Raw genomic sequence first — 72,089 nt, forward strand, 5'->3', positions numbered from 1 at the left:
CCAATAAAAGCCAGACTTGTGAATGTTCACGTACACTTGGTGGTCTTCAAGGTCTTCCCCAAATGTGCCTGCAAATGAATCATTGACCTCTTTCCATTTCATCTTGATGTCCTTGTCTACAATCAGCTTGGTGTCTTCATTTATCGGTTGACTTGTAGAAATTCGCTCAACTGCTGCTCCAGTTGCACTTCCGTTAGTGTCCTTTGATCCTGCTCCCTTGGAGGCCATTGATCCTGAACTGCTAAGAGGCAGACGAACACATTCTAGATCTAGAGGCAAAGCAACATGCATGGCAAGAAATATGTCAACTAAAAACAATGCGAACATAAGGAACGGCATGCAACATACCTGGGGATTGGATTTCAAGGATTGTGTAATTTTTCATGGGAGACTAGGACACTGGCTGCCAGAACTACATAAAAGGAAGTCTGGGTTGTCTGGGAGGCATGGTTGGCTCCTATAATTGCGCAATGCGCAATCTAGGTTGGCCTGTTGATTGCTGGAATTGCGCAATGCACAATTTTAGCTGGCAATGGTTGTAGGCCCAGTGATTGCATTGCGCAATTTTCTAGGCCAACAGTCACTATGCCTCAGAATTGCGCAATGCAAGATTGGAAGATAGTCACTGGGAAGAAATGCGCATTTTCTGAGAGGAAGACAAAGCCTTCCCTCTCAGGATTGCGTAAATGTTGTGTTGGTGAAGCAAAGTTCAGGCCAAGGCTGCCCAGACCTGCCGACGGGAAACTGAAAGAAAATGTGAATGTGAATGCATGGTGATACTGAGTGTAAGCATAAGTGAATTATCGTGCATGCAAACATTGAATGAAAGATTAAGGAAACAAAACAAAGTGCATGTGGGTGAAGCGAGTTGTCGAATTGGCGACCATTCATGCAAAACAGTTTCATGCACGCAACAGCGGTGAGATGCTAACAAAAAATGAAACAGTGCTAGTATAAGCTAGTATGCATGTAAAAAACAGCAAGTGTTCACAAAAATCAAGCAAACAACACTCACACAACCCAAAACACAAAAAGCAATAGAAATGTTGCAAAAGACAAGTTAAGATGACTTACTCGTGAATAGCTGAGTTGGAAGTGTCGAAGACTCCTGGATATGTTGTGGGATGTCAGAGATACAAGATCAATGTGAATAAGTGAGCTTTGAAGCGTCGAATGAATAAGTTTGAGGCTCATGACGCCCATGCCATAAATCTAGGAAAAAGTGACACTTGGAGGAAATATTCTAAAACGATATTTGCATGTAACCTCCAACTGCTAAAAATAGCTCCCTAAAATCTAGGGATGCTTTTTGCATGTTTCTTTTTACTATTCCAGGAAAAATCAACCCATGCATGCAAGTCATATTTTCTCGATCCCAGGTGGAACGGACCAACCCAATTGCACATCCAATAGTCTGCTCAGCTGAGGGGAAAATTTGTGCATTTCTGGGAGGGAGCTGGGGTGGATGCATAGAAGGATTGCACAATTTCTAGAGGGAAGGTTGGTTCCCCTCCAGAATTGCACAATTTCTTGAGGGAGCTGCTCAGCCTGCAGCTAGACCAAGTCCAGAGAAACAACCTGTGAGGGGGATGTAGCAAGATCTCATGCACAAGTTGAAAATCTGTTAGAAAATCAGTGAACTTGTGTAATTGACAACGCAAGACATGCTGTTGGGGATGGTTAGTAGGGAGGCTCCAAAACAAAGCTAAGGAAAAATTTTGGAGGGTGGTTGTAGCCGCTACAACACTTGGTGACACACTGATAGAACTCCAGCTCTTTGAATGGACCTTGTTCGTGAAAACAAAGTCTAACACCTCCAGAAGTATTTTTCAATTCTCAATTCGTCTTGGTTTCCACACTTGCTTGATTGTAAGATGTAGCATCTGCCAAGCTCTTGGTCGATTGACACACATTCCAAGCCAAGTCAACGTAATTGTTTCGATTGGGGTTTAGGCTTATATTGGTGCACAAGCAATATAGTCATCAGAGTCTTAGTTTCATCTATGGTGTTGTTCTGCTGCCAGCAGGCCTGGACAGTACCCCGATGGAGTCACGCAGGAACACAAGCATTGCTTCGCTGCCAACAAACCTGTTCAGTACCCTGGTGGAGTTACTTGCATCACCTCTCTGCGCAGGAAGCCTTTCTCTTCTTTCACCTTGTTCATTTTTCATTTTTTGAAAATTTTCACTTTTCATTTTTCATAACTGTGCATATCACTTATTCATATCAGAGGTAGAAGAGGGATCTTGACTTATTGAGAGAAGAAGAAGTTTTTCCTTCAGAGAATTAGTTTATTATATACCTCTAATGTGCATGTTAAGGTTTTCCCCCTCACCTTACTCTACTTGACTGAGCTGACAAGGGTTAACCCAAAAACAACCAACTAGAGTAGGTGACACTAGTTAGCGTGCAAGCATTGTGTTTTCACCAAGGTTCACTTCAAACAGTACGTATTTTCCATTGACGTATCATGGAATAAAAGTAACAAGTTCTTCATACAGAGGTAGGACGACAGATAACCAAGTAGTGATAGCTACACATGGCCTCTTGTACTTTACCCAGCTTGTTTCAAGAGCCGCACATGGTTTCATGTGAAACTAACCTACAAACAAAAACAAGCAAACAAATAACAAAGCAAAGCAGAAGCAAAAGTAAATGTGAAAGAAAAGTAAGTAAGCATACAAGCAAGCAGACAAACAAACAAACAAAGCAAGTAAGAAAACAAACATGCAAGCAAACAAACTGAAAGCAAACACTACTCCTACTCCTAAGCTAACGGTGCACGGGCCTAATCACGTGAAGTGATATTTCCAATGTAGCCACCGATGCATTGGTTGACCCATGTTGGTGAAGGCATGGTCCACGAGCAACCCAGTTGTGTGAACCAACAAGCAAGAAAGATATAACAATGAAGACAAACACACTCCATGTTTAAATGTGCCCACAGAATGTAAGTGAGTGAAAGTCCATGACATGCAGTCCGTGGGCTTATCATGGTGTTGTATGACACTGCGTGCAGCTGTGAAGCATAAGCATTCTCTTGACTATGACATGCAAGCAAATGAAAGAAACAAATACAACTTGCGTTGCACACGTGTGCTTGCAATGTAAGATTCCTCCAATGCATGAGTGATGGGATCGTTTAATTCGAGTGGAGGAAGCATTATTTGTGTGTGAGATTGATCTTCAATGCATATAGATGAGTGATGAGGAGCCTCAGGCGATTCAACAATTTCCTGATCGGAAGTGAAACCAACCTCAGGAAAGCAAGGGTCTGACATAACCATCAGCTCGGGCTGAAGTGCCTCAACAGTCTGGGGTGTTTCAACTTCATCGTCAGATAGATCATCATAAACAGGTGGCTTCAAAAAATTAACTGCGATAGAATCATGATCGTGATCGAATACAGGAGCATATGGATCACAGTAGCTACGATCAGAAAAATCATTGATTTCATCGACATCCTCATGATCTGATAAATCAAACAGAGGGGTAGATGAGAAGCAGGTGAATCCATCCTCTATTTTTCTGAAAAAGGCAGATGAAAGGTCAAGCGATTTTCAATGAATAATTTATCCTCTCTGTTGTTGGATGATGGATTGACATCCGGTGTGTCATACAAGTGATCAACAAAGGGTGCATCCGTAGATGAAGATACACATGTGAAATCATGGATGGCAAGTTCACCAAAGATGTTAGGAAAGAACGGAGGAGGCTCGAACATAAGGGAGTCATCCTTCGCCAAGTGTTGATGCTCAAGCTCCCATTCATACTCTTCATGAATGACAACACATGTTGGTTTTAAAACACCAACTTCGTCAATGGCTTGATCCTCATTCACAACAAGTGTGGAGTCTAGAATGGAAGAACACAAGGAAGTATCATCCGGAGGATCATTCGAGTATGAATATGGAGGTTGTGGTACAAAATGCATATGACAACTCGATGGACTCACAACTAAATCTGTGCGAAAATTTAGAGAAGTGATGTTGGGAGAATGTGACAATTGAACTAATGTGTGTGCATGTTATCCTGCATCACTTTACAGTGGTGGAGTTGTTTGATGAGGGGATGGTGGAGAGTCACTTGTGACAGTGACCACATCCTTCTATGATTGTGCAACTCCATCATTGAAGTATGTTGAGCGAGGCTTGGGCTCACCCTTCTTCTTCAGATTGACGGATTTGATAAGGAAATACTCAAATTTTTCAATGATATATTGAAACTTCATCTGGGTTCATGGATCTTGAAACTGCAAATCACGGAAGCGCTGCCAAAAATCATTAGGCGATTCATTCGGAGCCTTCCATTATTGTAATAGTTTATGGTCAAGATGTCCTGGATCAAAATGATGGAAAGTATCTTCAATGAGATCACATAAGTGCTCAAGTGGGTGCATGATGTCAGCTGGTAGGCTACACAACCACCGATGTGGGGATTCACGAAGTGTGTATGCAAGCAGCAGACTAGCAAGTTCGTTAGAACATCCATCTTCCTCATCAAGCATGGCAAGGAAGTCATGTAAGAACTCAGGGCAAACCATTTTGCCTTCACCATCATATGTGTATCCAGATAAGAAATCAAAATACTCCCTTGTGATGGTAACTGGTTCGGCATGAAAAAAACATCATGGAGGATTGAGAGTGCTAGACTCCATGATAGATGTGTAAAGGTTCAAAATAGGATGAGAGAACACATCTTGTCATCTGGCCCTCATTCTAGTGTCAGAAATGTAGGGGATCTCCCTGGTAAGAAGTCCCAATTAGACCTCAGATCGTTTGGTGTAGGAGTCCCAGCAGTGGGTCGTATGGTAATGCCTTGACCGCAATTTCGCATAGAGGCAAGTAATATGTCCCTGTTGGTAGTAAGGGTGTGACATATGCGGTAAGTCAAGGAAGGTGCATGAGTGGTTCTAACACATAGAGGGTGATGTGGTTGTGCCCCTTGGAAACCTGTGAAAGCACAGAGTTAAGAAGGGAACACGGGAGCTAAGATGCATCACAACATGGAAGGCAACTAAGCTAGAAATCCAAAGTGATGGTTAAACCAACAACACATTTAAGAAACATTCATACATAAATATACAGATAGCTACACATGCATGCGTATGAAAACAGATACATATATCATTTAGAGTAAACAAGATAGTTGAAATACAATACGACATATGCATGAAACATGTTGGCTTTGTTATATTAAGAAGTGTAAGTTCTAGTCATACAATACATCCATGTCTGACAACTAGTTCCAACAACAGAGCGTTACAGTCACGGCCGCATGCTCCTCCAAAGAGATATACTAGCTTTGGCAGTGGAGAAACCAAGACTCGTTACAATACCGTCCAAGATCTCTCTAAGATAGTCCTATAGGAAGCCTGGCTGACCAAAATCCTTTACAATGAGTTATGAGGGACTATTTATAGCAAAGGGTGGGGTGGCCCTTGACATTCCCCTTTGTGATAGTTCATCTACATTCATGACTCTTCATCTACTCTATGACTGTTACATCCAACTATCGACACATGAACTTACACTTGACAAGATGTTACATTACAATGCACATGTACCCACGTGAGACAAAATGGCTTGAGAAAGCCATGCAAGACATCACTATGACTTGGAAAACTGTCGGAGGACCAACTCTTCGAAATCCTCATGGTGGTAGACAATAGCGAACTAATGCCAAGATCGGTAGTCCGTGATGGTGTCTGTGTACTCTAAGGTGACATCTTTCTGGAAATGAACTCTTGCCTCCATAGCATCCAGGTACACTGCTCAAGCTCCTTTGTCCAACTCGTATGAAATCATGCGCATCATTGTCTTGAGTGCGGTCGTACTATCAACATACTTGTGCATGGCATTTGCACTGATCACCAAGTCTGGGCTTGTGGCTATGCGCATCAACTCGTCAAAGTACGAGTCAAGCTCTAGTTGGACATGTGCCTTTTTCTTTTCTTGGGTGAGAGTCCCAATAGATGGGATCGCATGTGCATGCACAACAACATCCATACTCTTGAATACTCGTGCATGGGAAGCCTGTAGACTAGTGATGAGCTGCGGGAGATCTTCATAGTTCCGAATTTGACTCCAGATGTGTGCCTTCAGCTCAACCACTCTAGGCTTCATCATCTTAGGAAAGTGTAGTAGGGATCCCTTGTATATCATTGTCCATGTTTGCATGTAATCAACAACAACATGCATGTTCGACAAGATGCATGCTCTTTTAGCACATCGTTGCTGCCAATCGTTGAGATGGAAAACTGCCTTATGCACGGTATCAAACTTGGAATACAGTGCTCACATGACTGTTTCAATGGAAAATACTTCATCCAGTATTACCTTCTTCAACTCTGCTCGAGCAGATGTTGCAACTAATTCTCCTCCCTACTTGGCCATCTATAGCTCCTTAGTCATTCGCTCGTTATCAGCTATCATGAAGCGAAAACTCGAGCTAGTGGCTTTGGCATATTCTATGGTAGCATCAACCAATGTTGTTGGATGTTTGTGCACGTCAAACACGATCACTCATTCCTAAAACTGCGCAGGAGATGAATGATCATCCAAAGTCGACACTCTGTGACATTTCACAACTCTATGTTGAGACTCGTCGAATGAGATGTTGTGCATCTCTCCTTTCGGCTGATCTCAAAGGATCTCAATGTCTCCTTGGTCACTTAGGACTTGCTCCTCTTCTGGATGTGATGAAGTTGGTGGGTCAACCTCTTGGTGTTGAGGCATGAGGTCGATGTATTTCTCTAACTCTTGTTGCTCCATATCCGTATCCATCAATTCAAGTGCTTTCTCCATCTCTTGAGTGAAGTCCTGCTCCTGCAATGATTCACCTTGTCTACTGATGCTAGCTATTTTGATGAGTCTACTACCTGTATGAACGCAGTTTCATATGTTTGTACATGTTGCACTCCCTATTGTATCTGTTCTTGCTGCACTTCCTTCTCTCGTCTGTGCAACTGATGTTCCTTCCAGAGTTGCTCCTTTAACTCATGCGACTGCTTCTCTGTTTCCTCCATTCTCTGTTTCTCTCTCTAGCTTTAGGTGTTTCGCTTTTCACGATGTTGCATCTTTGCCTCTATTGCCATAGCTGCTTTCTCCACAAGTGGGTCTGCTCTTAACTTGCAACCTTTTTCTTCCTCCATGATGTCGACAATCTTCCTCTTGCCCTTGTTGCGCATTGGTATGTTTACGTCTATTGTTGTTGCTTCTGGTGCTCTCCAAGATGCTGCTTCACACTGTTTCGCTACCCATTCCATAGCGAGGCCGATCATTTCATTGGGTCTGGATAAACTGTAACAATATCTCCATGGGTCTTCCTTCGCCCAATGAAATTCCTCGTGGATCCAGTTGAACTATACTCTCGTGCAGTGGTCTTTCACAAGAAAATGCGGGTCATATGGCTTGTAACTTTAGGCGTCGAATGGATATTTCTTTATCTCCTCTGTTTCGACATCCACATGCTTGAAAATTCATATCTCATATAACCCAATACGCAATGAAAGAGCGGGCCAAGGTGCCTTCTTCTTTCGGTGCAACCTAGCTGATAATCCTGCTGAGATGTGATATGATACTTCCTGCATGACGAGTTTATCCAAGGCAAACTTTGGTAGAACATGTGGAGGCTTCTCCATGTTGTACATCCGTATGAAGGTGCCAGACGGTGAGGCATACCAATAAGCTATGTCGATCAATGCCTCCATTGTTGCCTTCGACATAGCGACCACTGAGCCAGTTTTTCTACCGAGTTGAGCCGACGAGGGATTCGACTCGGTCGGATTAGCCGAATTTTAAAACACTAATACTCACTAGAAAATATTTCATTGTACAATGAATTTATAAATCAATGCCACATTTTTTGGTACATGATGCAGAGATACATGGTCTTAGTAAACCTACATTTGAGGAATAGTCTTGAACAAGGTTTTAAGCTTCTAAGTAAGCATCTAAAATGTTGATTGAGAGTTTAAACATTCTTGGTAGTTGTTGACAGGCCAAATGTACCCCCACGTAACAAGATCTCTCCAGTGCAAAATCTCAATTAGACCTTACACCATCTGAGTTAAGAGTCTCATTCAGTATGTAGGCCCGACTGCCACCATGTTTGGTCAAAAATGGGTTCGGACAAGATGTGCAAGAGTAAAGAAACTTGATGAAACTCTTGACAAAAAACAAGTTGAGTTTTTTTTTATGAAATACTTTAAGATATGAATAATATATCAATAATTAAAGTAAAAGGACATGAATATTGAAGAAAGATTGTGAGCAAACTTTAATTAAGATGCATGAATAGAAAGGAAATATACATTATCAATTGCGAATTAGTTATCAACTAACAACAATCATGAAAACATAAATCAACAATCTCAAAAAATATGTGAGTTTCAAATCAATGAAAGAGTTCTTTAATTGTCAACACATAAGTAACAATCACATACCATTCAATCACCATAAGGTAAGTCTTATGATGCTAAAAAATACATGAGTGAACTTGCTTGCCATGGCTCAAAGTGTTGAAGAATGTAACTAGTGTTGGTCTTCATAATTGTATTTGAGTCATGATGTAATGTATTTGTCAAAAGAAAAAAAAATAAAACTTATTATAAAATAAATTGATTTATTAAAGCATGGGTTTCATGCCCAGAGGTCTTTGTCGATGTCCATGCCCACTCCAAGCCCGGGAACTCCTGAGGGGCACAGATTGCATCCAAGATGTAAGTAGACATTAGATTTCTGCTTGCATACCTTTGGGCAACTGTCGAGCCCTCATTACATGTTCCTATAGTCGGTGAGCTACATGTCAGACCAGTTTCATGCTTTTCCTTCTCTAGCCAGTTGGTCCAACGCGATCACCCAACTCTGTGGGAAGGTTTCCATGCTTTCTTGGTCATACAATCGACATGCAAAAATGACCAAGTATTGATACAACTTCCGCAATATCTTTGTCTTGTAGATCTCGTTGGGTGTCATCCTGAATTTAGCCAGCTCCTTCAACCAGCTCTTCAAGATATCTCTAGAGCTGACATTGCTATTGGGTATGCTGAAGGGTGTCACCATGGTTATCACGGGCTTCAACATATGATACATCTTGTCATAATATTGTGCCCTGAAGGTAGAAATATTCGTCCCGCTGATACTGCTCAATATCATCGTCTTAGGATCAGTGTACGAGATGATTCAATGTATCATGTTCGTGTATGGGAACGTGGGATACCTGCATGCAATCTGATACAAGCCAGACTTATGAATGTTCATGTAGGCTTGGCAGTCTTTAAGGTCTTCCCCAAATGTGCCTGAAAATTCATCATTGACCTCTTGCCATTTCATCTTGATGTCCTTGTCTACAATCAACTTGGTGTCTTCATAGATTGGCAAACTTGTAGACATTCACTCAACTATTGCTCTAGTTGCACTTCCGTTAGTGTCCTTTGATCCTGCTCTCTTAGAGGCCATTGATCCTAAACTTATAAGAGGGGAATGAAAACCTACTAGATTTGGATACAAAGCGACATGCATGGAAAGAAATCTATCAGCTAAAAACAAAGTGAACTTGAGGAATGACATGCAACATACCTGGGCATTGGCTGGCAAGGATTGTGCAATTTTTCCTGGGAGGGTGGGAGACTGGCTGCCAGAACTGCGCAAAAGGCATCTGGGCTATCTGGGAGGCATGGTTGGTTACTGGAATTACACAATGCATAATCCAGGCTGGCCAACTGACTACTGGAATTGCGCAATGCACAATTTCAGCTAGCAATGGTTGCAGGCCTAGTGACTTCATTGCGTAATTTTTTGGGCCAATAGTCACTCTCCCTTAGAAATGTGCAATGCAAGAGTGGAGGAAAGTCACTGGAAAGAAACGCACATTTTATGATAGGAAGACAGAGCCTTCCTTGTCAGGATTGTGCAAATGTTGTCTTAGTGAAGCAGAGTCCGGGCCAAGGCTACCCAAAGCCGCCAACGGGCAACTGAAAGCAAGTGTGAATGTGAATGCATGGTGATACTGAGTGTAAGAAAAAGTGAATGATCATGCATGCAAACAGTGAATGAAAGATTGAGAAAATGGAACTACATGCATGTGGGTGAAGCGAGTCGCCGAATTGGCGACGTTTGTGCAAAACAATTTCATGCATGCAATAACAATGAGATGCTAACTAAAACTGAAATAGTGCTACAAGCTAGTATGCATGTAAATGACAGAAAGCATTCATAGAAATAAAGCAAACAACACTTGCACAAGCCAAAACACAAAAAGCGACAGAAATGCTGCAAAAGACAAGTTAAGACAACTTACCCGTGAATAGTTGAGTTGGATGTCTCAAAGGCTCCTGGATGTGTTGTGGGATGTCAGAGCTCCAAGATTGATGTGAATAAGTGAGCTCTAAAGTGTTGAATAAATAAGTTTGAGGCCCATGACGTGCATGCCGCAAATCTAGGAAAAAGTGACACTTGGAGGAAATATTCTAAAATGATCTTTGCATGTAACCTCCAACTGCTAAAAATAGCTCCCTAAAATCTAGGGATGCTTTTTGCATCTTGCTTTTTGTTATTTCGGGAAAAAGCAGACCATGCATGCAAGTCAATTTTTCTCAGTCCCGGGTGGAACCGGTAAACCCAATTGCACATGCAATAGTCTACTTAGCTTAGGGGAAAATTTGTGCATTTCTGGGAGTGAGCTGGGGTGGCTGCCCAGAAGGATTGCACAATTTCTAGGCAAAGTAACTGAATGTTGCCCAGGATTGCGCAATTTTTGAGTTGAGCAGTCCTGCTAGGAGGAATTGCGCAATTTTTTCTAGTGAACAGTGATAGGAAAATTTGTACAATTCTGGAGCCCAACAGGTTGCCAAACAGGATTGCACAATTTCTCGAGGGAAGGTTAGTTCCCCTTTAGAATTGTGCAATTTCTTGAGGGAGCTGCTCAGCCTACAGCAGGACCAAGTCCGAAGAAACAACTTGTGAGGGGGATGTAACAAGCTCTCATGCGTAGGCTGGCAATTTGCTAGAAAATCAGTGAATCTTGTGTACTTGACAAGGAAAGACATGTTGCTGAGGATGGTTGGTAGGGAGGCTCCAAAATGAAGCTAAGGAAAAAATTTGAGGGTGGTTGTAGCTGCTACAACAGGGTGGAGGTGGTTTAACCTCTGGATTCCCTTGATTGTTATTGTTTTGGTTTTTCTATGAGATCCCATATTCATGCTTGGACTATGGCACAAGGGTGACTAGATGAAAGAGAGATTTGGTTCAGCCATGTCTATGGTCGGGTGGTACGTGGAAGTCTCGAGCCTGGTTGGATTTGCCTATGATTAATAAAATCTAAGTTCTCTTACTTTTTCACTTGTGTATATGTGGATTAAATGGTTGTCTTGTCTCTGATATTTACATGGTTTTATGTTGGTTGTAATCATGGTTAAATGTCTGGTTCATGTCATTGCTATTTTATCTATTTACTTGTAATTGTTAAATGAATGGATGCAAGACCTCATTGATGATATAATAGTTCATTGGAGAAGGAGGTGATCCTTCTGGTTATGTTTCATAAGTTATTTCAGTCATTTATGCTTTGTCTTGTATCCTAGACCTGTAGGTTGTATTGATGCCAAGTGTTTGACAGAATGTCAGTCTCGGTTGGGGATGCTCAGGCCTAATCCTGAGGTTGAGTTTGATTCATTAGAATTTTTATCATGTTTTTAATGATTCCTGAAGGTTCCAACAAGTTTTGGGTAGAGGCTGGGAAGTCTGGGCTAGAAAAATGGTTGAATTTCCGAATTGTTGGCCCATAGAGTGTTACCCTAGGGACTAACGTTGTTGGTTGAAGGTTGGGAAGCATTATAACTCACCTGGGTTGTTGCTAGGGTGTGTTACTCTACCCTAAGTTTCTCAAACAACAGTGGAACTTAGGGACATGTTGTCTGAGTGGTTGACTTGTCTCCTGAGGGGTCTACTGATGGTGTTGGATGATTGTGTGTGATGTTCCATCGATTCCACTTCCTTAAGGACGCATAGGAGGTTGAATCCCATCATAGTAGCCTCTCGTCTCATGTTTACCTCGGTTGGCATGGTTATTTTGGGTAGACTTGGGAGGGGGTGTTACAGATATGTGGCATTTATATAAATATAAATAATATTATTAAGTATCAACATATATTCATATTAATTCCTAATTTACCAAGTGCCTAGAGGAATCAAATCTCTCTAGGTGAAAACCATATTCAAGTTGTAGATGTTACCAGAAGACTTTGAAAATTGTTAAGAAGTTCTATTGTTGGCCTAATTTAAAGAAAGAGGTGGTTGAGTTCATTGATAAGTGTTTAGATTGTCAAGAGGTGAAAGATGAATACAAGGATCCAATTGTTCTGCTACATCCTATTTTGATTCCGAAATGGAAATGGGAGGTCATTTCCATGGATTTCATTACAACATTGTCAATGACATCAACATAGCATGATTCCATCATGGTTGTGGTTGACAAGTTGAGCAAGGTAGCTCACTTCATTGCAGTGAAGTCCACTAATTTAGCTAGTGAAGTGGTTCAAATCTTCATTAAGGAGATAGTGAGGTTGCATGGAGTTCCTAAGAGTATTATATTAGATAGAGATGCCAATTTCACTTCCAAGTTTTGGAAGGAGTTGTTTGTAGGCTTGGGAACATATCTAGCCTTTAGTACATCCTATCATCTACAAACAGATGGGTAGATAGAGAGGATTAACAGGATCCTTGAGGATACATTGAGGATGTATGTCATGCATCGGCAAAAGAAGTGGGAGGAGTACTTTCCACTGTTGGAGTTTTCTTATAATAATGGGTATCAGGAATCCTTGAAGATGAGTCCATTTGAGGCTGTCTAGGGGAGGAGTTGTAATACTCCTATCAGATGGAGTGATTCAGTGAACAAGGTATTGATTGGACCTAATATGTTACAGGAGATGGAACAGGATATGTAGGTTATCAGAAAGAATTTAAAGGTAGCACCAGAAAGGAAAAAAGTTTATGTGGATCAGCATAGGGCATTCAAGGATTTTCAAGTTGGAGAGCATGTGTACTTGTGTATCAAGCCCAGGAAGGGCTCCTTGAGGATTGGATCATGTGACAAGTTGACACCTTGGTATTGTGGGCCTTTTGAGATCCTTGAGAGGACTGGACCAGTGGCCTACAGAATTTCTTTTCCCCCATCAATGAAAATCCATGATGTTTTCCATGTTTCATTGCTTGAAATATATGTGCATGTGATTCATATTTATGAAGGAATGAAATGAAATACATATATAAACAGAAACACAGAGATACAACAAAAACATGACTTCAATTCATTGATAACAAAGTACTAAAAATTGTTTTCATGCAAAATGGAAATAAATTAGCTCAGGTGATGGTAGCTTATCTTTGAGAAGAGATGTGCCAGCTACATGCCTTCTGAATTATGTTACAATGAGGCTCAGTGGCCTTTTTATCATTAAGAAATAATTAGAAACCCTAAACATCCAGAAACCTAACTTTAGGAGATGAAGTGCCAAAATCTTGTGGGCCCCGTTGGGGTTAGTTGGAACATCGACTTCCCAAGGTCGTAAATTTGGCATACGATCTTTGTTTTACTATCATAATACCACGTTTCGAAGATCTCCAAGAGGAGGCCGAAAGAAGACTAACAAATCAATTTGACATGTTTTTGGTCTCTTCGTTTTCCTAAAAAAATGTCTTTTAGGCCCTCAAAATGGCTCCAAAAGTTTAAGACCAGAAAAAATGCTAGAAATAGTAAGTTGTGCTAGCATTAAGGAAACTGAAAAGAAATAATGGTGGGGGTCTAAGTGGAATAATCATGTGGCCACCAATATCCACCTGGATCAGTAGGATGTTGATCATGTGATTGATTGGTCTATTTTGCAGCTGGATCCATAGGGAGAGTTCCAACCCGAGCCTTAATGCATCTTGTAGCAGAATAAGTTCATACTTCATAACCGAGCAATAGAGCAAGTTAAAGTGCATTGGAAGAACTTTGGGCTTGATGAAGCTACATGGGAGATGGTTGATTAGATGTCGGCATTATATCTTTTTTTATTTGTTAGTTGAAGCAAATGTGTCTATATATATTTATATATGTATGTTTGGAAATAATGCATCAAGCTGTGTTTATAAAACTCCATAAGCAGTATGTTTGTCATGTTTTTCAGTAGTTTTGTAAATACTACATCAATTTGTGTTTATAAAGCTCCATAAACAGTATGTGTGTCATGGTTTCAATAGTTTTGTCTCGTCATAAGAGTCACAAAACACCGAGGATGGTGCTCCCCCAAGGAGGAGGAGTTTGAAGTAGCCCCAAGTTAAAGTTTCATGTAAATAAAAGGGAATTATAGAGGCATAAATAAAACCAAGGTCATGGGGACATGTATTCCAAGTTGAATGAGGGGAAAAACATTACATTGGGCATCACTTGTGGTTAATTATGTATTGGCTATGGAAATTGGCATTGGAAAAATACAAAAGGAAATAAATGGCAATTAATTCAAGAAATAAAGGAAAATAAGAGAAAAGAAAGATGAAGAGACAAGAATATGCATGCAAGGGAAAATGAAGAAAAAATAAAGGAAAAAGTAAAAGAAAAGAGGAGAGAGAACATTTTAACACAGTCTTGGACATTCTAGCACTGTCCACTCTTAGACATTCCTAGTGCGAACATATGGTTAAGAGCATGTGTTTCCTTCTAAGAGGCCACAAGTTCAAAACCAGAGGGGGGTAGAGTATATAGGCCTTCATAGACTTAACATTCAAATCAATACGCGGAGGTGGGTATCTTGTCCGACAAACAAGGGGGTCTCATACACCAATGTGGTTTCGGGCTTGGTTGTGACCTTAAAATTAGACAATAATTGGATAATAATTAGACCTTAAGAAAATACCTTTATATACTCGATTCAACACCATCATTTTATACAACTAATAATATATCTAAACATAACATCAAACTAAGATGGATCTAGGCTATTTTAATTTTCCCCTGAAATAGGCTATATTGCACATGAATACCATGGGTCATTTTTATTTTTATATTATTTAATTTTGATAGAATTATTTTTATTTTATTTTCACCGAGTTAAAACATTTACATTATGTTACATTCTTTATTTTGTTATTTTTATTTTATTTTCATGCTTACTTTTAATGATTATAGTTTAGTGGGATATTCATTGCTTTTGAAAAAGAAGAAAACCATACTCATGCAGCCTAATAGGGTGACTCTAGAAAATGGGCTTACAAATAATTATCAGCGTATTTTTGTACCCGAAGGTGTTCCCTTGAAAAGTGCAACATATGAGTCCTTGAGGGTTAATATTCTATTCAAACATATTCAGGCAAGGCCTCAAAGAATCTACCCATATTCTGAAGTAAAAATACTCAGACAATTGTCTTTTGGTTGGATTTGCCCTTAGAGGATACATTTGCAGTAGGATTATTGTTGATATTCGCTACTCAAAATTGGTTGGTTGGAGGGCATGCTATCAAATGAAACTATTGTAATTGCTGAAATTTGCGACTGTTGGTTTAATTTCCAGAAAATTGTGCGCAAGTTGAACATCATTTCTCTAGAGTGGAAACACCTTTGTAATTTATGAGTCTACTTGTTAAACATCATTTCTCTGGAGTGATCATGTATATTACTTAGACTCTGCACCTCAATCGCTAAGGTAAGAATTTTCCACTCGATCACTTAATGTTTTTGCACATGGCTTTGCTTCTTTTTTTCTCTCATAATTGTGTTCATTGATGTTATATAATTACTTTGCTACACTCAGCACTATAGTACAAGCTTATCCCAACTCAACTCCTGAAAAGTGATTTAAATTGTCCTCCCCAATAATGATTCCTCAATTAGTTTGCAAGTTTAATTGATTTTGGGTTGTACAAAGTTGAAGCAGTTTCTCCCCCAGTTACAAGAGCTCCATTCAATTCCATCAAAATTAGCATGCTCAATGGAAAGTATTCCAAAATCAGAAAACAACTCTTCTGGAAATTATAAATTAACTGTCTGTTTAGAAAGCAATTAATTCCATCTGCAATAATCTTCTGCACCTTAATCTTCATTTTCTCTTTCTTTGTTGTCTCAATCTATGCTACTTTTTCCATCAAATCTACCCGTACACAAGCTCCACGAATTTTGATCTTATCAGTATCCATGGAAGAATTTTCCACCAAAATTATTGCATTCTCGATGCACCTTGGCTGGCCAACACCAATTTTCTTGTCCAAAATAAACCTGCATCATCAAGTGCACAAGATTCTTGACAACCGAACCTTGGTTGGCCAACACCAATTTTCTTGTCCAAAATAAACCTGCATCATCAAGTGCACAAGATTCTTGACAACCGAACCTTGGCTAGCCAACACAAATTTTCTTGTTCAAAATAGCCCTGCATCATCAAGTGCACAAGAATATTGACCAGCGATAAGATGAAATCCATCTACAGTGAGAAAACAAGCTCTAAATTTGTCCATTATCTAATCATAATTTGTGTCTAGGAAAAATAGGTCAATAAATAAATAAAGATCCATCCTAGACCTGTTGAATTTTTACATTAGCTTAAATATATCTCATTGCACTAACATCTTAAGCCTTTGTAATGGAAAAAAACATTCATGTATAATGGAATTTGGAATCAGTGTCTTATTAGAAAACACACTACACGGGATGATAAGGTAGCCAAATTCTTCCAACCACTTAAAAGAGATTTAGGTAAAAATTTTACAACAAAAGAAAGGTAAGGAAAGCAGAAACAAGCTTCACTGGATGCCATGTCATCAACCTTCTTCCAAAAGTCTGGAAAGGAAACATAACTACACATGCTACCAAAAAAATATTATCTCAAGAATGTGACATAATACTTTGTTTCCCTTCCCTAGTTGTCTTTAGGGTAATTTCCACAAATTGGACACTCTCCCACACATTTTTGAAGCTCTTGACAAGATGTGATAAGGACTTTTGAATGGAGTAGTCTATAATGCGACTTTTTGGAGATGGATGAGACGTTTCCATGGGTGATGGTCATACATAACATGGCAATAATTACCGCGTCTCTTGATTTCCCGGCAACTCCATTTTCCCTGCGAGTTTACATCTTCGAAGGTCTGACAACGAACAGAAGTTGCCACCACTGTTCTTCCAGGTCGACTCAATTAAAGCAAGCCCGCGACACAATCTTTATGTGAAATTCAAAATTTGAAATTTGAGCGCGCTACATGCCCGCCCATGCTCGCTTCGGGTGAATGCATGAACGCGTGCAGGGTGGAGAGGATGGTAGTGGGTAGCGGACGGATTCTATAGCAAGTGGCTTCCCAAAGAATTTATGCCTCCCCGGTTGCTACAACAACTGCGCTCTGGGTGAATGCATGAACACGTTTAGGGTGGAGAGGATGGCAGTGGGTAGTGGATGGATTCTCTAGCAGGTGGCTTCCCAAAGAATTTATGCCTCCCCGGTTGCTACAACAATTGCGCCAACATCATCGACCTCTACTTCAATCTTGTGGCTGGAGAAGGTACTTATTACTCTTCATTATCATATTCATGTACCCTATATTGTAGCAGAGGTAAAATATTATACTTACTGGATATCCTACATGAGACATACCTGTAACCATGAATATATGTATGGCTTTTATACCTGAATTTAGCCCATGATTGATTCATATAGATATATAATTTCTGGTGTCTACTTGCCCCACCTGTGCGAGGCTCACAGAACCAGAGACCGTGGGATGATAAGCGAGGTTACATCATTTGGGATGATAAGCGAGGTTACATCATTTGTTGTTGCTCCTACAACAATTGGTTTTGGCGATATAACAATTCCTCCCACTTCGGCTCCATCTCCAGTCTCTTCGCTCAGTCATTAGCTACCAGATTCTGTAATTTTTCTAATGCTTGTACAAGCAGTGGAGTGTACAGTCAAATTCGTTTTGCAGAACTTATATCTTATATATGCTATTATTGAAGGGTCCAATGTGATTCATTGGAGTTTCTTTTCCAAATATTCCTTCAATTAATAAACTTTACTGTAACTTTATTTGGAACAAGGGATTTAATTCGCAGTAGTAAGTGTTTTTCGCATCACTTTATAGTTTTATGGTATACTTCGGCACTTTGTGGAAGTATGATTATAAAACACACATTTTGTGTATGATATTTCACTTTTATGAATTCTTCGTTCAAGCAGAGTCATTTCAAATTATTAATCATCTCTATATAGTAATATATAAACTTACAGAAAAGGTTTTTTTATTATATTTGTTCCATTGTCTACTTTGAAAATGAGATAAAGTTTCTTCTGATATTAATGAACTACATTCATCTCTAAATCACCAAGATTGAAATGAATTTAAAATTCTAAAAAAACTAATCATACATTATATTAATAAATTATATAATTTCATCTTTAAAAAGCTCAAAGAGCTCTTAATACCAGAGAAGAAAGTAGAAAAAAAACCAACAAAATTATAAAATAGTAAAAAGTATAAAACCAACAAAAAAATTAAATAGGTAAAATTTAAGAAATGAGAAATAGTATAAAAAAATTAAAGATTTTTTAGATTTTTTTTTAATCAAAATAATGAAATCATTTTTAAAAATTGAAAAGATAATCAAATAAATAAATAAAAATCTGATTTTGATAAATTTTTTCGAACTAATCACATTATGATTTTTTGGTCAGTTTCGAACCATCTAATGTGGTTCATCCTCAGGACAAAGGATAAATAAAAATCTATCAAAGTAATTAATTCTTTTAACACATGAAGAAAAAAATATTCTCATCATTTATTTTTTAATTTACATAAACTTATAAGTATTAATAATGTGCACACATTACTACATCAAGAATAGAAAAATACATCTACATGTGGTTAGAAATTGTGATGAAACAATTAATGAATATATTGCTACATTAAAAAATTAGAAAAATACAAATTAATCCCATCTTAAAATTATATTATGTAGTGTGTTTTGGTGAGAGAGAACATCTAAAGAAATTTGATCCCTTAAAGTGATTGATAGATTCAATTTTAAGATGGATCTACACTAGTTAATAATAATATAATTTCATATCATGCAAAATTTCATTCACCTTTACAATGTAGTATAGGGTATAGAATTTGTCATGAACAAACCAATGAATATAATGCTACATTAAAATTTTTAAAAAATACAAGTCAATTACATCTTAGATGGCACTAAATTAAATTAAAAAAATAAATAAATCACATGCATAAATAGATATGTATGTGACAACATCTAAAAAATATTAAACCAATATTCATACATCTTAAACCTAGATATATCAAGCATTTAGAGGTATAGAGTTTGTTAGTGTGTAAATTTTATTAATATGAAGGAATTAATACATAACATGGAATTAAATGATAAAAAAATTACATTTAAAAAAATGATCTCTTTAGGTGCTCGATAGATTCAAGTTTGAGATGAATATGAGCTAGTTAATAACAATATAATTTCATATTATGCAAAACATTTCATACATTTACAATGTAGTATGAATAGAAGTTGTGAAGAACAAACCAATGAACATATTGCTACATTAAAAAAATAAAAATAAAAATACAACTCAGCTCAATCTTAAACAATATTAAATTAAATTAAATAAAAAAAATCAATAACTACATACAAACATATGTATGTGACAACATTTAAAAAAAAATCATCTAAGATCCATCTTAAAACCAAATCTTTCAAGCATCTAGAGGTATCAAAGTTGTTAGTGTGTAAATATTTTAATATGAAGGAATTAATCCATAGCATGGAAGTAAATGATAAAAAACTTACACATCTAGATATTTTATCCCTTTCAGTTTTTAATATTCAAATTTAATATGGATTTAAGCTAGCTAATAACAATGCATATGTGTTTTTAGTACACAAATTCATATCATGCAAAAACTCCCTCACCTTTACATGTATGCAAAGAAAATATCTATCATGAAGACTATTTTCCTCTCTTAGGAACACTCAATGTCCCTAAGCTCGCCTTTTTTTATGCAAAACCACCTAATAGTACCTAGAATACCATTTGGGGATCAAAGACCCCAAAGAAAGGGTATTATTCATGGTGGGATGCCTTATTCACAATGCTTAGGACCTAGAGGGTTCATTTTCCTATGTAAGGCCCTTGTTTCTCTTTTTTACCATGGTTTAGGCCCTAGAGTGATCCTTATTTCCAAAATCCAATTAATAGCAACCATATCCCATTCAAAGTTGAAAATCATGTAGAGAGGTCCTATGTGGTGTTTCAATGTATCTTCCACCATGTTTGAGCCTAACAATATTTTTAAAATTCGGAAGGCCTTATTATACTTGTTGATGTAACATACTCAATAGGTTATGTCATTTATTGAGGCTACTAGGTGCTTCTTGAAACCACAAAAATTATACTATTTTTGCTTTGATACCGCTCTCTTATATATCCAACCACCCCAATGGCATGTTTTAGGTGGTGGGGTGCTCCAAGTTCCTCTCACAAACTTATAACTATTCTCTAATACCACTTTTTAATGTATCTAGTATCCATACTACACCCACTACACTTTGATTTTAACTTTGATACAAATATGGTATGTACATAAACATGTACTTAGGCTAATAGTTATGTTTGTACTCATGTAGTTACTAATGGTTAATTTATTGAATTTTTATCCTTTCAGGTGATGGAAAGACATTTATGATGGAGGCTTTGCCACTAAGAGCTTAAGAGGAAATGCTTAATTTGATGAACAAAGCATTTTGAATAGAAAAATGGTTTCGCTTATGGATTAGTTTCTTTGAGATATATGGTTGCAAACTATGTGATCTCCTTAGTGACGGGAGGTATGTATATGAACATACATGTATGCAAATTGACTTCGTATAACCATAACTACAAATATTGATTCTATATTTTAGGTGCTCCATTCTTATGGGTCTTTACAAGACCTTGTAGCATCTATATGAGAATATATTAGAAGCCTTTCCAACTTGAAGAGATATGTATGATGGTCTTTTTTTCTTGAAGTTTGTCATCTTGAAGAAGGGTTTTTGTTTAGATTCAATGATGTTTTTGTAATAAAAATGAGCTAATAATAGTGTTTAGGGAGGGATCTCTTAATTCCAGACACTATGGAGTGAGACATATGCGGTAGTAGTGGGCTAATTATAAGCATATGCTTAATTTAGTAACTCCCTAGAAAGTATCAAATTATTTTTATTATTTACCATGTTATAATTATCAATATGGTAATTTGGACAAAAGTTTCAAGTTTATATTATTGTCATTCTTTCCTTGTAGCAGGTTAATAATCATAATACTGTAAATTTTGATTAAATTGATATCATCACTTAACTACTTTATTATTATTATTATTATTATAAGATGAATAATAATATACCATATTAATTATTATTGTTGTTATGTTAATTAATTATTATTAATATATGCAATTTTATTAAACAATTAGCTAATACCAAATTATGTGGATTGGTTAAATTGGTTAACCTGTGTATCATTTTTAAAATAAACATTTAAGAATAAATGACATCATATTTTATTAAGTAAATATATTAGCATAATTATATAAAATAAACATCAAAGCACACACTTAGTTTACTTCATAATATGTCTAAAATTGATCAAATAATTGCTTGGGGTTTTGTAAATATATTTTTTTTCTTCCATTTGTAAAATTTAATTTAAAATTTGATCACATAATTGTTTTTGGTCTTGTGGCTACAACACCACATGAGTGAAGCCTCGACCTTGAATCAAAGGGTCTTATGAGTTGGCGAGAGTTTTCTCCCATGTTAAAAATAGTATTAATAATAGTTCAATCCTATTTAACTTATATAAATGAATTATTATTTAATTTACATCAAATAAAATTAGCATTATTTGATACTCTTAATAAATTATGGTACAATTTGTCACAATAATGATAAGATATAGAATATCAATAGATATAAAATCAAATGATGTTATATAAACTATCTAATTTATACAAATATATCTTAGCAAATTATTTAAAATAGTTCTTACACTATGACCTGATCTTAACATAGCACACATCATTGTGTAGGAATTTACAGGGTAAGTTCCTCAGAAAGAACACCAAAAGGACACCGCTCACAACCAGATCACAGATCAATACACCAGTATTTTTGACGTGGTTAAAACCCTCAAAGAGGGAAACAGTCCACGGCCTGCGCCAACGTGGCTACTACAGGCAATTTATTAATCAAAGAATGAAAATTTACATAAGCTTCTCTCATGCACGGATTACCCGAACAATGACCCTCCATGCGCTTTAAATAGAACTCATGGACCAATCGGGTGTCAAGCCACGGATCAAGTGTCGGTAATACCGAGGAGAGAGTGAACCGTCGGATCACTACATATCGTGATCGTCGGATTGTAAGTTACAAAATGTACAACGGTAAAGAAACACACTTTACCTAACTCTATACCTAACTCTATACTAGACCAAGTTGAACTTAACTATTTCCTATGTGTCGGAATATCCTAACATCCCCCCTTAAGAACAACTTGGGATAGGATTGAAGGATTTACAAATATGACACAATAGGAGAAGGAAGGAGGCACTAGAGCCTATCCCCCCTTAGTGACAACTTCCTGAACTCCAAGCATATATCGAAGTTTAGTGAACTTCGCCTCTGTGAGAGCCTTTGTGAAGATGTCTGCAACCTGATCATCTGTTGAACAATATTGCACTTCAAGAACATGGTCATGAATGAGCTTTCTGACGAAGTGCATGTGTAGTTCAATGTGTTTGCTGCGCTGATGCTGGACTGGATCTTTGCATAGCTGAATGGCACTTTTATTATCACACCAAAGTGTGGTTGGATGCTGCTGCTCAAAGCCAAACTCTGATAGGATCTGACGAAGCCACAAGGCTTCCTTACTAGCTTCCACGGCACCACGATACTCTGCTTCTGCTGACGAAAGAGAAATGGCAGCCTGTTTCTTACAAGCCCATGTAATAGGTCCTGAACCAAGAGTGAAGACATAACCGGCAGTAGACTTCCGATCATCAGGGTCACCAGCCCAATCAGAATCAGTGAAACCAACTAATAGAGGAGCTGCTTTGGCACTGTAATGAATCCCAAACTGTACTGTACCTCGAACATAACGAAGTATTCTTTTAGCTGCTTTCCAATGACTTTCACGGGGGTTTTGCATAAAACGAGCAACAAGGCCAACAGCAAAGGAAAGGTCAGGACGAGTATGGGTTAAATACAAGAGTTTTCCTACAAGTTGATGGTATAAGGTAGCATCAACTTCAGGAGAAGTACAAGAGACTGAAAGTTTGACGCCAGACTGAAAGGGAGAAGGGGCTGGCTTACAGTCTTCCATGTGAAAATGACGAAGAATATCACAAGCATACTTGGACTGGGAAAGGGAAATACCCTCCTTGGATTGCAAGACTTGAAGACCGAGAAAATAGTGTAAGTGTCCTAAGTCTGTCATTTCAAATTTCTTTTTAAGGCTGGACTTCACATGGTTTATAAGGTTGGGATCACTACCAGTAAGAATAAGATCATCAACATAAAGAACAAGGATGATAAGAGAGTTGCCCACTTTCTTGGTGTAGACAGTATTGTCAGAATAACACCTAGAAAAGCCAGATTCTAAAAGAAAGCTATCCATTTTGGCATACCAAGCTCGAGGAGCTTGCTTGAGACCATAAAGAGATTTCTTAAGTCGACATACAAGGCTGGAGTCTGTTTGGATGAAGCCAATGGGTTGTTCCATATAGATTTCTTCATGCAAGTCCCCATGCAAGAAGGCAGATTTAACATCCATCTGATGGACTTCCCATTTTAAAGAGGCAGCAAGGGAAAGAACAAGGCGGATAGAGTTCATTTTGGCAACAGGGGAGAAGGTTTCAGTGTAGTCAATGCCTTCAACCTGTGAAAATCCCTTAGCAACAAGACGAGCTTTATGTTTATCAACTTTCCCATATGGTCCATACTTGGTTCTGTAAACCCATTTACATCTAACAAGTTTGCGTCCCTTTGGTAGAGGAACAAGATCCCATGTATCATTTGCCAACAATGAATGATATTCTTCATTCATAGCTGCTTCCCAATGTGGATGGCCTGAAGCTTCTGCAAAAGTGTCAGGATCATGATTTACTGGAGCTTGAGCCAGTAAAGAAGAGGCTCTTTCAAACTGAGAACGTGTACGTCGCTGATCTGTAGGATCACCGGCAAGATCACCTGCTGCATCCCGAGTAGCACAGACCCATCTTGGAAGTTGAGGATCCTGAGAAGGTGGGGGAGGATTATCATCCTCACTTTCATCATCTAAAGAAGAAATGTTTTCAAAAGTAGAAGAGATAGGAAGAGGTGGCACATCCGCCGGACTAGGCTCGCAGGCCGATTTATTTTCATCAAATTTTACATCTCTTCTAATGATAACATTTTTGGACTTAAATGGAATAAGTCTATAACCTTTTACATCTTCAGAATATCCAACAAAAGTACATTTCTCACTCTTAGGTTCTAAAGCTTTATGCTTTTCATCTGGAATATGGGCCCATGCTTCACTTCCAAAAACACGAAAGTGACTTACATCTGGTTTAATGGAACTCCAAGCTTCTTCTGGAGTGATATTCTTTAGAACCTTAGTAGGAGTGCGATTGATTATATAATTTGCACAATTAATTGCTTCGGCCCAAAAACTAAGACTGAGTCCTTTAGATTGCAGCATACAATTAGCCATTTCCTTTAAGGTGCGATTTTTCCTTTCAGCTACACCATTTTGTTGTGGAGTGTATGGAACAGTATGTTGCATTTGAATTCCATTTTCGGTGCAAAAGTTGATGAATGTGTTTTTAACATATTCTCCACCATTATCAGTTCTTAGCTTAAGAATTTGATGTCCAGATTGTTTTTCAACAAAGGCTTTGAAGGCCAAAAAAGTGTTAAATACTTCGCTCTTGAGTTTTAAGAAGTATACCCAAGTGCGTCTGGAGAAATCATCAATGAAAGTTAAGAAATACTTGCAGCCAGAGAATGAAGCAACAGGAAGTGGACCACATAAATCACTGTGCACAAGCTGTAAAGGGGCTGAGGCGTGCCAAGAGGCACGTTTTTCAAAACTGTCCCGATGATGTTTTCCGAGTACACATCCGGAACAAACACCATCTCTGCAAGATACCATAGGAAGACCTGTCACCATATTTTCTTTACATAGATGCTGAAGGGAGCGATAGTTTAAGTGACCAAATCGCTCATGCCAAAGTTTGCTCACTTCATCATTATGAGCAACAAATACTGAGGGAAGATTTGATGACCCAAAGTTGTGAAACTTATACAACCTTGTGGAATCATCAGCAATACCAGTAGCTAGAATCTGTTTAGTATCTCTCAGATCCTTGATTACAACATCATGAGGTGAAAATTCAACAATTTTACCTTCACCTGAATGAGTTATCTGATATACAGATAGAAGGTTGCAGGATAAGGTTGGAACACATAATACATCATTAAACTGACCATTGTCTAGATGAACAGTTCCAGTCCCTACAACATTAAGAGATCTATCATCACCAACATATATATTTTTGGTGTTACAATCATTTAAAGAAGAAAACATGGCTTGGTTTTTGGCCATGTGATAAGAGGCTCCAGAATCAATGAGCCACTCATGAGAATGAGAAGAAGAAGATACATTTAATGCATAACCAGACTGAGATGATTGACAACGACATGCAGAAAGTGCCATTTCGGAAGTTGAAGTTGAAGAATGCTCCACATGGATGTTATGTTTCTTCATTGCGGCTTCCAAGGCTTCCATCTTCTTAAAGCATTTAGATTCTAAGTGGCCATCTCGATTACAAAAGTTACAATGTCTATCAGTCTTCTTCCATTTGTTTTTATTGGTCTTATCATTTTGCTGAAATGATCTTTCATGTTGAGGCTGAGTTTGCTTAGGACCCTTGTTTGGTTTAGGACCATTCTTTTTAGGATATGACTTCTTAGGATTCTTTGAATTTGGTTGCTGCTGGGCGGCTAACACTTTCTTGGAAGAGTTTCCAAGATTAAGAAGACCAAGGTGTAAGAGTTTTTCTTGTTCTCTTATTAAGGAATCACAAAAGGAGTCAAAGGAAGGGGCCTTGTAGTCTTTTCCTTGACAAATGAAAGCTTCCCTTGTAGAATGGAAAGTGGAAACAAATACAGAGTAGGCTGGTCCCAACTTAGTAAGGATGGAATAAATAAGGTTACTATCTTCTTTCTTAACCTTAACACCTTCCAAGAGATATCTAAGGGTCTTGAATTTGGACAAGAAATCTTCAATGCAAGAAAAATTATTAGGATCCAAAGTAAGCAACTCATTTTCAAGTTGATGGGCTCTAATTTCATTTTTAATCCCAAAAACTTTAGTGATTTTTTCCAATGCTTCATGAGGAGTCTCAAGTTCTGCAATATGGAATCTAAGATCAGGAGAAATAGACATCCCTATCAAACCACGTGCTTGATCTTGTCTATTTTCCCATTTTGCAGCCTTGTCTTCATCTTTTGGTTTCTTCTCTTGGTCTGTGGCTATTCTGTAGAGACCTTTACTTCTAAGTAAATCTTCCATGTAGGCTATCCATTGGAAGTAGTTAGTGCTGTCAAGAATGACTTGGCATGGACTTTCCATTTTAAAAAAACTGAAGCTGAAGATGCTGAAAGTAAGTGTTCCAATGGATAGATCTCGAAAAATTAGGCTGTTTTAAAAAAAACGGCTCTGAAAAAGGCTTCCGGATGAAGAAGTTATGGCTTTTTGAAAAAAATTTGTTGAAGTTGCCGGCAAAGTGCGTGAATGTGCGGGAATGAAATAATCCGCCCCCACAAAATGGAGACTTGAACCCAAGACCTCTACTCTCTTAAAATAGCTTTGAACCAACTGATCTATACAAAAAATTAGAGAGAGAGAGAGAGAGAGGGGGGGGGGGGGCTTGGTTTGCATGCTTGCCTTGAGAAAACTCTTTTTCCCTACAAAACACAAAACACAAAACCCAACACGAATATGCAAAGAAAAATGAACCTTACGGCTCGAAGTTAGTTTTAACCAAAAAACTAAATATTTTCAAAAATGAACCTTGCGGCTCAAAGGTTAGCTTTAGCCGAAAAACTAAATATTTTTCTCAATGTTTCTGATTTTCCGAGATCACACTAAGGTGCAGGGAAAAGAGCATACGCATGAGAAAAATCCTTCCTTTCTGTTTCTGATTTGCCCAGATCGCACAGAGTCACAGGGCAAAGAGCATACGCAGAAATGAAAGGTATAGATCCGGTTAAAAACAAGCTAAATAAACTGAAACCGAAATAAGCAGAGAGAAAATAACAGTAAACTGCAAAAACACTGTATACCTCCCGATCTGAAAAATGACGCAGCTAGGGCTACCGGAAACCTTTTTGCGTGAAACGAAAGGGGTTCCTCACTGGAACAGATGCTCCGAACGCAACAGAGCAGTCCTCTCGGCCCGAAAGCAGTCAGAAACAGCAGATCTAGGAAACAACAACCGCATGCAGTTCTACCGGCTTCAGATTTGGATCACCAGCGGACGCGGCCCTCAAATAGCTCTGATACCATGTAGGAATTTACAGGGTAAGTTCCTCAAAAAGAACACCAAAAGGACACCGCTCACAACCAGATCACAGATCAACACACCAGTATTTTTGACGTGGTTAAAACCCTCAAAGAGGGAAACAGTCCACGACCTGCGCCAACGTGGCTACTACAGGCAATTTATTAATCAAAGAATGAAAATTTACATAAGCTTCTCTCATGCACGGATTACCCGAACAATGACCCTCCTTGCACTTTAAATAGAACTCATGGACCAATCGGGTGTCAAGCCACGGATCAAGTGTCGGTAATACCGAGGAGAGAGTGAACCGTCGGATCACTACATATCGTGACCATCGGATTGTAAGTTACAAAATGTACAACGATAAAGAAACACACTTTACCTAACTCTATACCTAACTCTATACTAGACCAAGTTGAACTTAACTATTTCCTATGTGTCGGAATATCCTAACACATTGCATATTAACAGAAATCCTAAATCCACACTAGAAAAACTAAACTTAACTTGCAGGTAAGTAGACAATCTAAATCTACACTTCATAGCACAACTTAAATGACCGAGAATGTGAGGAACTATAAAAGCAAAGTGACCGAAAGATATAACATGGTATGTAATAAACCTCAAAAGCAACTTTTAATGAAATAGAGGAGTTTAGAGGTTTCCTCAGCAGTGTTGGGATCATATTTGATGGCAGTCTCGTTGAGATGGAAACAATGGCCAACTTTCTCAGAGATATATTGCTCCACTTCATGACCTTCGCTTTTCATGGCTTTGCAATGCTCCACCTGCGTGTCACTAATAATGTCTTTATCAGCAATGGCCACAAGCATGCATGGAAACCTCAAGTCCTTCATAAGTGGAGCGTCAGGTCCCATTGCGTTGGTGATTGAATGATCTCTGGTGGCTAGGATACCCGCTGGTATTATTATTAGTTAAGAAATTATTATTTCAAATCATAACTAAGTTCTTCAAATAGTTTGAAGAACTTATCAACCATTTCTTGACTCAAAAGCGCAGATTCAGGTGGAATCTCCATCTCGGATGTGCTTCTTTCGGATCTCACATACCCAGGATGTATACAAACACCTCCTCACACGCAAACAGGACGCAGTAAATCAGCCGCCGGAGTGGCGAGCCACCTCGAGAACGAGGTTTCCCCTGAGTGCCTTCGCCCATTAGAAAGAATCACCTGAAATCGGGGTACTGACTAAGCCACAACTCCTCGCTCTCTTCACAGGCTACTAAACGGAGCCATAGAAGAGCCCTGAATGAGTTATCACAGGCTGCGAGGAGGCGATGCTCCTGAGCGAGTATGAAATCCACCAAAATGCATAATGAAGTATAATAAGTACCTTCCCCAGCGACAAGAATGAAGTAGAGGTTGATGATGTTGGTGCCATTGTCGTAGCAGTGGGGAAGGCATAAACTCTTTGTGAAGCCACCTACTAGAGAATCGGTCGACATCCCCACTGTCATCCTCTCTACCCCACAAGCATTCACGCATTCACCGCGCTTAAATTTCAAATTTTGAATTTCAAATAAAGGATTGTGAAGAGGTGTGCTTTAGTTGTCAACCTTTGGGAGATGTGAACCTGCACCACAAGGAAAAAGGGGTTGCCGGGAAATCAAGAGACGTCGTAATTATTTCCATGCTATGTATGACCATCACCCATGGCAACGTACCATCCATCTCCAAAAAGTCGCATTATAGACTACTCCCTTTTGAATGATTGAACTGCAAGAATTTTTTTAATGATTGATATGGTAAGAATTTAGAATGGCACGACACATTGTCACAACACTACCACATCTCATAGAATTTAAAAGCAATAGTACACTATGGCACAAACACATAGATGGTGGAGGTCTTGCAGTACTACAATGAAATCTTTCCCTCAACAATTATCAAAGAATATAAGGGAGACCAAGTTCTTTCATTTAATCCTAATGCCATAATTTTTTTTGAAATAATACTATAGGATTCTCATCCTAAAAGTTGACCATCTTAACCATCATGATGCTTACTGTGAATAAATCTTCATTTTTGTTTTCTGTCTATTTGTGTGAATTTGCTAAATTTCATTGCATATATATAAGACTAAGTTTTAAAATTTTGAAATTCCCCACACCACAGTTTATATATATATATAACACCAAGTTTTAAATTTTCGAAATTCCCCACGCCACAGTTTCTCTCAAGCTCACACTCTAAGTAACTTTGCAATGACTCGTTGAAACAGGCTAGCAAAATTGATCATGCTCTATCTCAAGGACACACATTTAAAATTACTAGTCTGTCGAGATATTAAATGTATGACACTAAACAAAATCTGAAGTTTATTCCACAAAAAATGTTGGGAGAATGGTTATATAAAAAGGATCACTCATATTTGTCTCCAATGTGAAATGGAACAATCTTATTATTTAGCTCAATCGAACTACATCATGTTATCTTTTTCAATCTTCTTTTTCTAATCAGCATTTTGAACTTTGCTACATCATCCCACCTGTCAGCTAGATATTTAAAAGCAATGCATAACGACCATCATTTTTTGGGTCTATGTTTAATAGGTGGTCTGTTGTATACTTTCCCAACTCAATGTTGCCATGTAGTTTACAAGCATTGAACAATGACCCCGACAGACCAACGTTGGGCTTTAAACTTATATTTTCAATAAAACTCCATCCCTCATCAAGATTGGGAACAAAATCCCTATTGCAATGTATGTGTTCTTTATGACTTTGTAGCATTCCTTGAGTCTCTTGCAAATAATCCATTTGATAACCTGTAGATAAATTTCCAGCAATCTCATGCAAATCCCTCGAATCCATTTGATAACCTATGGAGAAATTACCAATAATCTCATATATACAAAAAGAGAGAAGTGGATCGTTTATTTCAAGAATCGAATGAAGTTCCAAGGCCGTGAACTTCATAATAAAGGAAGAATATGTTAAATAGGGAGCATATATCCTCACCTATACAACATTTAATGTACTGTTGTGAGGTGTATATTATTTACCCTAGTTCTTGAAGAATCAATTGCAATCGTTATACACAGGAAAAAGTGTTTAATGACAAAACAAAAAGTTGTAATTGTTGATGCAAAACCCTTTATCTATGTTATCTTCTTAATAGGCAGTGTACCCAGGTCAATAGAACAAAGGATTGATTGGGATTTTACTATGCTGAACAATGAATGAACCTATTTCATATAATTATATGCTATGCTAATGTGCATGAAAAACAAATTCATTGTATCTACTTTCAAGAATGTAGTAATAAGAAATGCCAAAATCTTAGGATTTTATTAAGGAGAGTTTGTCAGAAAAGATTTTTCTTTTCAATGATTGAATATTTATCAAGTTAGTAAGAAAATAATTGAATGGGTGAATAGTTTGTAGGACATGTATTAAGTTCCTTTGATGATCAGGAAAATCATTTGCACTTGCATAGTTTGCATGGCTTCCCTATAGCAACAACTAAGCCATTAAAACAATTTGAATATAACATCCTGAGAGTTACAAAGTTTGAAAAAATAAGAGAATATATTAAAGACTGTGAACTAAATGAGTTGAGCAGTGACAACAATTGTGAATTCATGGTCTAAAGTTAAACAAATGCCATTTATTCTTAGATAATGAAGGACAAACATAAAAATGGTGATTCCATGGTCCAAACAAATTGGTCTTTGAAATAAATCTTATCTATTATTGGACACTAAAGAACAATAATGCAAGCCAATCCATCCTCTGCATACATCAATTAATAAAAAGTTATAATTGTAAGAACATAAATACAATGCAATGGAAGAAGCAATGATGGAAAGTGTATTAGATTCACAACCATGGAATCTTATCAATGAAAATTCCATGAAAATACAGTGACAACATTGGGCTTGATGGAAGTCCTTATCCTATGAACTGGCTCTAAGCAAAAACAAAACCAACCTTGTGAATCAAATTGAAAGGCCACAAAAGAGATTTCCTTACAGATTGATTGAGAAAATTACTTAGATTATGCATAAGAAACCCAGAGAAGAGAAGGGGCATCCTTCATAGAGCTCATGTTTGAGAATCCCATTACAGTTCCAGACTAGTAATATAGAAGAAATCAACATATTCCACTTGGCATTGAAGAGAAAGCATTAGGTTCCATGGTTAATATGAACCCTAATTTATGGAATGAACTAACACTTCACCGCAGCACAGACAACACCATTCTTAACAAGAGGAAAATCATATCCTCAAGCCCATTCATGCAACTTAGTATCATATATCAACATCAACCCTTATTTTAGGCCTCTAGCACACCTCCCACTCCTCCTAAGCAAATCATAAATGCAACCTCCGACTTGCAAAATATAAACATGGGTACCCATCGTAACACATGAGAATTTTAGCACATTGTCCATCCTTAAAGGAGAAGGAATAGGAGGAGGCTTAATCTGACTCCACGAATCGTTCTTGGTATCATATCTCCAGAAAGATAATTCAACTAAATGACTTGAAAACATATAAATATATGATCCCATCACTACACAAGCAATCACAGAACCCCTCATTGGCAAGGCCTTAGTCTTGAGCCAAGTATTAGTCTTGGGGTCATAGGAATCCATAGAGCCCACATAAGCATAAGGTTGCAATGAGAAACCATTATTTTTACCAAACTTAAGCCCCCCAATTACATAAAAAATCCCATCCACAACAGCTGTTAGGTCCCTACAATACTAGTGATTACCCCATTACTATTGTAGTTGTATCCCTTATTAATATTGTTGTGCCCCTATTGTCCCCATATTGTTATTATTGTGCCCCATAGAATCCCTCTATTGTTATTTTTGTGACTTTATATTATTATTGTTAGGTCGGCTAGTTTATATTGTGACTCCTTAGACTCCTATATATAGAAAGGAGGTTTTGTCATTTGAATCATCAAGGAATCATTCATTTGTGTAATGTAAAGGAGGTTGCCCCCTCGAAGAGGCTGAATTCTAAGGCGTTGATCTATATTTTCTATCTTTTTGTGAGCCGGTTTCATAACATTTGGTATCAGAGCTTTGGATTCTAGGGTTTTGCTGCTCCAAATAGGTCATCGTGGAATTTTTGCTATAACTTTCTTTCTGCGATGTTTCATAAGAAAAAAAAAACCCATTTGAGATGAAATCGCACTGAACCTTGGGTCCGAATTTCAGAGCTTTTCGCGCTATATTTACAGAGATATGACCTGAGGAAGTTGGTCTTTTTGCAGACTCTTGAATTACATTCCAAACAAATGACTTGGTGAAAATCGTCATAACTTTCTCTCTAAGCATTGGATTGAAATTTCATAAGAAGTGGACTGTAGTTTCTTGTATAAATTGTTCAAAGCCAAAGGTCAAAACAGGCACACGTGGCATGTCGTACAAGTTCGCTCTACTGAACTAGTCTATAATCAAGTCACTGTGGGAGATTTGGTATAAATCTGCCTTGGAGAACCCAATTTGGATCAAACTGGTGGCATTCGAAAGAGGACACAGAGGGCTACTGCAGGTCACAATTTCAGAATTGGATGATCTGAAATTATAGAGATACATCGGAGGCAATATCGATCTCCTACAAAGTGAAAAAAGGTGTGTAGATTTTCTTAAATTTTTGCTTAAGCTTAGTTTGAAAAATTATTTTGAAGGAATTCAAAGGGCATAGTAGAGCATTATTATCAGTAATTGATGCCCCGAGGAAAGAAAATGCAAACACCTAGTAAGCAACCTGAAATCTCTAGCATGACTCATGAAGAAGAGGAAGAAATACTACATGATATAACAAAATTACAAGACCAGGTGCAACAAATGTCACTCTCACAAAAGCTAACAGAAGCTAAGATAAATGGTGTGGAATCTAAGATAAAGGGCGTGGAAGCTAAGATGAATGGCATGAAAGCTAAGATGGACAATTTGAAGATAGATTTGAAGAAAGATTTGAAGACATACATGGGAGATTTGAAGACAAATTTGACAAATTTTCTACAAGAAATACTTACTAATGGTGAAAGGGTAGTAAAGGAAACTCATGATGTGAACAAAAGAAATGTTAATAATGATTTCATAGACTCTAATGTTGGATCGAAGACCCACCATATTCCAAAAATCGATATGAGGAAGTTTGATGGCAAGGATCCCGCAACATGGATATTACAGATGGAGCAATTTTTCGATCTCAATAATGTGCAAAACACACAAAAGGTACGTATTGCAACTTTATATTTGGAACCAAATCAGTTTGTATGGTATCAATGGCTTTGCTCTCGTAAACAAATTATCACTTGGGCAATTTTTACGGAAGAATTGACAGCACATTATGAGGATACAAAAAGAAACACTTTTTTTAGCCAATTGATAAGTCTCAAACAAAAGGGTTCAATAATGGAGCACATTGAGGAGTTCCAAAAATTGAACATAAGGGTAAAAAATATTCCAGAGGAGCATAGGATTGATGTGTTCATAGGGACTTTAAAGGATAATATCCAACATGATGTTCACCTTTGGGAACCTGATTCATTAGAGAAGGCATTCAGGTTAGCAAGAAAAATGGAAAGCAAAATTATGGCAACCAGGAAGCATACCACTCACAACTATAAAGATGGAAGTGTTGTTGCCCCTAGTCTTCCACAACCTATAAGGTTGACACCACAACAATTGGAAGAAAAAAGAGCAAAAGGGCTTTGTTACAATTGTGATAGCAAATACACTAAAGGTCATAAGTGTGCTGAGAAGAAATTATTCTACATAGATTGTGAAGAGGAAGAAGAAAAGGAGCAAGAAAGGTCAAAAGAAGAGGATATACTCCAGGAACAAAGCCTAGATAAAGAAGAAATGAATCCAACCATATCTTGTAATGCATTGGCGGGAATTACCACTCCTCAAACCATCAAGATAGAAGGACAAATCAAGAAGAAAAAGGTAATAGTGTTGATTGATTCAGGAAGTACCCACAATTTTATTCATTGTAAGGTAGCAAAAGAATTGAATTGCTTCCTATATCCAGCACCAGAGTGTCAAGTGATGGTTGCAAATGGAGGAACAATAAATTGCTCTAGAAAGTGCCATAATATCCCCATGGGAGAATATGTATTGACTAGCCCAATGCTTTCCATTCCAATGGGAGGTGTTGATGTTGTACTAGGAGTCCAATGGCTACAATCCTTGGGTACAATAGCTTTTAATTTTCAAGAACTTTTCATGAAATTTTCTGTGGAAGGAAAGGAAGTTGAATTAAGGGGTATTGCAGGGAAACCGGGAAAGATAATCAGCTCTAACGGTATGACAAAGCTTCTAAAAAAGGAACAAAGAGGTGTAATTGCACAATTATGTTCACTAGATGTTTCCACATCAAAATCATCTATTTCTCCAGATCTCCAAAAAGTCTTGGACAATCATTCCAAGGTATTTGAGACTCCCAAAGGTCTCCCACCTATTCGTGATCATGATCATGCTATTCATCTGATTCCAGGAAGTTTTCCTCCAAACATCAGGCCGTACAGATATCCCTATGCCCAAAAGAGTGAAATTGAACGTATGGTTGCAGAAATGCTAGAGGCTGGTATAATTCAACCTAGTCAAAGTTCTTTCTCTGCTCCAGTAGTATTGGTGCACAAGAAGGATGGATCATGGTGCATGTGTCCAGATTATAGGGAGCTCAACAAGCTCACTATTAAAGATAAGTTTCCCATTCCTGTCATTGATGAATTACTAGATGAATTGCATGGATCAATTTACTTCACCAAGTTGGATCTTCGTTCAAGATATCATCAAATCAGAATGAAGACTGAAGACATTCCGAAAACAAAATTTAGAACTCATGAGGGTCATTATGAATTTTTGGTCATGCCTTTTGGCCTTACCAATGCACCTTCTACATTTCAAGGTTTGATGAATTCCATTTTCAAACCCACCCTTAGAAAATTTGTGTTAGTATTTTTTGATGATATACTAATCTACAGCAAGTCTTGGAAGGATCATGTTGAACATGTTGACAGGGTGCTACAACTATTGGAGGAGAAACAATTATATGCAAAAAGATCCAAATGTTTCTTTGGAGTACAAGAGGTGGAATATCTGGGTCATATTGTATCTCATGAAGGAGTTAAGGTAGACCCTAGCAAAATTAAAGCCATTAAGGAATGGAAAATCCCCACATCCATAAAGCATCTGCGAGGATTTCTTGGGTTGACAGGGTATTATCGCAAGTTTGTTAAGAATTATGGGAGAATAGCAGCACCTCTAACAACATTATTGAAGAAAGATGCATTTTCATGGACTCCAGAAGCAACAAAGGCCTTTGAACATCTTAAAGAGGCAATGTGCCAAGCACTGGTCTTAGCTACATCGGACTTCACAAAAACCTTTATTGTGGAATGTGATGCTTCAGGAAATGGAATTGGTGTTGTTTTAATGCAAGATGAAAGACCCATTGCTTTTGAAAGTCGTCCAATCAAGGGAAAGTTTTTACACAAAGCTATTTATGAGAAGGAAATGTTGGCAATACTCCATGCACTTAAGAAATGGCAACCCTACCTAATGGGAAGACACTTCAAGGTAAAAACGGATCATGATAGCCTTAAATACTTTTTAGAACAAAGATTATCCTCTGAAGAGCAACAAAAGTGGGTCACAAAGATGTTGGGTTATGACTTTGAAATCATCTACAAAAAAGGGAAGCAAAATGTGGTGGCAGATGCACTCTCAAGAAAGGATGAGGATGTGGAAGCATTGTTGTGCGCCATTTCTATTATCCAACCAGATTGGATAAATGAAGCAAGGGAGGAATGGAAGAATGATGAAGAAGTGTGGGCACTTATTCGAAAGTTACAACAAGATTCCAGTACATCTGATACATTTAGCTAGAAAAATGATTCTTTATGGTACAAAGATCGCTTATACCTCTGTAAGAATTCCCAGCTCAAACAAAAGATTCTTATGGAATTGCACACTTCTCCCTTAGGAGGGCACTCAGGATTTTTAAAAACTTACCACAGGGTTAAGAAGGAATTTTTTTGGGATGGCCTTAAATCGGATATTCAAAAGTTTGTGGCAGAATGTTTGGTTTGCCAACAAAATAAAGTTGAAACAATTAAGACCCCAGGTCTATTACAACCTTTATCCATTCCAAGCCAATGTTGGGAGGAGGTTTCAATGGATTTTATCACAGGTTTACCCAAGTCTGAGGGAAAGAGTGTCATCATGGTGGTAGTTGACAAACTTACCAAGTATGCACACTTTTGTGCATTATCACATCCATTTAAAGCCAGTACAGTTTCTACTGCATTTATGGAAACAATTCAAAAGCTACATGGAAATCCAAAGATTATTGTAAGTGACAGAGATCCCATTTTCACTGGAAATTTTTGGACATAATTATTTTCTTGTCTTGGTACTCAGTTAGCTCATAGCTCATCTTATCATCCTCAATCTGATGGGAAAATTGAGATAGTAAACAAATGTTTGGAAGGATATCTTCGTTGCTTTGTATCTGATAAACAGACACAATGGGTCAAATGGCTTCCTCTGGCTGAATGGTGGTATAACACTTCCTTCCATACAGCAACAAAAATGACCCCATTTATGGCACTTTATGGATATCAGCCACCATCCATCACATCATATTTAAGAGAAAATTCTAAGGTTCAAGCAGTGGAACATCACATCGAGCATCAACAACAAGTCCTCCAACTCTTAAAGGATAACCTCGTGTTGGCGCAGAATAGAATGAAACAACAGGCAGATCAACATCGCAACGAAAGAAGTTTTGATGTAGGTGATTGGGTATTCCTACAACTACAACCATATAAACAAATGTCCCTCAAGCAAGCTAAGAAGGATAATAAATTATCACCAAAGTATTATGGTCCGTACAAGGTGTTGCAAAAGATTGGTACTATGGCATACAAATTGGAGCTTCCTGCAGCTTCTCGATTGCACCCAGTTTTTCATGTTTCATGTTTAAAGAGGGTTATAGGCGACAAGCTCCCAGTTCAAACAATATTGTCAAAACTTGACGAGGAAGGAAAAATTATATTGGAACTGGAAGCAGTCACAGAAACAAGAACTCGACAGCTACGAAATCGATCAATTTCAGAGTATCTCATCAAGTGGAAGAACTTATCCGCTGAAGATTCCACATGTGAGGATGAGAATTTTATACAGAAGCATCCAGAACTACTCAAGCGTTGAGGACAACACTTTTTTGAAGGAGAGGGGCATGTTAGGTTCCTACAATACTAGTGATTACCCCATTACTATTGTAGTTGTATCCCTTATTAATATTGTTGTGTCCCTATTGTCCCCATATTGTTATTATTGTGCCCCATAGAATCCCTCTATTTTTATTTTTGTGCCTTTATATTATTATTGTTAGGTCAGCTGGGTTATATTGTGACTCCTTAGACTCCTATATATAGAAAGGAGGTTTTGTCATTTGAATCATCAAGGAATCATTCATTTGTGTAATGTAAAGGAGGTTGCCCCCTCGAAGAGGTTGAATTCTAAGGCGTTGATCTATCTTTTCTATCTTTTTGTGAGTTGGTTTCATAACAACAGCACCCAGGAAGCCATATCTCTTTCTAGGAATATTTCCAATGTGTCTCCATAAATCAAGGTTATGAACATATTCCTCTACATGAAAAATGGCTTCCCTACAAGCATCTCTCCTCAAAGAGCCTCCAGCAACATAAATCCCGCCAAAAATTACACAGTAACCTTTCGTTTTCAGAGGCATCGCTCAGTCTTTGGAACTAATTTATAGATTCTATACCAATACAGTCATTTTATCTGCTTTTTGCGCTGATTAAGGTTATAAGTGTACTTCTCTACTTTACTGAACTCCATCTGGCTGCATTGGATTGTTGACAACATAATGTTTCATGTTACCACTTGCTAAGTTTGACAACATAACGTTTCATGTTACCACTTGGTAAGTCTGGAAAACTATTACAACTCCTTCTAAGAAAAGACACCAAAGTTTCATTATATCTAGGCAAGTTAACTGCAGTGATACGTAGAGCTTCTTGGAAGAACAAAAAAAATTAACATATCATAACTCAGTACATTAAGAAAACAATTGTATATTGGTCCCTACTTGGAAAAAGTGGAACTTTTAACTTTAAAATCCAAGTCTACAACTAGGCCTGACAAAATTCTTTATCTCAATCACAATCTTTTTTCAGGTTAATCATTTTATATATGGAAGTTTTTGAGGTACTTATCATGGAACCGTTTTCAAGTTTATAGCAATACATGAGATTTAACACTGAGACAGTTTGACCTGTAAATTTTAGGAAATTATTTGAAGGCAAAAGTTTGTTTTTTGTCCAATAGATAGATTGAAGTATGCGTTATCAGAAGCTAAAATCTATGACAAATTCAAATTAGAAGACATAGTAACATTTGTAATTGCAAATTGCAGAAGCTTCTGTATATCGAGATATAATTCCATTTCAATTCATATATTATGTCCAGTGACCAAATTTTCCACCGATCTCATATTCATATATATATAATTGAGTAACTATGTTAGAAGATGTTGCAGCTAAATGCTAAAGCAGAGATTATATCACAGTATAGTTGATCTACATGCAGATCTAAAAAGATTCTGAAAGGGAGAGAATAACACATATGTTCTAGAAAAAAATACCATCATCTTATTATGAAGGAGAGGTGAGTATTTTATAAACAATGCAAACATTCTCCTTATGCATTTTTAATTACAAAATATATGAGATAAAAATCAATTACATTATTAGATAAAACAACTATAGAGATGTTTCCATCTTTACTAGTTTTTTTTTATGTTTCCTTCTTTTTGAGTTTTAGATGTTGCCAAGAAAGTAGTGTGCTTTTTCTTAGTTGTCCATATGTTTCTGATTGGTGATTCTTTCTTGGTTTCCCAATTCCCCCCTATTTAGAATGGGAAGCATCCCGACTTCCACCACCAAAGGAGGTAAATTGTGCTTCAATGATTCTATTATCAGCCATTGGGTATGCATTGGTGTGCGTCCCTTCCGACCAACAAGATATGATAAGCCAAGATTCACATTGGCACCCCTAACCAATGCCATTCTGCTCAATGAGAGTTTCCCCTGTGAAACAATAGAACTCGTTACATGCTTTCCCATCAGAAGAGGTGAGCGGTGAGTTGTTGAGATCATTCCTGCATAGAAAGTAGCATGAATTTGGGAAAAAGAAAAAGCTTTCTTGTCTAACACGGAATATTCCACAACATGTCCCTTCAAATTTTTGAGAATAGGGCCCTTCATTGACTGCCATTCTTCAATTGTTTTCCTATTGTTGAATACAATATCCACAATCTACTCAAAAGTTGTTGACAATGGCTTTGGCCCAACTTGTGTGGCACTCTTGTGACTAGAATTTGAACTTGAGCTTTCATCCATTGCTACCATTGATGGCTTTCTTTGAACCACATTATTAACACCATTAGATGTTGCATATCTCTTTACAACCTGCATATTTTTGTGTCTAGTCTGACCTTTGACAACAACGTGTTTCTTTGATGAATCATGTCCAATAGATGGTTTTCCAACAAGGCAAAAGGATGGGGCAGTGGATAAGGAAGCACTTGGAATAAGATTGATTTGGTGTTCAATAGAGAATTGGGGATGAAAAATTGTGGGTTTGGTGAAGATATTTGCAAATTTTGGATGTAGTGAGCCATGGCAGGGAGTATTGGGTTGGTGTTGTTTTCTGGCTTGACAGAGCGAACCAAACACAAAGGACTATATTGGTTTATATTGACTTTATTAATGGAAACTTTGCTAGTAAGAGGTTGGATTGATGTGAGGGCCGACGATGTGAGCACATAGGTGCGGCCCTCATGTTGAAAGTGGTATTTGTGATCTTTAGCATGATAAACAACATCTTGGGCTTGTTGGTATGGAATGCCTAGTAACAAATTGACACAATCGAGAGGAGAAACATCACATACCACAGTATCTCAAAAATGAACAATAGAAAACGTGACAACACAATGTTGGGAGACAGTAAGACGAGGGTCTTCCTTTTGAACCCAACCTAGCTGATATGGGTTGGGGTGTGGAGTGGTGGGAAGGCTAAGGCAGTGAACCAAGTCTTGTGCCACAAGATTCTTTTGACTCCCATTGTCGAGGATAAGAGTCACCAACTCATGTTTGATTTGACAATTATGGGTAAATAGAGGTGTAGCAGAGGTTCCAGCTTCATTAGCAGTCATGAGGATGAGAGAGGGGTCTACTTTGGTAGGATTGTCAAGAGAAACAACTGCAAGTGAGGTAGATGAATTTTGTTATTCTACCTTTGTAAAACGAGTCTTGTTGGGGTGCATATTTTGAAGTACATGATAGTCTGCTGAAGCATGTGATTTGGTCTTATGAAATGTATGCCAACGAGATGAGTCAGGGGCCACATTGGATGGACTAGCAGAAGATGGACCATTTTTCGTTCGAGGAGATCGAGTTTGAGGAGCCACTTTACGTTCTACAGTCAAGGCCCGAATAAAGGCCTTGTCCAAGGAAGTATTATCAAACAACTCAACTTCTTGATGAAAAAACATTAGTAGACCAGAATTAAATTTAATAATTAATACCTCTTCCGGATCAAAGATATAGAGTTGAATGCACAATTTGCAGAAGACATCAATGTATGCTTGCACTGATTGATTTGGTAGTTTTCAGAGTTGCAACCATTTGGCAAGGAGATTCTGGAGATATCCTGAGGGGTAAAAACGTGCTCTTAAGGCTTGTAGAAGTCATCCCAAGATGTGATATGTGTGGATCTGGTCTCGGCTTGGTCTCCGAGCTCCACAACCAAGGATATATTCTCGAGTTGAGTATCCCACCATGTTTGCGCCAGGCCCTCCAACTGTAGACTAGCAATTTGAAGCTTCATGTCCTCTTCCATCGTGTGACATGTTTTGAAATAGGTAGAGAGACTACAAAGCTAAGAATCAATGACCTCTCCATTTATTTGGCCCAAAATTTTGGGCAATTGAAAGCATGTATCCAACTGCATTTGTCCAAGAGGGTGTCTCTGTTGTTGCATCGTAATTAGCTCTTGCATAGCCATGGATAAATCATGGACTAGTGAGCCCTTGGTTGAGGGTTCTCGACATGGCGGCATGATTTTCATCCACTAAAGAAATTGAAAGGTATGACCTAAAGCGAAAATTTGTGATGGGAATCTGAAGCAAGGAGGAAGCATTAAGAAGGGTGTTGAATTGTTAAGCCACAAATCCCAAAAAAAAATAAAAATCTTTGAACAAGTGGATGGCTTACAAGATCTTATGCTCTAATACCAATAATTCCAGTAAAACATAAAAATACATATACAGTCTTGTGTACTACTGATGCATAACCCTTTATTTGTGCTATCTTCTTAATAGGCAATGCACCCAGGTTAATAGAACAAGGGATTAATTGGGATTTTACTATGTTGAACAGCTATTGAACCTCTTTCATATATTTATATGCTCTGTTGATGTGCATGAAAAACAAACTCATTTCATCTACTTTCAGGAATGTAGTAATAAGAAATGCCAAAATCTCAGGATTTTATTAAGGACAGTTTGTCAGACAAGATTTTTCTTTTCGATGATTGAATATTTATCAAGTTAGTAAGAAAAACATTGAATGGGTGAACACTAAACACAGTTTGTAGGACATGTATTAAGTCCTTTTGATGATCAAGAAAATCATGTGAACTTGAACTATTTGCATGGATGCCCTATAGCAACAACTAAGCCATCAAAATAACTTGAATATAAGATCCTGAGAGTTACAAAGTTTGAAAAAATAAGAGCATATATTAAAGACTGTGAACTAAATGAGTTGAGCAGTGACAACAATTGTGAATTCATGGTATAAAGTTAAACAAATGCCATTTATGCTTAGATATGAGTCTCTTACAAATAATCCATTTGATAACCTGTAGATAAACTGCCAACAATCTCATGCAAATCCCTCGAATCCATTTGATAACCTATGGAGAAATTACCAGTAATCTCATATATACAAAAAGAGAGAAGTGGATCGTTTATTTCAAGAATCGAATGAAGTTCCAAGAGTCGTGAACTTCATAATAAAGGAAGAATATGTTAAATAGGGAGCATATATCCTCACCTATATAGCATTTAATGTATTGTTTTGAGGTGTATATTATTTACGCCAGTTCTTGAAGAATCAATTGCAATCGTTAAACACCAGCAAAAGTGTTTAATGAAAAAAATGAAAAGTTGTAATTTCTGATGCAAAAACCTTTATCTGTGCTATATGCTTAATAGGCAGTGCACCCAGGTCAATAGAACAAGGGATTAATTGGGATTTTACTATGTTGAACAGCTAATGAACCTATTTCATATATTTATATGCTCTGCTGATGTGCATGAAAAACAAACTCATTTCATCTACTTTTAGGAATGTAGTAATAAGAAATGTCAAAATCTCAAGATTTTATTAAGGACATTTGTTCAGACAAGATTTTTCTTTTCGATGATTGAATATTTATCAAGTTAGTAAGAAAATCATTGAATGGGTGAACACAATTTGTAGGACATGTATTAAGTTCCTTTGATGATCAGGAAAATCATTTGAACTTGAATTGTTTGCATGGCTGCCCTATAGCAACAACTAAGCCATCAAAACAACTTGAATATTAAGTTTCTTTGATGACCAGGAAAATCATTTGAACTTGAACTGTTTGCATGGATGCCCTATAGCAACAACTAAGCCATCAAAACATCCCGAGAGTTACAAAGTTTGAAAAAATAAGAGCAGATATTAAAGACTGTGAACTAAATGAGTTGAGCAGTGACAACAATTGTGAATTCATGGTCTAAAGTTAAACAAATGCCATTTATGCTTAGATAATGAAGGACAGACATAAAAATGGTGATTCCATGGTCCAAACAAATTGGTCTTTGAAATAAATCTTATCTATTATTGGACACTAAAGAACAAGAATGCAAGCCAATCCATCCTCTGCATACATCAACTAATAAAAAGTTACAATTGTAAGAACATAAATACAATGCAGAGGAAGAAGCAACGATGGAAAGTGTATCAGATCCACGGCCATGGAGGCTTATCAATGAAAATTCCATGAAAATACAGTGACAACATTTAGGCTTGATGGAAGTCCTTATCCTATGAACTGGTTCTAAGCAAAAACAAAACCAACCTTGTGAAATCAGATCGAAAGGCCACAAAAGAGATTTCCTTACAGATTCATTGAGAAAATTACTCAGATTATGCATAAGAAACCCAGAGAAGAGAATGGGCATCCTTCATAGCTCATGTATGAGAATCTTGTTACAGTTCCAGACTGGTAATACAGAAGAAATCAGCATATTCAGCTTGGCATTGAAGAGAAAGCATTAGGTGCCATGGTTAATATGAACCCTGATTTATGGAATGAACTAACACTCCACCGCAGCACAGACAACACCATTCTTAACAAGAGGAAAATCAGGTCCTCTAGCCCATTCATGCAACTTAGTATCATAGATCAACACCAACCCTTCTTTCAGGCCTCTAGCACACCTCTCGCTTCTCCTAAGAAAATCATCAATGCAACCTCCAACTTGCAAAATATAAACACAGGTACCCATTGTAACACAAGAGAATTTTAGCACATTATCCATCCTTAAAGGAGATGGAATAGGAGGAGGCTTAATCTGACTCCATGAATCATTCCTGGTATCATATCTCCAGAAAGACAATTCAACTGCATGACTTGACAACATATAAATATATGATCCCATCACTGCACAAGCAATCACACAACCCCCCATTGGCAGGGCCTTGGTCTTGAGCCAAGTATTAGTCTTGGGGTCATAGGAATCCATAGAGCCCACATAAGCATAAGGTTGTAATGAGAAACCATTCTTTTTACCAAACTTAAGCCCTTCGATTACATAAAAAATCCCATCCACAACAGCACCCAGGCAACCATATCTCTTTCTAGGCATATTTGCAATGGGTCTCCATAAATCAAGGTCAGGAACATATTCCTCTGCATGAACAATGGCTTCCCTACAAGCATCTCTCCTCAGAGAGCCTCCAACAACATAAATCCTGCCATAAATTACACAGTAACCTTTCGTTTTCAGAGGCATCGCCCGGTCTTTGGAACTGATTTATAGATTATATACCAATACTGTTGTTTTATTTTATTTTAGCATTGATTAAGGCTATAAGCATACCTATAGACTACGATTGAACTGAAAAATCAATGAGCGAGTCAGTTATGAGCAGTAAGGAGTCAGTTATGAGATCAATGGAGAGAAACATTTCAATCGTTTAACACCTAATCTGATGGTGCATAGCGAGGACAACGAGGACCAGAAGAGAGTTCATTTCAAATATAAACACTAGCGTGATAATTAGACTTCTTCTAATATTTTATATTCATGTTTTATAATATACTTAGACTTCTTCTATTATTCTAGACACTTCTTCTTCTAATATTCTATATTCACATTTTATAGTATAACTAGAATTTTTCTAGTATTTTATATTCTTTTTTTTTTTTGAAAGGAGTGTGACCCCCTAGAAGAAGCATGGTACATATATCAATTCATTTACATCATGGTTGCGTAATCTGACAAGCAACATATCGTGTCTCATCCGATTGAAACCCAGGTGAGGAGGTTATCATTAAACCCTCCCAACCACCCATCCATTAACATCTAGTATTTTATATTCACGTTTTATAGTATAACTAGACTTCGTCTAATATTTTATATTCACGTTTTATATAATATAACTAGACTTCTTCTAATATTCTATATTCACGTTTTATAGTATAACTAGACTTTTTCTAGTATTTTATATTCTTTTTTCTTTTTTTTTGAAAGGAGTGTGACCCCCTAGAAGAAGCATGGTACATATATCAATTCATTTACATCATGGTTGTTTAATCTGACAGGCAACATATCGTGTCTCATGCGATTGAAATCCAGGTGAGAAGGTTATCATTAAACCCTCTCAACTACCCATGCATTAACATCTAATATTTTATATTCATGTTTTATAGTATAATTAGACTTCTTCTAATATTTTATATTCAGGCTTTATATAATATAACTAGACTTTTTCTAATATTTTATATTCAGGCTTTATATAATATAACTAGACTTCTTCTAATATTTTATATTCACGTTTTATAGTATAACTAAACTTCTTCTAGCATTCTAGACACTTCTTCTAGTATTCTATATTCTAGCACAACTATATATACGCTTCACCTTTGGTGCCCAATCCACGACTTTCAGGCTCATCCATACGAGAGATATGGCGTATGTATTTTGAAGCTTTAGAATGACATTCTAATTAGTGTTTTTCTTAAAATTGTGTCCCTTATGTTTTGAATTCTTAACCTGTTAAAGGATATCAATTATCTTGATTCTAACATCCTTGAGAAAACAATTTAGGTGCGAGGAATTTCAGAAACCTTGAGGAGTTCGCCGACAGTCGATTCAAAAATTATGTGAGAAGGTTGCAGCTCTTCTGTGGATTGTTTAGCATCCTCGGGGTCAAACCCATTTTTAAAGTGTAAAAATTTCGGGCACCGGAGCGGTTGAAGGAATTGTATATTGAGGCTTAGGTGTGGAGGTTCCAAAGCCCATTGGGAATTTGAAACATCTCGGAAAAAATTGGAGGTCGTGTGTTATGGGAATTAAGTAACTCTGCCATCTACAGTCGCTGAAACACTTCGGAAGTAAAGGCCCGTGAAGGTACCTGTCCTATCTAAAGATGAACTACCTACCAAATTCTTTTGGTAACTTCACGAAACTCAAAACTATTCTCCTGTACCGCAGCTGTAGTTTGCGGGTGCTTCCAGATTCATTTGTTAATTTGACGAATCTCCAAAACATTGGCATGAGAGAATGCTTGAGACTGCAGGTGCTTCCAGATTCGTTTGGAAACTTGACGAATCTCAAAAGTATTAACCTGTCTGGGTGCCCGTGTCTGCAGGTGCTTCCAGATTCGTTTGGGAATTTGACTAATCGCCAAACTATTAACCTGTCTGGGTGCCCAATTCTGCAGGTGCTTCCAGATTCGTTTGGGAATTTGACGAAGCTCCAAACTATTGAGCTGTCCTCGTGCCGGAGTCTGCAGGTGCTTCCAGATTCTTTTGTAAACTTGATTAATCTCCAAAACCTTACCCTCAATTGCTCTAATCTGCAGGTGCTTCCAGATTCATTTCGAAACTTGATGAAGCTCCAAACTATTGACCTGCGGCAGTGCAGAGTCTGCAGGCGCTTCCAGATTCGTTTGGGAACTTGACGAGTCTCCAAACTATTGACCTGTCCGGGTGCTCTAGTCTGCACATGATTCCAGATTCGTTTGACCTGTCCGGGTGCTCTAGTCTGCACATGATTCCAGATTCGTTTGGGAACTTAAGACAACTGGAAGAGCTAAAGTTTGAGAGATTGCATGTCTCTAGCGAAATCTTTGAAAAGATGCACACGTTCAAATGCTCACATCTCAAAGATTGGCAGAACATATTTAAATGCCACATTGATTTTGACAAAATTGAAGGATGCCCTTTCCAATTAGCAAATCCACGGTTTTTCACGTTCATGTGAGGAATGTAATTTTTATTGCTATGTTATGGCAAGGCGGTTTTTTTTCTATTATATATATTAATATATATATATATAAAACATTTACAATATTTTCTATTTTATCTGTGATGATTTATTTTAATCTTATCTTCCTCCGTTATATTTTTTTACCAAAAAAAAAGTGTTACTTCTTATTACAAAACAGTTCATTATAAAACAAAAATTGACTTCGCTGTAGCAAGTTTTTTGGTTCTTTCTTATATAAACAGTAATTTTTTATCTATTAAATTTAGGCTATCTATATCAAGTTTATTGAGAAGAGTTTTTGGTGAAAATCACATCATAATTTATTTGTCGTGTTTCGAACCAGCAAGTGTGGTTCATCGTCAAGACAAGATCAGAATTGTCTTTGTGTTAAGATGTTCTTCTATAACTAGGCTATGCTTCCATCATTAACCTTAACTCCCTATTCAAATGCATTGAAGAACTTACCAGATTCCTTTGTTATGCCACGGTTGGATTAAAGATTTGTTTTCCAGTTTTATTCCTTGTAAATATGTTATGGCAAAGCACTTACGTTGTGGAAAACTTGTATGATTAAAGATTGACCCTATTAGCAATCACATTACTTACAATATTTTCTATTTCATTTGTGATGGTTTATTCTAATCTTACCTTTTATATTTTTTTACAAAATTTTTGTTACTTATTACAAAACAGTTCATTATAAAATAAAATTTGACTTTGCTTGTAGCAAGTTTTTTTTTTGTTCTTTTTCATACATAAAATAATTTTTTATCTATTGAATTTATGTGTTTGGAACTAGCAAGTATAGTTCATCATCAAGACAAGCTCAAAATTGTCTTTGTGTTAAGATGTTCTTCTATAACTAGTTTATGCTTCCAACATTAACCTTAACTTCCTATTTAAATACATTGAAGAACTTTCCAGATTCCTTTATTATGCCACAGTTGAATAAAGGATTTGTTTTCCAGTTTTATTCCTTGTAAATATGTTATGGCAAAGCACTTACGTTGTGGAAAACTTGTCTGATTTAAGGTTGACCCTATTTGCAACCACATTACTTAAATGCAGCGAGAGTTATTTTTTAAAGTCACAATTATAATTAGCACACAAGTAGAAGTTTTTTAAAGCACTTTCATGTTATTTTATGTATGTGAGATTCGTTTTTTTTAATGTCAAGTTGATAAATCATATATCAAATATTTTAATATATTTATGTTCTATGATATATTTTGATAGATTAATTTTAATAATATTATAAATTAATATATGATAATGATAATAATAAATTGTTTAATAAAAGTATAATATTAATATAATAATAATATAATGTTAAAGTTTGGGTGAATTTAAATAATAATATAATGTTAAAATTAAAATGAAGTTAGATATTAAAATAGAATAGGAAGTGTTTTTATTTCTAGAACATAATATTTTATTTATGTATAATAAAAATATAATATATAATATATTTAAAATTGTGTTTTGAAAAACAAATTATTGAATATAAAATGATTTAATTTTTTTATTAAATATAAAATATAAATAATTTTATTTATTTAATTTAAATTGCCTTTTAAATATCAAAATTTATTAAAATGATTTTTTAACTAAACTTATTTGTTATTTTTTGAAAATGTGATGTGATTTTGTTTTTGATTCTTTAAAGTTATATATACATTAATATTTATGTGCTAGGTAAATAAAAAAATGAAATATTAAATTAGTTATTTTTATTGGTTTCTTTTTTAATATAATTTTTTTGAATTTATTTAGATTGATGTTTCTTTGAATCTAATTTCATCAATTTCTTTATAATATAAATTTTCTAGTATGTAAATGTTGTAATTTTATTGGTTTTTTTAATATAATTCTTTTGAAGTTATTCACATTGTTTTTGCTTTGGATCTAATTTCATCAATTTCTTTATAATATGAATTTTCTAGTATGTAGGTTGATGTTGTAATAGATGTAGTTTAAAAATTATATAGTAGCATCTAGATCTTGAAAAACATTTCCTGTTTTCCTACTCAACCATATTCCACAATGTTGATTGATGATTACACTATTAACATTTTTCCCTCAACAACATTAAGATTCAATGTAAAAGTTCTCAATTGTGAAAACATTTTCCCTCAAGTACTCTTCCATAACTTCATGTGTGGCCTTTAAAATGCTATAGCCTTATTTGACACCCTAGAGTTTGCTTGAGGGACTCATTGATGTCATCACGCTAAGGCATGCTCACTTATCCCTAGGACACTAAATTGATAAGTTAATCACCCCTTATCAATTGACAAGGAACAATTCATCACTTTTTGCTCCTTAGCAAGGAGCGAGATCACTTGATGCAACTTAGCAAAGAATAATGACCCTAATAAGATTCAAGATTTGGTCTTTTTTAAGGAGATCATATCATGTGAGTTGGGTTACAACATTTGATGTTTTTGGAACTCGTATTGGCCTATGATTTCACCAAGACTTATGGGTCTAGATTCATCCTCTCACATCCTCACCAAGTTTGCTTAAGGAAACCATTTTTTAGGGAGAGTATAGGGAAAGAATGCATGTAGATACATGCTACCAAAATCTAAGAGAGTCATGCTTGTGACCATGCTTACATTCAGGAGTTTCCTTGCTTCTGGGTTTGAGCCAAGGAGCTAGGGGAGGTCTCAATCAAGACTCAAGGTATAATTATCAGTTGATATATTGTTATTTCCCCACTATAGATATTCATGTTTTCCCTTTCATTTTTCTTATGCATTCAACCTTTGAATAAATTAAATTATAGATCTGGTCTTTCCTTGAGTAGATCAGGTTAGATCAATAGATAGTTAACATTGTTTTTGCTAACTTGGTTTTAGGTACATGTTTGGTATCTTGTGTGTAGGTAAAAAATGCTTAGACTTGGATCAACAATTCTAGAGCTAAGTTAAACAATTCAGATGAGGAAAATCAGCATAAATCAATTGTGCATTCTTCCCTCGTATGCATAAATAAATATTAAATGCCTTAGATCTAAAGGAACTCTATGTTGTGATATATCCACTATTCGGTCATAAATTGAGGATACATTAGTGGGGATCTTCACTTGACAATAAAAATATTTTCCTTAAAATAATAAAAACATTATTGAAATGTTGTAGTGGATGTTGTACATAGTTCTCGGAGAAGGGATATTGCAAGAGGAAGATGGTGCACGCAACTAGGGTTTCTCTCCAATGTGAAGCCGCTTTGATTGTCATTGTGCTAGATGATCTCGTCTAGGCAACTCTAGGTATCCTCTTCTTTGGCCAAAGTGTGGCCCAATCTAACACTTTGGTTGGGTTAGGATCATTTTTCAGGCCTCTCCTCTGAAACACTTGAATGCACACAACAAATCCAAAAAAGACACTAATAGCAGTAGGAATATGGTTTTTACAATTGACCTTTCTTCTTGGGTTGGCTCTATTCCTGAAGATGCTTCTCAAATCACCCTTGGGTCTTCTTGTTGGCGTCAGTGCGACAAACAAAAATTCATGGTACTATGTTTCTTTTTCCTTCCTTTGCAAGATATTTTACAAAAGTATTCCTATATCTCATCACCCCTTATGCCTCCACGGTATAAATATTGCATGCATCCAGATCCCCACTCCTTGCCAGCTACATACTGTGTCTCCCCACAAACCTTATATGCACTGATTATATCCCCTTTGTTAAGGCCTAGTTCTAAGGATTTTCAATCATGGTCAAAGAGTGATTCAAGTATAGTTTTCCAAATATTCATTAAAAACATCAATGGAAAGACAAGGGTTTTTTGGGTCTGGGAAACATTAACAGTCTCATCTCTCAAGATGTTCATTCAAGGTAAATGGGGATTACCTGCAAATCTCTAGTGTCTTCAATTTGCAAGGAAAGTTTTGATATATCCCCTGCTTCTAAGGGATTATAGTATAGTAAAAAAGTCATCAGTTATCTTGAATTTCAGGATCTGTGGGAGCGAAAATGGGGCCAGGACCTCAAATGGCCCCACAATATCCTTCAAGGACGTTGTCCAAGGGAATATTATTGCTACAAAAGGGAACGATTTGCCTCACATATAATAGAACCAAAATTTCCTCTTTGGTCCATATATTGTGGACCAAATGGAGCTAGCTCCATCTTTGGAGGTAAAAAGCCCACAGATAACCAATCTATTCACTACACTTGAGTCAAAAGCCATCATTTTCAAATTCATTAGCTTCTAGCCAAAACCCTAAAGCACTCCATCAATGAGTATTCACTTCTTGGACAACAAATTATGATATTTGTCATTGCTCCAAAGTATTTCCACGGGTACCCAATCTATTCACTACACTTGAGTCAAAATTCATCATTTGCAAATTCAATGGATTCTAACCAAAACCTAAAGCACTCCATTAGTGGGTATTCACTTCTTGGATAACAAATTGTGATATTTATCTTTGCTCCAAAGGATTTTTTGTTGTCCAATTTGACACACAAAAAGAATTGGATTTCATTCTAAATGAAGGACCTTGGTTCTGGGGTAATGTCAGGTTATCAATTACCCCATGGTTTCCTAGTTTTGATGCAAAATCCACAGTGGTCACTTCCATGCCAGTGTGGGTAAGACTTCCAAATCTTCCCCTTCCATTTTGGAACCATCAAGTTCTCGAATACATTGTAAATAAACATGGAAAAATTTAAAAATGGACATGGGGAGAATAGAAAAAGAAATATTCACATTTGCTAGGATCTGTGTGGAGATGGATCTTAGAAAAGGGTTACCATACCACATCATCATGAAACATAACAATGATCAGTGAAATCATAATCTAGATTATGAGAACATGACTTTTAGATGTTTTGTGCACTTTCAAACAAGTTACCTTTAGAACACTTGTCCTCAGAAAAAAGAATATCCAAAAAAAGAAAAAGACACAGCCAAACAGACCAAAAGGATGGCAGTGATGACTCTCCTCATTTGGAAGATGAGGAGGAAGAAAATAAAGTGACAACCTAAACAATCTAAGGACAAAATGGAAGGGGATGCCATGGTTAGATATGTTTCGATCACTCTTTCCCTATCATGTCTAGATCTAGGAAACCAGCAACCTTTGGTATGTCTAAGAGGCACTATACAAGATCATATTTCATAATCATCAGATTTGTACAAAGTGTCTCCTCGTCTAGATAGGGGCCAAGAACTTACTTTAATTTGGATTGATCCAGATCCAGAAGGATGGCAAAAGGTGGATCGAAGGGAAGGAAAAAAATAAAAAATCAACACAATTGGTCATCCATAATATTTTATTTTTACAACATATACTTGGCATGTTGTCTTTTACTTCCACAATGTACATATTTGCCCGCTCATGCAATGTTTTGTCTTTTTCGTGACAACTTTTACATACACATTATGTATGTCTACAAAATGCAATTTTTATTTTAATTAATATTAATTACAGGTTATTTGTATGGAAAAAAATAGAAACATTATTTCTTAAATCTTTTGTTGTGAATAGTGGGAAATTAATTATAAAATGCTTAATGGTTAAAGGAAGAATACTTGAAACTAAATTTTGTTATAATGTATCATAATAGTATATGATTAGTATATCATAATAGTATTTTGTTATATATATATATATATATATTGATCGCTTGCATAGGTAAACTACTTTCCACTATCATGTCCATATTCATATGTATTAGTTGGCTCATTAGTAGATGTAGACGTAGCTTCCTCTCCCTTGGTTAAAAAAATTGAAAAATAATTTGATCTATAAAAGTTAGAGAATGTTACAATTTTCACCATGGTTAATGTTCTTTAAAATGTGATTATTATGCCTTTTCTTAACATACTATTGTTAACTTGAGTCTTAGTAGCACAAATGGTTGAGAAATGGTTTTGTTAGTAAGGTGGCATGTGTTCAAACCTCACCAGGCTACTAAGGACGTGGGCTAGGAGGAGACATTTGACTTACAAAAATAAATAAAAATATTGTTAAATAATTAAATTGTCATGGTTATTAAATTTTGATTAATAATTGTCCGCTTGGGGTAGCTCAATTGGCAATGGTCATGGAAATGAAGTCTCACCGAATCGGAAGTCTTGGGTTCAAATCTTGTGTTATCCCCCCGATTGGGGTGAGAAGTTGGACATGATGAAGATGTAGTCCTACCAAGCTTAAAAAAAAAAAAAAAAATTAATAATAATAAAAATAAAAAAATGATTAATAATTACATTAAAAATATATAAATAATATTGTATTTAAATATACATGTATGAAAAGATTATTGTTAAATAATTAATTTGTTATATTTATTTATTAAATTATAATAAATAATTAAGCTATGGTAGTTATATAAATTAAATTGTTGATAAATGTTAATAAGTATTAATCCATAATAGGCATTAAACACTTATTTCATGATACATCTCCCATTTGCCAAAATTTTAAAAATCATAAAAACTAAACTAAATTATAACTTTATTTTAAATTATTATTATTAATTATAAAAATAATTAATATATCAATACCATGGCTTATCAATACACATCTGACAAAAAAAATTGTAATTTCATTTATAGATTAAATAGAATTACATTTTGTATATACACATCCAAGTGTGTATTCATGAAGGATCTACCTAGATTCTTTCAAGTGGTTGAGAAAAAAAAAAGATATTGTCCAGGATAATAACTCTTATATACATTATTCAACCACATGGGTTAGCAAAAATAACTCAGTAGCAAGAAAGGTAGATAAGCCCACATATAGTCTATAAAAATAACAAAACAAGATATCAGCCTATGAGGCTTATGACAATAGTGCCCTATAATAAACCAAACATCATCACGTGATATGAAAAGTAAAAAACAATCAAGAGAACTAGGGACTGTATCTGAGAGAAATGTTCATCCATGTAAGGATGATGGAAGAAAGATACATGTTTGTAGAAATTTCTGTTTTCCCACCCCGGTTTTCAGTTTCTCCTTATTTCTCCCATGTAGTTAAATTCTCATTCCCATAACTATACATTTAACAGACTGAAAAAAATTAATATTGTTGAAAACACAAATTCTAGAAATTTTTCAGAATGCTGGAAATTGCAGAATTAAAAATCAGCAATCAAAAACAGCCATTAAAACACATTAAAACACTGATATTTTTGGTCAACTTGACCCTGGAAAAACCCCCTACAACTCTTGGGGAAAACCAGTTTGAGAGCTCTTTTTTATTTCTGAAAATTGCCTTTTTACAGTGAGAATTATTCAGAAAAAAATCAGCAAGCAAATTTACAACTTATCTCCTTTCCCGTGCCTCACAGCAATCTGAAAATTACAGCAAACAGGACAGCAATAAATGTTGTACGGCCTCCGTTTTGTGTGCAGAAAAATCAGCAAACTGCTCCTCGATTTTTGTGCAAAAATCTGCCTTTCACTATGTGCTGAATCAGCTGTACAAATCTGCTCAACTGCTGCCTTGGAATGTGTGCCAAGCTGCTGTCTCCTTCTCCTCCCTGCTCAGAAATCTCTCTTGCTCTCCTTCTCCCAATCTGCTCATGAAAGAATGAATGACCTTTTCCTCCTTTTCCTCCTTTAATATAACTCCAAGTGACTTTTGGGTGATCTCTAAATCCAATGGCTGAAATAGATTTAGATCAATGGCTGAGATTAAATGCTCATTTAAATCTCACTTTCTATTTTTTAATTCACCCCACTTTAATAAAGACCCACTTAGTCATTTATTTCCAAAGTCACTTTTCCTTTCTAATTTTTCATTGACTTTATAAAAGTTACTTTAAAATTAGACTTAATAACTTTATCACTTAAAGTCACTTTTAAATTAGATTTAACTTTATAAAATTATAAAGTCACTTTAGGAGAAAAATTAAATTCTTTTGGACACTTTTCCCTAGGCCAAAGATCAAAGCCTAAGGGAACCACCTGTCCTCCGGTACCAAATTTCAACACTCCCTCTTACCGAGGAAGGTGTTCCTCACCACAACCATCTTGTCCCTGAAGTAGACATGCTTGCCCCGTGGTAAGGCTTTGGTAAGGATATCTGCAACCTGCTCATCAGTGGAAATATACTCAAGCTTCACAACTCCCTTCTGAACATAGTCTCTGATGAAATGATATCTGATCCCGATATGCTTTGACCTATCATGAAATACTGGATTCTCCGTGAGTTTAATGCAACTCTGATTATCACATTAAATCATTGAAGGTCTCAACGGCTGACCAAATAAGCCAAACAACATCTTGCGAAGCCAGATAGCCTCACAACTAGCTAGACTGGCTGCCATATACTCTGCTTCCGCTGAACTCAGTGCTACTGACTGCTGCTTCCGGCTGAACCATGACACTACTGCTGAACCCAACCCAAAACAACACCCTGAAGTGCTCTTCCTATCAGAAGCACAACCTGCCCAATCAGAATCAGTGTATCCTGTCAATCTCACTCCATCTCCCTGCCTGTAGTCCAGACCATAATCCACTGTCCCCTGCAAGTACCGCAAAATGTGTTTTGCAGCCACCCAGTGAACCTTCCTAGGCTCACACATAAACTGACTCATTGTGTTGACTGCAAAACAGATATCTGGTCTAGTGTTGACCAAATACATCAAGGAACCAATCAGCTGCCTGTACAATGTGGGATCCACCAACTCGGAATCCGAAGCATGAAGCTTCTTTCAGTTGGTGATCATCGGTGTCGACATGGGTCTACAATCCTCCATGTGGAATCTGCTAAGGATGTCCACAATATACTTCCCCTGCCCCAGGAAGAAATGCCCCTCCTCCTGCCACACCTCCAAACCCAAAAAGTAATGCATCAAGCCGATGCCCTTCATCTCAAACTCCGCCGCAAGATCTCTCTTGCAGTGCTCTATGAGTCTCTCTGCACCTGTAATGATCAAGTCATCCACATACAGCACCAGAATGAGAGGCTCCTCACCAATCACAATAAAGTAAAGGTTCGGATCTGCCTCACTCTTTGTGAAACCCATCCCCTGCAAGTATGCATCTATCCTGGAGTACCAAGCTCTGGGAGCTTGCTTCAGGCCATAAAGGGCCTTCTTCAATCTGCACACATGGGACTCCTTCCCATGCACCTCAAAGCCCTGTGGCTGATCAATGTACACCTCCTCCTGTATGAAGCCATTGAGAAATGCGGTCTTCACATCCATCTGGTGGATCTTCCAACCCATCTCTGCTGCTATCGATATAATGGAGCGGATCGAAGTATATCGAGCCACGGGAGCGAAGGTCTCCTCATAATCAACTCCCTCTACCTGGGAGAACCCTCTAGCCACAAACCTCGCTTTGAATTTCTCAATGCTGCCATCTGCAGCATGCTTTACCTTGTAAAGCCATCTGGAAGTAACCACGGATTTGCCCTCAGGCCTCGGCACCACCTCCCAAACATCATTCTTCATGATAGAAGAATACTCCTCCTGCATGGCCTCTCTCCAGACCTGCTGGCTAGCTGCCTCCTCATAGCTAGAAGGCTCAGAGTCAAGGATGCTGGTAACCATCGCCATATAGCTACAAAACCTCTCAGGTGGTCTACTCTCTCTGACCGGCCTCTTCGGCTCAGCAACAGATGTGGCATCTCTCAAGGTGTCCTGAAGCCACTTGGGCTTCCTCTTCCCTGAGCGCACTTCTCCCACCGGAGAATGAAACTCCTCCTCCTCATCATCATCAGTAGCCTGAACTCCTGACTGTCTGTCTGTTGTCCTCCCGCCTGCACCTGAACCTGTAGAAGCTGAGGTACCGTGTGAACTGTCCATCAGTGGACTCCCTAGTGAACCGCTCTGTGAACTGCTCTGCATGCTGCCCGGAGCACCACCCCTCTGGCTCGATGAGCCACTGCTCACTGACGGACCTGACATCCTCATAGATGTACCTCCGAATCCTCCTGATCCCTGCCCACTGGATCCCTGCGACTGACTCAACTGCTGCTGAGGGTCTGGCTGATCCAGATACTCTAACTCCCGTGACCTCATAAAGGCCCTGTCCTCCTCGAACTTCACATCCCGTTTGACAACAACTCTCCTCCGTGCAGGAATGTAAATCCGAAAGGCCTTTGAGGTCTCACTGTAGCCCACAAAGATACCCTTCTCTGCGGTGGGCTCTAGTTTGGTCCTCTTCTCCTTGGGTATATAGGAGTATGTAATGCATCCAAAGATATGAAGATGACCAATATCAGGCTTCTTCCCAGAGAAAGCCTCCTCCGGAGTCATGTGCCCCAAGGCACAATGCGGACTCCTGTTCTGCAAGTAAACAGCTGTGTTGCAGGCCTCTGCCCACAAGAACAATGGCAACCCCTGATCATGTAACATGGCTTTGGCAGCCCCTATGATGGATCTGTTCTTTCTCTCTGCAACCCCGTTCTGCTGGGGGTTGTAAGGAACAGTGAACTCCCTCCTAATGCCTGCCTCCGCACAATAGTCAACAAACTCTCCAAGGGTGTACTCTCCTCCATTGTCCAACCTCAAGGACTTGATCTTTCGACCTGTCTGAGTCTCCACAAGAGCTCTGAACTCCTGAAACCGCTTGAAGGCCTCACTCTTGGTCTTCAAAAAATAAATCCAGGTCCTCCTGGAGTGATCATCAATGAATAAAACATAGTACTCATATCCACTCAAGGAAACATGAGACATCCGACCGCTCACATCGGAATGAATCAAATCAAGTATCCCCGTCGCTCTGTTGTCACTGCTGGGAAAAGGGGATTTGGCAAACTTGCCCATCGCACAACCTCTGCAAGTATCAAAGTGATCAGTACTGAAATCTGGCACACCTGTAGTGATCTCCCGCAATGTCCTCAAGGCTCCATGACACATATGTTCCATCCTGCGATGCCAAATCTCACACAGCTCAGAACTGCTAGCTCTGCTGTCGGTACTACTGCTCAATGCCAAAAGGAGCTGAAATGCAAACTTGTACACCTTTGCATGGCGTACACCTATCACTCTAGCTGAATCAGCTGGAGCGCCGCTGGGATACATCAACACATGTCCTCCCCTGAACAGTACCTCATATCCTCTGTCCTCCAAAGCTGAGACGGATATGAGGTTCTTCCTCATCCCTGGCACATAAAGAACCTCTGACACCTTCAAGGGAGGTTTGGACTCCCTCTGAAATGTCACTGTCCCCACCCCGACTGCTCTAACAACTCTGTCATCACCGAGTACTACCTCAATATCAGTGCCACTCTCTGAAAGCTCTGAGAAGTACTCACGGACTCCTGTCATGTGACGTGAAGCCCCACTGTCCACATACCAGATACCTGTAGATGCTCCGCTAATCGAGGGAAAAGCATGCTCCCTCTGAACCTGTGTGGCAGGTGATCCTGCACTAGAGGACTCACATGTAGTGAACGCAAACTCTCGGTCAAAACGACCAGCAAAGTCCTCAATCTCTGCTGAAGCTGCCACGTCCTGTTTCTTCCCCTTCTTCTTCTTCTTCTCCGAACACACAACTGCATAGTGTCCCATCTTTTGAGAATTCCAACACTTCACCTTGGAATAGTCCTTCTGTGTGTTCCCCTGTTTACCTTTACCTTTGCCTTTGCCCCCACCACTACTTGTGGAAGCCTGCTTCTTCCCTTTGCCTTTCTTGCCTCCAGCCACCAATGCTACATCCTCATCCTGCTCATCTGGCTTGGCTGCCCCAAGCTGACCTTTCATGATCTCTGTCTGAATGCAATCATCCCAAAACCTCTCCCATGTGGGAAGGGTCTCACGTGCACAAACCCCATCAGCAAAGTTCAACCATGAACGGGGGAGGCCATTCACTGCAATACGCACCAACTCAGTGGATGGAATGGCCTCTCCAATCGCTGCCAACTCATCTCTCACATTGGTAATCTTTGTGAGATATCCAGCTGCACTATCATTCCCCATCTTAATGTTCTTCAGCTTCTCCTTCAGGACCATCTTCCGGTTCTCATTGGTACTCTGGTAGAGATTGGACAATGTTGTCCACATCTCATGGACATTGCTCTTTCCTCTCACATGAGGAATGCAATGGTCTTTGATTCCGTCCAGAATCAGCCTCTTACCCTTATTGTTCTTCTTTTTATACTCAGCCAACTGAGTAACATCAGTGGGCACAACAACAGGGTTCTGTGCGGTATGCACCATGATATCCCAGACTTCTGCCTCCTCAAAGATACTCTGCATTCTCTCCTTACAAATACTGTAATTTGTATGCCCATCCAACCTATCCTCCACCCTCAATCCCAATGACATCCTGTTGTCCTAAAACTGAAAGAATGGCACTGCTGTAGTAAAGATAAAACTGTTGTTTATGAAAAAATCAGCTTGCTGGAATTTTCTGAGTGAAAAATCAGCAACTGTAATTTTTCCTTTTGCTGTCCCAAACTGCCCTTCAGCACTCAACCTCTGATGCCATGTAGAAATTTCTGTTTTCCCACCCCGGTTTTCAGTTTCTCCTTATTTCTCCCATGTAGTTAAATGCCCATTCCCATAACTATACATTTAACAGACTGAAAAAAATAAATATTGCTGAAAACACAAATTCTGGAAATTTTTCAGAATGCTGGAAATTGCAAAATTAAAAATCAGCAATCAAAAACAGCCATTAAAACACTGATATTTTTGGTCAACTTGACCCTGGAAAAACCCCCTACAACTCTTGGGGAAAACTAGTTTGAGAGCTCTTCTTTATTTCTGAAAATTGCCTTTTTACAGTGAGAATTATTCAGCAAAAAATCAGCAAGCAAATTTACAACTTATCTCCTTTCCCGTGCCTCACAGCAATCTGGAAATTACAGCAAACAGGACAACAATAAATGCTGTACGGCCTCCGTTTTGTGTGCAGAAAAATCAACAAACTGCTCCTCGATTTTTGTGCAAAAATCTGCCTTTCACTATGTGCTGAATCAGCTGTACAAATCTGCTCAACTGCTGCCTTGGAATGTGTGCCAAGCTGTTGTCTCCTTCTCCTCCCTGCTTAGAAATCTCTCTTGTTCTCTTGCTCTCCTTCTCCCAATCTGCTCATGAAAGAATGAATGATCTTTTCCTCATTTTCCTCCTTTAATATAACTCCAAGTGACTTTTGGGTGATCCAAGTGACTTTTGGGTGATCTCTAAATCCAATGGCTGAAATAGATTTAGATCAATGGCTGAGATTAAATGCTCATTTAAATCTCACTTTCTATTTTTTAATTCACCCCACTTTAATAAAGACCCACTTAGTCATTTATTTCCAAAGTCACTTTTCCTTTCTAATTTTTCATTGACTTTATAAAAGTTACTTTAAAATTAGACTTAATAACTTTATCACTTAAAGTCACTTTTAAATTAGATTTAACTTTATAAAATTATAAAGTCACTTTAGGAGAAAAATTAAATTCTTTTGGACACTTTTCCCTAGGCCAAAGATCAAAGCCTAAGGGAACCACCTGTCCTCCGGTACCAAATTTCAACAATGTTCACCATTTAGAAAATCCTCAATGGTCCATAACCTCCAACCAAGTTGAAGGCCTTCCTTAGAAACCCTATCTACTTCCCTGTTATGCTCCCTAAAAATGTGAGTACAAGAAAAATATGCATAAGTAAACTTGATCCTCAACAAACCCTCCAGAATGTGTGAAAGGTGTAAACTATGAATTTCTGAATCTCAATAAACCAATTAAAGACCAACAAAGAGACACCACAAACTTGTAGCTAGTCATAGCCCTTTTCATGAGAAAAAGCCAATAAAGAACGTCAAGATAATAGTTCGGCCAGATTGTTTGTTCCCCTCTAAATAACCCTGTTGACCTTGAAGTAATGTTGTTCAGATAAACATGGGATGAAACCACTACCACACATGAGGCCTTCCCCCCGTTGATCCCCGTCAAAGTAACTATGTGGTCATGATTTGTGAGGTTCCTTTAGGATCACAAGTCTATTCTTGGGTAAAGCAACGGACTGAGGAAAATGTGATAGGATAGCCATAACTTTTACTTCCACCCGATCCAAAAAGGAAGACTCGTTTTGAAAAATTTATGTATTACTTTCTAACCATACACCCCAACAGATAAGTAATGACAAAGTCCTATAAGGTGTTTTATTCCTGTTTTATACCCAAATTTGCCACTTCTCCTCAAAACAAGGTCCTTTCCTTTACACCAACCAAGGTTGACCTTATGATGACTCTACAGAAAAGCCTTGGGTAGGAACCTTTTTAGCTAGGATACACCACATGAAGAGGCAAGATTTTACTAAGCACTTTACCTTCCAAGTTCCTCACCACCACCATTCCCCCACTGCCTCAACTGCAACCACATTCAAGTGAATTTATATGTCCATCGTAGAGTGAGCCTAAACTAGCCCATCATTGTTTTGTGAAAGTTTGATATGAGAAACAACAAGGGCACCAAGATAATCGTTACAAATCTCACAAAATTATTGATCAATCTACAATATTTTGGAAAATAACCAACCTTTACGCCAAAGAGAATTCTGAGTTGATTTCTCAATATGGGCAAGACTTAAGATACCCATGTCTCTAAGTTGATCAATGAGTTCCTCATTAGAGAAATTTTGAGGTAAAAAATGGGCCTCTAAACAAAAAATGTATTACAAAAAAACTTTATAAGAATCAATAATATTCAATATGATGATGTCAACCATGGGGGATGATTCATCATTTTTAGAGTAAAAGGGTAAAAATATAAAAATAAAAAACAAAAACTTCTTTTTCAACTTATTTTCCTAATCTTTTACTCAAATTTCGAGCTAGGGCACTTCTTGGATGCAAAATTTAATTTTTCATCCAAGGAGTACCCATGTTACATACTTTTGATGAACCCTACTACAAAAAAATGTGAAATACATGAAAAACAAATTGTAATCATGTTTTTTCATGTATTTCACATTTTTCCTTTAGTATGGTCCATCAAAAGTATGCAACATGAGTACTTCTTGGATGAAAAAATAAATTATGCACCTAACAAGTGCTCCCGCTTGAAATTTGAATAAAATTGTAGGGAGATAAGTTGAAAATAGGAGTTGAAAAAATAGTTTTTCTTTTTCCCTCCAAAACTTGATTAGATAATCAAAACTTATTTTATTATTTCCAATATTATTTTGAAATATTCCTTAGGGGGCCCATTTTAGACCTCAAAAAAAAAATTTCTAATGCAAGGCAAGTGACGATTTTTCCCACTACATGTCCATGTGTCATGTCCTGGTCTCACCTTTAATCCATTTTCGACATTCTAGACCAGGCCTAAACCAAAAAGGTCAAAATAATTAAGAACAACATGCCTATTCACTGAAATATTAACACATGGATTGTCCCTCGGCCTTATCTAGCCATCCAGAGAAAAGGGGTGAATGTACTTCTGATAAACCACTCAGGTCCACAAGCTGTGAGTGGTCAAAAATATCCATCCTCATTTTGTTGCTCGGGATTTTGAGAACATAAAAATACTTTTGAGACCCCACTCACCAAGACTTTTTGGCACAACAATATGTTCCCATTTAAAGTGTTCCTAAGTGCCAACCCTAAAAATATGAAACATATTATTTTAGCTCTTTCTAGTTCTCCCCGAGGGATCTAATCCATTAACATCCAGGACACAGGAATGGATTCCAGCATTGATTTTACTAGTACTGGCCTCATTTCCCTTAACAACCACCTTAAACTCCACCCTTCTAATATTTTCTCTATCTTTGTGATTAACCATCACCAATATTCATTTTTGTAGCAATTAGGTTTCAAGTGAAAACCCAAATATTTCAAACATGCATCCATATCTAATAGGGGAAAAGGGAAAGCATTGATGAGATTATGCACTTCATGACCTTCTAGGTTTTGAGCAATGATAAAGGATTTCATGTCATTAACCACCATTCATGTAGCTTTTACAAATATGTCAATAATCTTAAATAATTTAGCAACATCTCTACAAGAACCATTATATAAAAGTATGACATCATCAACAAGCAACAAATGAGTAATTGCTAGGGTATTATCAATAACAACACCCTAAAAAATCACCTATATGCTTAGGATCAGCCAAAAAATGAATTAGACCTTCAACTACCAACAAGAATAATAAAGGATACAATGTGCAGCCTTGTCTCAGACCTCTCTAAGCATGGAAAAAAGGAGAGGTTGAGCCATTTATTAAAACAACAAAAGATATTGGTCGGATGCAGCCCATAATCTAGTTTATAAAATCAATCCTGAAACGTAGGTGAGTCAAAAGGAGTCTAATGTGCATCCAACTCATCCAATCATAGGCTTTTGAAAGATCAATTTTTATTACAACTCCTTTTAATATGAGATTTTTGATACTATGGAACCCTTCTTGGGCCACCCCAATGGCTTCATGGATTTGTCTCCCTTGAAGAAAACTAAATTGTTATTTTGAAATAGAGTTGGACAAAATAGGATTTAGTCTTCTGGAAATAACATTTGAGATGACCTTACAGATACAGTTACAAAGTGAAATACGGTGAAATTCCTTAAAGGAATAGGCTTGTCCACTTTGGGGATAAGGGAAATGAAGGTGGTGTTGAAATCTACCAAGACTCTACCTTCCCTTTTTTATTCGTTTACAAATACCAACAAGTCCAAGCCAATAATCTCATAAAACCCTTCACAAAACTCTATGCTCCACCTGTCAGGACTAGGACTTTTGTCTTTCTGAAAAATGACAAGAGCAACCTTCAATTCCTCTACAGAGACCTCCTCCACCAAAGCTCTATTTTCCTCAACATCCACAAACCTTGGGAATAATTTGGAAACCCTAATTACTTCATTGATATTAGTCCTTTTAGGCTCTTTAAATATTTCTGGAAATGTGCTTGATCTAGAGAAGATAGACCTTCAAAATGTGAAACCCCCCTACCTTCCACGTCTTGAAGATTCCATATTTTATTACACGTCTTCCTTCCTTTAGCATATGATTGAAAAAAATTTGTATTATCATCACTGCCTTCATGGCACATGACTCTACTTTTTAACCTCCATGTAGCTTATTGTGTCTTAAGGGTGACCTTGCTGCGATACTCTAGGTGAACCAGTGTATCTCTAGATTCTGCATTCAGAAAAACCATTTCCCTAGAATCAAAGACAACACGAACCTCCCTTTCGATGTTAACTATCTCCTCCTCATCTCTTCTATGTTTCTCCTTAGCCAAAACCAAAACCAAAATATTGACTTGTTTAAGGCTTTCTTCAAATTTTTGGGCAACCAAAATACCTAAATCTTGTACATAAGAGGTCCAACCTTCCTTAAACATGTTTACAAACTCTTCATATTTTATCGATGAAGAATTTAGTTTAAATATACCATGCTCAGGGCCATGATTTTTAATCCTTGTCAATATAGGTGAGTGATCAGACTCTCCCCCGGACCTTACTCACTAAAGAATATTATTAAGAGGCTCCACAACTAAAAATATTTCAATATTTTTTGTAATTCAATCCTCCCAAATATGATGGTTTCTCCATGAAGGTTTAATATTTACAAGCTCTACATCCAACATGTTTTTCTAACAAGCTTACTGATAAAGTATTTAAATAGGTTATCATCTTTGGCCTTGGATCCCCAAGACTCAGCAACACCCAAGGAGAAATTTAAATCCCCTCCAATAATCAAATTCTCAGCATCCATCGTTTTCAATTAAGAAATATTGTTCCAAAAATCCACATGACCTTCACAGGGCCCATAAAGATTAATGCATATGAGTGAAGCCCCCAACTTCAAAGAAAAATTTCAAGCCTCAACCCAAAATTTATACTCCAGGAATTTCTGACAAGAAATTTGTGAATATCCCAAACAAAAGCAAGATCCCAAGTGCAACCATGATCATTAGAGGAAATAAAACTTCAACCTTACAACAAAAAATCCAACTTTTTAGAGACCACCTCCCCAACTTCCAGGTTTTCTTAGAGGAAGATAATATCAAATCCCTTGACCTTCACTAGCCTCTTGAGTGTAAGTTTTTTTAGAGGAACTTGTCAATCCTTTACAATCTAAATATAAAAACTTCATTATGAAACCAGACCCTGTGTGTTTAAAGCTATAAGCACCCTAGTAATGGATAACTATCTAAATGTAGCCATCATCTTCTCTGGATTTTTCTTTACCTTTGAACAAGATCCGAATTTCCTCACATGAGACTTGGAGCTATGAGAGGAGAGCATGATTTGTCTTAAGCCACCAATTTGACCTTTAGAAAAGGGAGATATGTCTAGAACATAAATTAAAAAGGATATCTCCTTCATCAATATCCCCAAAGAAACTAGAGAATCTTGAGGATATAAAGGCTCTCGAGGAGGAAATGGACATCAACAAGGGGAAATAGGATAATTGACATGGGTTGAAAAAACCATAGAAACAGGATGTGACATAGCAAGCCCCAAACACTGAGATGGAAAGTCACAATCATATCCCAAACTTGAAAAATATATTACAAAAGAAGAAATAATAGGAAGGGAAGAGGGGGAACCTTGAGGATGTGTGATGGGAGTAGACATCCCACCAATGGCCTATAGAGAAAACCCTTCACCAATGTTTAGATCCTTTGAGAATAACCCTACTTTTGGCATAACATATCTTGACAGAACCTCCAAATTTATATCCTCCACCATAGGGTCTACCTCCCCTTCCTTCAAGCTTTCCCCCAAGTCTAATAGTGGATCCACCTTCATCTTATTCTTGAACTCCCACTGCAATATGAATTTTATGAAGGGGAGTATAAAATTGAAAACAATATCCCCATATTTGTGACAATGTTTACATCTAAACAAAACCCATTCATAATCAAATACTTGAATCCATTCAATTCCTTTGTCGATATTTATGGTTTTGTGTAGGCCATTTCGCAATTCAAGGTTCATTAGAATACTATCCATAGACATATCCTTGGTTTCATTAAACAAATAGTCCAGTTTCAAGAGAACCCCAAGACTATTTCCAAGATCTTTTTGGTTCTTCTCATTCCACATATGTGAAGGTAACCCAAGCAGACATCAATATGGGAACCACATCTCTCCTTTCACGACTTGTGTAAAAAAGCAACGACCAAAATTTGAATGATACATGAGACGATTCAATTGAACATACTAACTTAGTTTTATTTATCTTCCTCATGAGAGCCAAAGTTTATTTGAATCCACCCTTTTTTTAGAAGTAAAATATCAGGAAGGAATTGTTCCTTAGGGGTTATTTCTTCCTTCATCCATTCTTGTAGGTTTTCAATGCTGAATTTTCATCCTTTGGCTCGCTCAACCAAGGACTTTTCCACCAAAGACTCAACCTACTCAACATCCATGTCTTCCCCCATAATGAGCTTATAATCGACGGGGATTTTAACACTTCTCAAAATCCTCTCCTTTTTTTTTTTTTTTTCGGTCTAGGGTCAGTTGAAGCTTTAGTAGGTGAGTGTAAATATTCTCTACCCTTGCCTTCCTTGAATAGGTTTTCAAGTTCTATAAGCTCATCTTGTGATTCACCGCCATCCCCATCCATCAACAAGGTCTTCAAAATGTTGCTCGTTGCTAACTAGAAACCATATGATACCTATTCAACCTTCATTACCAAACCTAAGGTCGCCGAGAGAAAGCCTCCTTTTTTGGTCAAATATGTTAAATTTCCCCACCCAAAGAAAAATCCAGAGCGACATCGAGCCCTGGCTCATGAAACCCATCAGAAAACAATCTTGAAGCAATGAAACTAGACCCCTAGAAAGAGGGGGAACCCATACATTGTCATTTCACAACCCCGCTAGTTCTAAAACATCAAAATTTACCTGGGGGAAGATAAAACACTGAGAAACTTATGGTGAACCAGCAACATTTGGCCCAATACCTGAGAATCCTGACCAAAAATGGATGCTCCTATGGGGTAAGCCCTCATGAAGTAACCACACCACCTACTAATAACCTAGATGTCTAGTGAAACCCCGCCCTAGATAATTTGAACTCAGAATTTGTGATGAAAATGCTCATGTGACCAAGGCTCTTAGAGTATTCAATTAATTTTGACTCTACCATTCTCGAGTACCCCCTATAGTCCCAATCAAAAAATACCTACATACTTGTAATCTTGTCACCATTTAGCCTCCATTCAAAACCCTAAATCCAACCTCCATCCTTCGAGCATCCACACCACACACACACACACACACACACATATATATTATGACATTTTTTAATTAAATTGAAAGGAAGAAAAAGCATAATTACCTTTAAAATAAATCTCAACTCTCTCTCCTAATGATTATTGTGCCAAAAGGGGCTTTACAGCCTAATGCGAGGGAGATGTTGTCCCATAATGTTAATTTTATAAATAATATAATAATATTTATATTAACAAATTAAATAATATTAATAACTAAAAATTATTTCAATGTCGGCCATAAATAAAATACTTCAATATCCACCTTAATTTTACATCATATTTATTTATTTTTCCAAGGGAAAAAAACTCATATTCTATTTATAGCCAAAATAAAATACATTTAGTGTAGATGTCATAGCATTCCAGTGGCACATAGGCCCAAAATATATGGCAGGTTTGATGAGTCCATTTTATCAATTGCATATAAGAAATGATTATATATCATATGTTGTTGTTCAAAAGTAACCTATCCTACTTGCTTCCTTTCAAAAAAGAAAGTTCACGATAAAATATTTATAACATCATGCAGTGCCCTATAAGAAAAATGTTGTCATAGTACAACCTACTCTTTGAATTTGTGCTAAAAAGAAATAGTGGGAGGCTATTAATATATTGCCTTGCCATCCATACAAAAGAAAATTTTCTTGTAGGCTTCAACAAGAGAAAAAAATAAATGTATAGAAATAAAAAATTAAGCTTGTGGTCGAAAAGTTGTTGGTGTTCTAACATGAAGATACCATGTAGGAGGGATTTATGATGTGAGTAATTATGCTAATGGGCATAGATGGTCATGGATGATTGAGCCTTCATTGCTTTCTTTAATTTCCCATTGTCCCTAATCAAGTGCTAGTCCTCTCTTTTCGAAACTTGATCAATCATTTTGTTTTTCTCCCTAAAGATATGAGTGAAAGATATCTGAGAAAATGATTTTGTTCTATGGATCAAATTTTGGTATAATGGAATAAGTTTTTCATTATGATTGTACCTCACATCCATTTTATAACAACTATGGAATATCCATAGATGTTGAGCTCAAAGATATGTAGGAAATCAACTAACTGCAATAGTAATTTAAGAGCAAATAGTTCAACAAAATTGTTTGAAGCCTTTCCAATGTTACAAGAGAAAGAGAAGAAATGAGAATCTATCAGATAGATAAGGCCTCCTAAGACACGCAAGGAAGAGTTTTTTTTATGCTTTATCAAAAAAATCCCACAATTTGTCTTTTACAATTTCAACTTTAGAGCTTTTCCAATTTTTTACAGCAGGCTAACATATCGAAAGAGAATTTTGGAGCACCAAAATGGTTTATTGTCACTCTGATAAAGACTAAGCTTGGTTTTCAAAGATAGAATTATTTATTTCAAGCCATATGCCCCAACAAACAAGTAGGGGGAGAAATTTGATATTGTTGGGGGCTTCCTACCTAACTAGTCTTTTAGGAATTCATCCACAGTGTTCCTTTGGAAAGTATGGATCGTTCCAATGGATTTCTGAATAAATTTCTAAATGTTTACTATGAAGGGACATTTTATGAAGAGATGGGGGATATTTTCGACATCCTCCAGATAGAGTGAATATCTACTTGGCCAACAAAGTGATGTTTTTTGAGGAATCTCCCAGTTGGGGCCTTATTCTTAAGGAGAAACCACATAAAAAGTTTTGTTTTTGCTAGGATTTTTTGTTTCCAAAACATTTTTACCCACCAGGGATGTAGGTGAGTAGTGGGCTATTTTGTATTGGTGAGATACACATATTTTCGGTTCTAGATGCCTATAGGAGTATACGACCAAACCAATGTGTCTTTGAAAGGTGAGAGGAAGACGAGACTATGGAGACGAGATTTGATATACCAAGTTCATTCAAGAGCCAATTCCCCCTCGATATGTAAATATTTTGTGCTCTTCTAAGCTTGTTGACCCAGAAATCCCATCTGAGCAGAGGCATGACTTAAGAATAAAATTTCTTGAAAGTGTAGAGCACGGATAAGTTGTTCTAAGAGGATATGTGATTCCACAATTCCTAACCAAGGATACTTCCCAACAAGAAGTTTCAAACCATCTGTATTTTTCCATTTGAGGCCTTGGAAAATGACATTAACAGATTTTTTATAGCTTTGTAGACTAAATACTCAAAACGAGTTGGTATTATAGGGGCTCTGAGCCAATCTGAAATAGTAACTAGGTGGATGTATTTTTTAACCATGATTTTACCCTAGGACCTAGAGCCTTGAATAAGTCTCCAGATTTCTTTAGAAGCTAAATCTCTTGAGAACCATAATAAGTTTTTTAATCCCCATCCTCCTAACTACTTTGGAAGGGAAATAGAAGACTACGAAATGAGATCAAATGGTTTATGGTCATGTTTCCCATCCCAAATGTATCTTAAGGAGAGTTTCTTGATTTTATATAAGATTCCCAAGGGGACCCATGCTAGAGAATCCCAATATATAGGAATAATTTCAATCACAACCTTACAAAGAATCAACCTACCAGCTCCAGATAACCATCGATTACACCAGTTTCAAGTTCTGAGTTTGATTTTGGTAATGAGCCAAGGCCAATCCTTCCTTGTGTAATTGTTTGACTTTAAAATAAATACCAAATATTTCAGGGTGTCACCAAGAGGTGAAGGGACAACTGAAATGATTCTATAGACAAAGTCAAAAACATCTTGATTAAGGGCATTCCCAACCATAGTATACTTTGCATGATTTATCAACATATTGGTAGTCGTGGAGAATAATTATAAGATGTGATTTATGGTTTGTAAGCTACCAACATCCATATCCATAAAGAGGATGACATCATCCAAAAATAGGATATGTGTAAGAGAACTATTGGCATTATGATACAAGTGTTGTCCTTGATGGAAACTCACTCACGGGTCAATTCAGTTTTGACTCACAGTACAACAAGTATATTCAGAGGTAACTGGGTAGTGGTACAGAAGAATAGGAAGATGGAACTAAGGTCTACTGATCAGAATAAAGAAGGTAAAGGAAAAGGCTGATGAAAAGCAATTTAAGAAGTATACACAGGTCCACATAGTCAAAACAGCATATACACACTGGTCCACAGAACAAAAAGAGCGTATATGTATACACGCACTCCCACAGGAAGAAAAGCGCATACATGTTGGAAAACCAAGGTATTTGGTCCATGGTATTGACCCTAGGTATTTGGTATAAGGTATTTGGTCTGTGGTATTGACCCTAGGTATTTGGTCCGAGGTATTTGGTTCGTGGTATTGAACCTAGGTATTTGGTCCAAGGTATTGGTCCTAAGTGTTTTTGGTCCGAGGTATTGATAAAGGATCTAAGTATATAAGGAGGAGAAGATCAAAGGGCTAAATAGATAAGGAATTAATATATTTTGAAGTAAAAGAAAATGTGCAAGTGTATGGGTTTCTAAGGAATACTTCTATCTGAAGTATATTTTATGTTGTAGGGGCTATGTTTGTGATTTGATCTGAAATACTTTGTGCACCTTGAATTCAATATTGGATCAAGATCATGAGACCTAAAATGACTTATTATTGAATGATCTAATATTGGGCTAGATCTAATTATGTACACCTGTCTTATTCTTTAAATATCGTGATCTAGGTTTGTCTGAAGTCTAGAAGTGCAACGAAGTTATAAAGTAAGTATTTGCAGATCTGTACGCTGGTTCGCTTTGGTGAAGGTGTGTATACATGCTGGTTCGGCTCTTCCAAGTAGTGTATGCAAAAGAAAAGCTTGGTGTTCAAGGATCACTGGCTTATCAGATCAGTGATGATGTTTTACTGGTGTCTGTCAATGAAGTCTTCTTAGATCTGAATGTAAAACTGAATGAATAAGGAGTTTGATATCTGATTGACTGATTGTATAAGTGAGAAGGGTGATCTCTAACGTTGCCTATGTAAATTTATGTAAATAGACAATAGATGGTCAGTACAGACTTGATTCAAAGTTTAATGTTTCAGTATTTTTGAAGGTATACGCAGGTTTGACTACTGGAAGTAGCGTACACACACAAGTTGGGTTCAGTAAAGTAGCGTGTACATTCTGATGCATGGTTTTTGAGGTTACAGCTGGTTCTAACTGATGATGTAGGTTTCTGGGTTTAGAAAAGTGTTATGGTGTTAGTGATCTGATTGTTCAGATTAATTGAATGTTGGTTGATGCAGTTTATGTTTCAAAGTTTTTGATGGGTCCAATATGAAAATTTGATGAAACAAGGCCTTCATTTGTATTGTTGTGTACCAGGAGCATCCAGTTTGAAAATTTATGAAACGTGGTCCCTGGAGAAGAAAGAAGGTCATAGCCTTCTGTAGGCCGATGCCTACGTACTAGTAAACCCATCGGCTAGTACAAGAGCTAGGGGGTTGCAACTCCCTTCCAGTAGAAGCTAGAAAATGAGAGAAGGTTGTAGCCTTCTGCAGGTGGGTGCCTATGTACTGCTATGAGTCTGCACCAGTACAAGATTGTAAATAGAATTTCTTATTATTAAAAGAAGATAGAGACGACAGCAGTAGGTGGTTTTCACCCACATTTGGTTTCCACCTTAAATCTTGGTGTTCATGTGTGTTTCTTATGTGTGATGCTTTATTCTGTTTTACTGCACTGTTTAATAAGTTACTGATGCACTGGTTAAAGATAAACACATGATAAATTGTCTAAATCACAAGTTCTCTAGGTATACGTTGGTTTCT

At 37.2% G+C, this 72,089-nt stretch overlaps 3 pseudogenes; all 3 read right to left on the reverse strand.

Annotated features, from left to right (window-relative positions):
- Window positions 1-28,256: 28,256 nt before the first annotated feature.
- LOC149252371 (strigolactones hydrolase CXE15-like) lies at window positions 28,257-29,100 on the reverse strand (annotated as a pseudogene).
- A 2,726-nt stretch (window positions 29,101-31,826) lies between these two features.
- On the reverse strand, window positions 31,827-38,388 carry LOC149252372 (F-box/kelch-repeat protein At5g26960 pseudogene; annotated as a pseudogene).
- A 5,589-nt stretch (window positions 38,389-43,977) lies between these two features.
- On the reverse strand, window positions 43,978-44,772 carry LOC149252373 (F-box/kelch-repeat protein At5g26960 pseudogene; annotated as a pseudogene).
- Between the last annotated feature and the right edge of the window lie 27,317 nt (window positions 44,773-72,089).

The sequence above is a fragment of the Pinus tabuliformis genome, chromosome 7, assembly GCF_031772625.1.
Source record: "Pinus tabuliformis cultivar Carrire ecotype Pingquan chromosome 7, CPIR1, whole genome shotgun sequence".
In the NCBI taxonomy this organism is placed as follows: Eukaryota; Viridiplantae; Streptophyta; class Pinopsida; order Pinales; family Pinaceae; genus Pinus; species Pinus tabuliformis.